Source organism: Spea bombifrons, chromosome 6, assembly GCF_027358695.1.
Source record: "Spea bombifrons isolate aSpeBom1 chromosome 6, aSpeBom1.2.pri, whole genome shotgun sequence".
Taxonomy (NCBI): Eukaryota; Metazoa; Chordata; class Amphibia; order Anura; family Pelobatidae; genus Spea; species Spea bombifrons.
Genome location: NC_071092.1, coordinates 15,328,359 through 15,400,447, shown reverse-complemented (window position 1 = coordinate 15,400,447; position 72,089 = coordinate 15,328,359). Strand labels below are relative to the sequence as shown.

The 72,089-nt window shown below is 38.7% G+C and overlaps 2 protein-coding genes across 4 annotated transcripts in view; both read left to right on the top strand.

Moving 5' to 3' along the window:
• KIFAP3 (kinesin associated protein 3) overlaps positions 1-23,018 on the top strand; it is a 69,023-nt gene extending 46,005 nt beyond the window's left edge. The window contains exons 13-20 of the mRNA XM_053469412.1: positions 154-266; positions 2,173-2,338; positions 2,735-2,860; positions 4,461-4,559; positions 7,494-7,579; positions 7,942-8,131; positions 9,794-9,890; positions 22,727-23,018. Coding sequence (XP_053325387.1) covers positions 154-266; positions 2,173-2,338; positions 2,735-2,860; positions 4,461-4,559; positions 7,494-7,579; positions 7,942-8,131; positions 9,794-9,890; positions 22,727-22,835 — 986 coding nt within the window. The 3' untranslated portion in view covers positions 22,836-23,018. The remainder of the gene's footprint in view (positions 1-153; positions 267-2,172; positions 2,339-2,734; positions 2,861-4,460; positions 4,560-7,493; positions 7,580-7,941; positions 8,132-9,793; positions 9,891-22,726) is intronic.
• Positions 23,019-45,749: 22,731 nt separating this feature from the next.
• Positions 45,750-71,047, top strand: SCYL3 (SCY1 like pseudokinase 3). Of its 3 annotated transcripts, none has more exons than XM_053469407.1 (13): positions 45,750-45,879; positions 46,186-46,388; positions 47,716-47,901; positions 48,408-48,521; positions 52,366-52,468; positions 57,240-57,345; positions 57,567-57,644; positions 57,750-57,889; positions 58,552-58,739; positions 59,433-59,604; positions 66,140-66,328; positions 69,206-69,885; positions 70,551-71,047. In XM_053469407.1, the coding sequence occupies exons 2-13, from the start codon at positions 46,224-46,226 to the stop codon at positions 70,611-70,613; spliced, it is 2,184 nt and encodes a 727-aa protein (XP_053325382.1). In that variant the 5' UTR covers positions 45,750-45,879; positions 46,186-46,223; the 3' UTR covers positions 70,614-71,047. The 3 variants fall into 3 exon arrangements, with proteins under 3 accessions (XP_053325382.1, XP_053325381.1, XP_053325383.1); XM_053469406.1 differs by having other exon boundaries at positions 45,767-45,879; positions 46,220-46,388; XM_053469408.1 differs by having other exon boundaries at positions 45,784-45,894.
• The last annotated feature ends 1,042 nt before the right edge of the window (positions 71,048-72,089 follow it).

Genomic DNA, 72,089 nt, shown 5'->3' with positions numbered 1-72,089 from the left:
TATTGTATCTGTATACCTGCAGCACTTTATTTATATTGCCATTGTGTGCTAATATGAATCTTAATAGATTAGTACATTTATCCTGTGTTTTAGGCAGCTAGAACTTTTTTTTTCTCCAGTTGATTTACATTTGAAATTCTAATTTTGTTTTAGGAAATGGGCTGAAGATGCTTATGAAAAAAGCCTTGAAATTTAAGGATCCCTTGCTAATGAAGATGATTCGGAATATTTCCCAGCATGATGGGGCAACAAAAAATTTGTTTATTGTAAGTTTATGAGGTTTTTTTCGTTGTCCTTCTTAATGCTAGACCATAATCTGTAGTAGCAAACAAAAAGATTGTGTAGAATAGAAAAGAGAGTTTGCAAAATATGTAAGCAGCAGGAGATGTTGAATATGTCAAAGCGTTTATGAGCTGGCTATAATGTAGAGCAGGAATAGAAAAAAGGGCATACACAGCAAGGTGCAATTTTGGGGGGAGAAGAATGGGGTAAATGTGAAAGCTGGAGTAGTATTTAGGAAAGAAATTGAATTTTTTACAAAAATTGTAAATATTGACAGTTTAAAACAGAAAAAATACTTCATCAAGCCTCAGTTTCATCTTTACCTTTTATTTACACTGTGTGCACAATTATTAGGCAAGTGAGTATTTTGACCATATCATTTTTATGCATATTTTCCAAATCCAAGCTGTATAAACTTGAATACCTATTGGATTTGAGCATATCAGGTGATGTGTATTTGTGTAATGAGGGAGGGTGTGGCCTAATGAGATGAACAACCTATGTCAAGGTGTGCCTAATTATTACGCAGCTTCATTTTCTCTGGCAAAATGGGCAGAAAAAGATTAAGCTGACTCTGAAAGGTCAAAAATTGTAAAAAAAAAAAAAAAAAAAAATCTTTCAGAGAGATGCAGCAGATCTGCTAAGATATTGGGGCATGATCACAGAACCATCAAACGTTTTGTTGCAAGCAGTCAGCAGGGTCTAAAGAAACATGAGTAAAAAAGACGCAAATTAACTGCCAGAGATTTAAGAAGTATCAAACATGAAGCTACCAGGAACCCATTATTCGCCAGTGCTGTCGTATTCCAGAACTGCTACCTACCTGGAGTGTCCAGAATTCCAAGCTGTTCAGTGCTCAGGGACATGGCCACGGTATGGTAGGCTGAAACCTGACCATCACCGAACAAGAATTCACACACAAGAATGGGCCAAGAAATATCTGAAGACAGATTTTTCAAGGTTTTTATGGATTGATGAAATGAGACCATCAAATGACTCTTGATGGTCCAGATGGATGGGTCCTTGGCTGGATCAGTAATGGGCACAGAGTTCCACTTCGACTCAGACGCCAGCAAGGTGGAAAAGGGGTATTAGGGCTTTTATTATCAAAGATGAGCTAGTTGGACCTTTTTGGGTTGAAGATGGACTCAAACTCAACTCGCAAACATACTGCCAGTTTTTACAAGACACTTTCTTCAAACAGTGGTACAGGAAAAAGTCTATCTTTCAAGGAGCTTTTTATGCAGAACAATGCTCCATCGCATGTAAGTACTTCAGTGCGTGGCTAGCTAGTAAAAGCCTTAAAGATGAAAAAATAATGAAATGGCCCCCTTCCTCACCTGACCTAAACCCTATTGAGAACTTGTGGTCCCTTCTTAAATGGCAGATTTACGCTGAAGGAAAACAGTACACGTCTCTGAACACTGTCTGGGAGGCTGTGGTTGCTGCTGCATAAAAAGCTGATCAAGAAACTGACAGACTCCTTGAATGAAAGGCTTATGACTGTTATAGAAAAGAAGGGTGGCTATATGGCTATATTGGTTACTGATTAATTTATTTGGAAATGTCACAAATGTTTATTTGAATTGTTTGTTTAGAATTCTCACATTAATAGATGAAAATAAACATGTAAGAAAATTATCGTTTTTCTTTTTGTTGCATAATAATTATGCACACTAATAGTTGCCCAATAATTGTGCACACATAGATATTCCCCTAAAAAGGCCAAAACCTCACTTTTACTTTCTTAAATATTCAGGTTTAAGGTTTCTTAACATGTTGGATTGGCGGAGAGCACTGTAGTTCAATAATAAAATGAATCCTCAAAAATACAATTTGCCTAAATAATTCAGTTTGTACATATACCTAACAATACATTATTACTTTCAGGATTATGTTGGGGATTTAGCTGCTCAGATTACAGACATTGAAGAAGAAGAATTCGTTATAGAATGCCTTGGAACTCTAGCAAATCTTACCATTAGTGATCTGGACTGGGAACTTGTTCTCAAAGAATACAAACTTGTGCAATACCTGAAGGACAAACTTAAGCCAGGTACTCCTATTCTTTGAACATTTGTATGTAGTATGTGTTTATAATTTATAATGCATCGCTTTAGAGAAAAATGTACATGTCTAATAGTTACTGGTATTTTAGCTCTGTGTAGATATGATATATTTTGGCTTTTCTTTCTCTAATTAAAACAATAATTGAATTAATATTGTGGTAGCTTTAAAAAAGTTGTGAGTAGTAAATATATTATATCTACACAGAGCTAAAATACCAGTAACTAGTAGACATGTACATGTTTCTCTAAAGCAGTGCATTATACATTACTTTATGGCATTCATTTAAAACGTATAGATAATTTTATACATTTCTGTCTTCCACCATAAATTGTTGGTTCTTGTATACATTAAACATTTTAAAAACATTACGTTTTTGACTCAGGATCAGCAGAAGACGACCTGGTTCTTGAAGTGGTTATAATGATTGGAACAGTGTCTACAGACGACTCTTGTGCTGCTTTACTGGCAAAATCTGGAATTATTCCTGCTCTGATTGAGCTTTTGAATGGTAATTATGGTTATTTATTATACAGAATGCCACAAAACTAGAGGTGCTCTAGGCACATACATAAAATCTTATTACAGTTATGCAAAATAAAGGTCCGTCAAAATGTAACAGAGAAGAAAACAACTGCTAACATTAATGTTTGTTACTGTTTTCCATTTTAGAAAAAGACAGTGCCTAGTTGCGTTAAAAAGAAAACAATTTCAGCTGTAAATTTGTAATCCTAGTTGTGACAGTTATTCTAGAACTGTATCCAATATACACTATATGACCAAAAGTATGTGGATACCTGACCATCACACATAATATGAGCTCATTGGACATCTTGTTCAAAATCCATGCCCCCACCCCATTTGCTTCAATAGCAGCCTCTACTCTTCTAAAAAGGCCTTCCACGAGATTTATGGAGTGTGTCTGTGGAAATGTTTGTGTCCATTAAGCCAAAAGAGCATTTGTGAGGTCATGCACTGATGTTGAACGAGAAGGCCTGGCACACGATCGGTGTTTCAGGTCAGTGCTGTGTCCAGGCTACTCTAGTTCTCCTATAACAGCCTTGTGAAACCATGTCTTTTTGGGCCTGGCTTTGTTCACAGGAGCACGGTCATGCTGGAAAAGGAGAGTCCTTCCTCAAACTGATGTCACAAAGTTGGAAGCATACAATTGTCTAAAATTCGTTCGTATGCTGTAGAATTAATATCACTCTTCATTAGAACTAAGGGGCCAAGCTCAACCCATGAAAAACATTACCAAACTTTACAGTAGGTACTATACATGTTAGTAGGTAGTGTTTTTCTGGCATCTACCAAACCCAGATTAATCCATATATTAAAGCATGATTAATTACTCCAGAGAACATGTTTCCACTGTACCAGAGTCCTGTAGAGGTGTGCTTTACACCACCCGAGCTGACATTTGGTATTGGCATAGAGATCCCTGGCTTGTGTGCAGCTGCTCTATCATGGAAACCTGTTTCTTGAAGCACCAGACATACAGTGCTTGTACTGATGTTGCTTCCAGAGACGGTTTGGAACTCTGCAGTGAGTGATGCTACAGAGGACAGGTGATTTTTACATGCTTCAGCACTTTGTAGCCCTGCTCTGTAAGTGTGTGTGGTCTACCACATCATGGCTGAAATGTTACGCCTAAACGCTTCTACTTCACAATAATAGCACTTAGAGTTGACTGAGGCTGATCTAGCTGGGCAGAAATTTCACAAACTAACTTGTAGCATCCTATGACAGTGTCACATTTAGAGCCACTGATCTCTGCCAGTGTTTGTCTGTGGATTGCATGCCTATGTGCTTGACTTTATACACCAGTTAGCAATGGATGTGGCTGAAACATCTAAACTCATTAATAAGGAGAGGTGTCCACATACTCCAGGTCATATAGTGTATGTAGCACAGTAAAAGCGGTTGAAAATCTGTTTTTTTCTGAATAACTTGGGAAATGTAAGTATTGATCATATTTGATTACATACAGATTACAGGTTTAGATTACATACTAAGCCTATTTCCACATGCCCATTATACTTATTCAAATGTTCTGCATAATATGATTATGAAGCTGGCATCTAATAAGTGCTTTATTCTACGTGTCGTAGCTCAGCAAGAAGATGATGAATTTGTGTGCCAAATTGTATATGTCTTCTACCAAATGGTTTTCCACCAGGCTACCAGAGATGTCATCATAAAGGAAACCCGTATCCTTTTATTGAATGCTGGGTGAATTATTGATCCCTTACCTGGTTTGTTTTCACATGCAGCGTTAATAGCGTTATAGCCTGCAGGGGTTCAAGATTGCAGACAGCAGCACTGACACACACACACTTGCACGTCTGGTGGAGACTGAGCCCGCAATTCCTGTTGGTGGCACACAAATACGCTGATGCGCATAGTGCACGCTGTATAAACTGCAAAAAAAAATACCAGCTTTTGTATTGCCAATTTGCCAGTATTCATTCATTGTGCACTGCCAGCATCAAGGAAGTAAGTGTAACGCATGATATATCTATTTTTTTTTTCATTGTATGGACGGCAACCCAGGCAGGCAGCGCCAGGGCCGGACTGGCAATGAAAAGCAGCCCTGGAAACATTTGGACACCAGCCCCATATATTTTATCTCGTGGTCGAGCTCTTGTACCCACACGCAGCCCTTATACATACCTGAGTCATACTATTTGCCATCCAAATCACTATAAATCATTTTTATCACATTATTTGTATTGAAATCCCAGAAACCAAAAATGTTAATAGGCCCAAATTAGTTACAGAGATTAGACGTGATGGAATCAAAACATTTGCTACTGCAGAAATGTTTAGATGAAAAGTTCTGCCAGTGTGTGTGTAAAAGGTTCTCCCTTAAGGGGAACTACAGGGAATTGTCCCCTGTAGAGCAGAATGAAATCAGGCCTTACAATTAAATTGGGTTTCACAATTACTGTGAAAACTGTGACAATACCTTTGTGATAAAATATGCAGATTGAAATATGCAGAGTAAATAACACAAACCTTAACTTTTCCTCTCGCTGATTTCTGGTTCTAGAAAGCTTTTTCCTCTGAATTGACTAAATTCAGGAGGGCATTTTATCTCTGAATAAGTAAAATGAAATACCAGGACAGGCTCTGCAACACTGACACCCAAACACACACACCAGGACAAGCTCTGCCACACCGACACAAAAACACAGACACACCAGGACAGGCTCTGCCACTTCGACACACAAGCACAAATGCCACAAGCCACAACAAAGCATAAAACAATGTATTTTCTCCCCACTTTTGTCATTAACAACCCTTTCATATTTTTCCCCTTGTGTATTAATGCCCCAGCCAGGCCCCCCCTTTGTATTGATTGTGTCTCCCCCACAACCTTGTGTATCGCCCCCCTTTGTGCATTTATGCCCCCACACCCTTGTGTATTGATTTTTTGATGCCCCCATCTAGACCCCTTTTAGTATTGATTTATGTGATGCCTACCAGCCAACCCCCCTCGCTTGTGTATTGATGCCCCACTCCCTTTAGTATTGGTTAATGTGCTGCCCCCCATACCCTTGGGTATTGCCCCAGCCTGCCTCCCCTTTTTGATGTAGTATTTATGTAGTGATGCCCAGCCACCCTCTTGTTTATTGATGCCCCCACTGCTATGTATATTACCCCCAGCCACCCACCCCCTGTTTCTGTTTATATTTATTTTGTAATGCCAAAACCCAGTCACCCCCCCCTTAGTATTATTTAATTTTTAATGATGTCCCAAGACAATTCACCCACCTCCTCCCTTGAATATGGATCCCCTTTCCTCCAACCCTTATTTTTGGGGGAAATACTTTTTACTTTTCTTTTTTCCCATGTGAAGATCCTCTCCTCGACATGAGGAAGCCTCACTGAGGCACTGCCACACAGTGCATGTGCACGCAGGCCGCTTTAATTTTATAAGGTGGCCTGCGGAGGCAGTCAGCCACTCCAAACCTCACAACCGCACGATGGCTACTCCGAATGTTGGTCTGCCGGCCCACGGACGCGAGGCCCCCCAGCTGGTCGAGGCCGACTGGGCCGCAGGCCTGTCAGCCCATGCCTTAATCCGGCCCTGTATGCGACAGATTAGTAACCTTATTCGTAGGAAACTTTGCAATGCAAACCTATAACATAAACTGTGCACATTATAAATAAACATTTCAAATTCAAAACAAAACATTTATTATTACCCTTTGTTTCCATGTAAAATGTCTTAAGCTTCTTTAAGTTTCCGCAATGAGAACCTCTAAATTTATGTTGTCCCTGTGTTAGAGTTCTACCCCCACCCCACCTTTTCTCCTTTTTTCTTTGCAGTTTTCTGCTTCTTGTCCTGTCTTGGCCAGGAAATGGTAAATTGGTCAGTGCATAATAAAAGCATAGCATAAATGTGCGCCAATGCTTCCTGCATTAGGGATTACATGACGTTTTGGGGAAATTGCTTGTCATGTCTACACCATGGATGTTTTTAAATCACGGCTTTGCAAGTCACTCCACACAGCAGGGAACAAGGATCCCTGTAGTCCTGCCTTATGTCAAAAGCAAACTTTTCTCTAAGGTTTGGTGCCCCAGTGTTTGTCCAATTCAGCTTTTCTTAAAGGCCAAAGCATGTTTGAAGTTGATTTATTAGGTCTTACATTGCAGTAACTGAAAATAGCATTTGAATTAAACAAAATGCATTAAAAATAAGTATACATGCTTATTAGTATTTGCAAACTTTCAGAATCGTATTACAGTTTGAACAGAGGTTTAGTTTGCAGTTTGTTGAAAGCACGATAATGCACAGAAGGTCCATTATAAATATTGCATGTATTTCCGGAAAACAGGATTGTAATACAAACATTAAACGAATATATGTGTGTCTGCTGCAGAAAATGCATGACAAAAACTATAGAAATCAATTCCAACAGCTAATATTACAGTAGTATGACTTTATTGACATTATTAATTGGAAGACTGGAAACATGTTCACAGGAAATATGTAAGAAAATCATATGTGTACCTTCCCTTATCCTGTAGCATAACACTTAACATATGTTTAATAATTAGACAATAATATTGCTGATTAGGGCATAGAAATACTAATGACATCTGTTTTATATACTTTCTTAACAAATCCAATACAGAGGCTCCTGCTTATCTTATAGACCTAATGCATGATAAGAATTCAGAGATCAGAAAAGTATGTGATAACACCCTTGATATTATAGCGGTAAGTGAAAAAATACTATAAGCTTATTACTAGACAGATGGCACGCATCTGTAGATTTATGTGTGCCTCCTATGTTTTAAAAAAAAAAATCGCTTTTTTTTTTTTTTACTTTCATTCACAAGGAGGCTTTATGTCGGTGTTCTGAAATCTTTGTATGAATGTATCCCTCTCTTGTATATCCCTTTAGATCACCCTGTTAAGTTGTTCCATGTGTTACATTGCCTTCCTGCCATCAAGGTGTAATTGTAGCACATGCAAGAGATGAAAATTAATCCCTCGGATAGGAAATTAATCTTTCTCTCTACGCATGCATCTGTTTTGACTCAGTATCACATATAAACAATTCCTCTTTTCAATGATAGGAATACGATGAGGAATGGGCAAAGAAGATACAAAGTGAAAAATTCCGCTGGCACAACTCTCAGTGGTTAGAGATGGTGGAAAGCCGTCAAATGGATGAAAGTGAACAGTATCTTTATGGAGATGAACCTATTGAGCCATTTATCCATGAAGGAGATATCCTGGAAAGACCTGATCTATATTATAGTGCAGGTGATATGACGCAGCTATTGCGTGTTAATGTTCTGTTTGCATATAGTTTTGTTATACAATATAATAAAAACCTATAGTGCCTTCTGAAAAGTCACTTTATATTGTTCAAATTGTGTTCTTAAGCTTTATTAATGAAGTATCAAACATGTGATGAAACAACAAAAGAAAGAATCTAGAACAGTACAATTATGATCTTTGATGATTTCTTTTTTTTTTTACATGGTATTAACTATTGCTTGTAAAGAGGATTATTGGACAATATATATTTTTACACTTTAACACACTAATAGCACATAGCACATTGTAATTGTTTTTGTTTTTGTTAGATATAAGGATATGTGTCATGTAAATTACATGCTAATTGAAATTAGAGCTTTATTATATAGATCTGTATTTTGAAAGTATCAATTTTGGTATGGTACACTGGTGCGTGTTAAAAAGTGAAGGGGAGGAAATAGGTAAAAGACTTTGCTCTGTTTGTTACAATCCGGTAGATAGCAGAAGTGTGATAGCAGCAAGTGTATTGAGTTCAGCCCGTGTGTGTTTTGTTTGTTTAGGGTGTTTGCAAGTAATTCAACATATTTTGTTTTATATTTTTGATGATACTTCACTTAATCTTTAAGCAAAAATACACGCACAGTCAGAAACTCAGTTGTATGTACGTACAATGTGTTGATTTATGTTTAATAAAATTACATACAGACATTAATGTTTATTATTGTTATAAGCGTATGCTTTTGTCTGTTCCAGTTTAAAATAAAAAAAGAAGTATGGAATATATTTATTATGCTCTACTTTGAGTTGTTAACGTGTTAACAACCCATCTGAAACTGATAAATTGAACTACAAACATCAGATTGAATAAACTGATGAATTTTGTATGTGCCTCATTGTTATTTGGTGCATATGCTGGTTTATGAAGTTGGGCTCATCTGGAGTGAGTTCTGCACTTTAATTGTTTTTACTGCTGTGGTAATCAGAAGTATGCTGCAAAATAGTTCTGGAAGTAAATAGCTCAAGAATACTTTACTAGAGGATATGTGATTTTGGTCAGATTTTTTTTTCAAGAGGTGTATATTTAGAGAGTACCATAGACTAATGAAACTATTATAAGCAAGGTTTGTACAAACATTTAATTACTTTGTGACCTATTGGTGGATGTTTATGCAGAGCATTTCTTACGTTTACATATTTTGTGTACATAAATTTCCAATTACATATTATTTTATGCATATACAAATTATTTTATTTCAGGGTATTATAACATTGTGAAACCCTGGTACTCCCCAAATATTCCCAGGAATAGACCCAGGAAAATAGGGGGGAAAAAACGGGTATTTTGGTCCCTATAATATGGGGATGATATATCAAGTCCTAATGTCTAAGGGCAAAATAAATAACTTCTTGTGTAATGTACGGCCCTAATAATAAATGATAATCAGAAATGAGTAAAATGATCTCCATTGTAGGAATGTGCAATATTTTCATATAGGATCATTGTCAACGAGAATGGATGATTATTTTTACACACTTTTGTGAATCACTGCTTAAAAACTACATTAGAATGATATGACTTTGCCTGAATGGGCATCAGACATGTTCCATCATATGACTATGGTTTATCCACAGTGTAAAAAATAACTTTTTTGTTTTATCTTCCAGAAGGCCTGATGACATCTGAAGGCGCTGTGAGTCCAGACTTCTTTAATGAATATAACATTCAAAATGGAGATCTTGGGGAGTCATCCTTTGGCAGCCGGTAACAGCCCTTTAAATTGAATTCTGTTTGTGTGTTGCTTTGTCGCTGTTGTGTATTTTGAATTAATGATAGTTGTGAAATTATGTTACAACATGCTTTTACGAAGTGCTATTTATTTAACTTTCATGACCAATATATGTGTTTGTTTGTTTTTTTTCCTGTTACAGATGTTATTTTTCTCCCATGTACAACGCATGATCATTTAAGGTACACTTCAGTCATCATATCCACTTTCATGCATATGATACCTGAGTGTGACCAATGTCCTACAATTCTTTTACATGCATAGATGAATTTGTATATATTTGCACTTCTCCCACATCCCTTTTATTGTTCCCTTTAAAAGTGCAAACTTAAGTCAGAATGTAAAAAAACAGCTAGTTATTTGCTTTATCATTAGATTAAAATCCAAAATATTTTATTCAAAATTGCATATGCTTACATTTGTTTGTGCTAAATAGTGTACTTACTAACATACTTATATAAAAATGTAATGTTTGTTTATTGGTTACTTTAAGAGATTAAAACAAAAAACGACTGGCACTAGCAGTGTCTATATACACAGTGTTGCATCGTTGCATTTGACACTGACACATTTGGCATAATGTTTTTGACACTTTAGTTGCCTGCACTGTTGCCTGTTGGTTGCCTATGTTGCCCAGTATTGCATTATTGCATGTAAAAGGTCTCAGCATAATCCACAATGCTCAGTTTTGCCATTTTCATGAACTGGTCCTTGTAAGTCCAGAATCATAGACTGTGATATAAGACCGTAGTGTTAAGGCACATTTGGGACCTTACAGAGGTTTGTAAAGAGACTGCAGCAGTCTGGGACACTGAATGGCCAAAAATGAACATGGAAAATTGCCAAACAGGAATTGCTTGTCATGAATCAACAGTGCCTTTTAACATAAAAAATGTAAATAATGGCATTTGAATACCATCTGTCAGGCTAACTACAATTAACGGTTCTTCTTACAGTCACCTTGATTTTACTGGTAAAGAGGGACCATTAACATGTTCAAGAGAACATTTTATGAGGCTTTCAAGGTTAACTTTTAGCCAACTGTAAATCCTATTGAAATGCACATCTGAAGCATTTTCTGCTGAGAAAGATGCTGTGTCACAACATTGCTTAGACTTTGCAAACTAAATTTCTTCTTATCCTTTTACCTTACATTTCTTATTATTCTTTTACCTAATAACCACGGGTTGTGTCCAATGTTCTATAAAATCACATTTCTCTTGGCCATATGCTATATAACGCTTATGTGTTAAAGGGGATATATATTGAAAGAAATGTATTAGTTTTTTAATTAGTAGTTGGTGGTTATTGAAAAGTGACATCTTTGTCTGTACACTTTTTTTTTTTATTTAAATCTATATGATTCACGTGTTTTCTTTTTCATGTCAAATGATAGCACCACTTTAAGGCATACCCCTTAACATTTCAGGTGTCTAAAGAAGACAACCTTTGTTGAGTGACAGGATATAGTCGGTACTAGGGGCATGGTGTGACCACACATACCTACCTTTACCCATCCAGCCGCAGCACTCAGTCTTAGCGGGTCGTAAGGGGGCTGCATGGGAACCACAATGCTATGAAAACAGGCACAGGAGATAACATTCAGTACCTTGAAGTATATATCTGATATCAGAGTTTCTGATATCCTAGGAGGAGTTATAAATTATATTACATGGTATTTTATTCTGTTGTGCTATTGATTTTAGATAAAGATGTATTTTGTTATATTTTCCCACATTAGAAATGGGGCTTTCTGGATGTGCACTATAAAGGTTTTCTAGAATTCAAGATGGGTAACTTTTTTTTTTGGATCATTTAAGAGACAATAAAAACTGCCCAAAAAGTACACTGAACAAAAAAGCAAGGAAATGTAATGTTCTAAACTAGACCGTTTCAAACCACAAGAACTACTATGACAGCTCATAAAATTGAGATTTTTTTTTCCTGCTTAAACTGGTCTCTGGTTTATTTTGCCAGAGTGCATTTTCCCTTCAGGAAGTAGCCAGTGAGGTTTATTTGACTTTCCAGACCAAGGAAACTTTGATCTTCTGGCTCTGTCACATCTCAAATTACATAGCACTTTTTCACTGCAGTAAATCTGCTGCAGTTAATGAGAATAAAATTTCCTCCTTTTTCACCAGTCAAATGCTGTGAAATGTTAAGCCAGTCAACTTCTTAAAGACTTGAAATGTAAAGCTCGAAAGCACAACAGCCAGTTTTAATCTGCTGTCTTTGTAATTTATTTTATTGGCCCTTTTTTGTTCCTATGCCTCTTTTCTCTTCATTGAAGACAACTGGTTAGCTTGCAAAATGTCTTTCCCTTTTTAAACAAAGGGCTTATATCATTTTATTTGAGTAATGTCAATATTGAAAATTTATACGAAATAAATTCACATAATTTTAGAATTACTTTGGGTGTGACTAAAGAAATGGTGGCATGGAGATTGAATGGGACTATGTGGTTACAATTGCAAGACCATATAATTGAAAGTTAACAAAACAAGGCTTAACATGGGTTTATAAAGGAAGGCCAGTTCTGTGTTTTAAAAACAATATATATATATATATATATATATATATATATATATATATATATATATAAAGTTGCAAACCCTTAATATTTGTGTTGCAACTGATTTAATGATAACAGTCCAACTAAGTGAAAGCCCCTTCCATATATCAGATATAATAAAATATCTCCCTTCACAGGAATCCGTAATCAGTTTCAGAAGTTTTTTCTGCAGTTTTGAAGCTATGCCGTATTAGTCTTAAGGCATATGTGTACTCATATTTGTATCTAAAGTTCCTGTATATGCAAACCATGCAAAATAGATATTTACTGTCCAAAGGCACACATTACTGAAAATACTGTAAAGGCATACCTAAATACAGGCTCCTGCGCCCCACCCCATGCTTACAATTGAGCCATACTGCCTCAATTTCCAGAAAAGGAATAGACACTGCTAGTGGACCGTGGAGCCTGAGTAGCAGGCCAAGAGAGCCAATGAGGGGGCCCATTACAGATCAGGGATGCTGAGGTGTACAATTACATCCCTGATTGCTACTCTGACAATGGTGATGTCGGCACTAGTCTTAAAATATGGTACCTACTGGGTTTAAATGTCAATACCTTTCACTCAGAGCTTGTTTACTTTCATTGTTGGTTGACCCTGATTCCTGATCCCATAACACGTTCACACACACACACAACATAGTACACCATCCAGCTCTTCCATTGTCATGCAGAGTGTTAGGTTTCTGAAAATGAAGAGGATATGCCTGTTCCTTTAACCAAGAATTACAGTGCTGTGCTACGTAAATCAGTAAATGTTAGTGAATAATCCTATTTCATTTCACATTTTAGTAATCTCAAATAGTGTTCCATCATTTGCATTCACTCTGAATGGTTTGTTATTGTTTAATTGCTGAACTCAATACCCAAAGGATGGTACATGACAACTAAACAATACATATTTTTGGCTGATTGTTCATTCTTTCATTTTACATGAGCAAGATAGTCTTCTGTTGCTCAGAAAAAAAAAATCCTCACCCTCTCATGAATTATTCAAGTTATCATACAAAATACATATGCTCATACCTAGATTAATTATCTGCACTGGGGATATCATTGCAACCCATTCAGCTTGTGCAGTTTTAGTATCCCTTATCTTAAATGCTTGAAACCACAAGTATTTGGATAAGGGATAATTTTGGATAATGGATCGGAGGCAGTGAAAGATCTAATGACGCCTCCTTCCTGTCTCCCTTCAGTAGTGAGTATACCTTATCTCAAGTTCTCTTATCAGAAAAAAATATTTCGGATTTCAGATAATTTCGCATAAATTTTGAGTAAGGGATACTCTACTTGTAGTAACATAGTTGCCATATCCCATGCAGCCCATACCTTGTGTGTGTATGTATGATTTGTGTATATATATATATATATATATATATATATATATATATATATATATATATATATATATATATATATATATATATATATATATATATATATATATACCGTATTGGCTCGAATATAGGCCGCACTTTTTTCCCCCACTTTAAGTCTTTAAAGTGGGGGTGCGGCCTATATTCGGGGTCTAGCGCCGGGCAGGCAGCGGGGTTAGGATACAGATCCCCCGCAGCGGTGCAGGGGACCTGCATCCTACTCCCCGATACGCTCAGACAGCCTCCCCTGCCAGCACTTCCCACGGGGGGGGGTGCCGGCACGGGAGGTTGTCTAAGCGCATCGTGCGGACCGTCCGCACGATGCGTTTTACCTCTGCCCACCCCCGACTTACCGGAGCAGAATCCCGGGTGTCTTGCGGGGCCGGTGGGGGACATCTACGCAATACACGTATACAACTTCCGGTGCCGGGGAGTCTGCTCCGGTAAGTCGGGGGGGCAGAGGAGGACAGTGGCAGCATATCTCGGGGGGGGGGGAGAGGACAGTGGCAGCATATCTCGGGGGGGGGGCGGACAGAGTGGCAGCATGTGTTTTTTGGTGCTTTTTTAAAGAAAAAAACTTTTTCTTTAAAAAAGCACCAAACTTTTAGGGTGCGGCCTATATCCGAGCCAATACGATATATATATAAAACGCTCCCTTGTATAAGACGCACCTTAATTTTGGGGGCCGAAATTAAAAAAAATATATATATATATATTACATAAAGTTATTGTACTGGCTGCCTGGGCATGATATGAGTGTGATTGATGTTAGCTGCTAGCAATTGTTAACAATCACGCTCCCATCACTTTCAGCCTCCCTGTCCCCCCCCCTACACACGGATCCGTGCTAACACACACACATGCATACTTACATTCATTTATTCCCCCACCTTACCTGAACTGCAGATCATCTGCTGCCGCTCCCAGACTTCCACGGGGGCCTCTGTTTCCCCTCTGCCTTGCTCAAGCAGGAACAGGAACTGAGCGGAGTCATGTGATGCGATGTGCATTCACGTGACTCTTCTGGGTTCCTGTGTCGCCGCAGCGGATCAAGAAACGCTGCTGAGCAAAATAGGTAAGCAGGTCCCCTTTCTGGTTCACGTTTTGTTAAAAAAAAAAATATCTACCACCACTGTATAAGACGCACCCAATTTTTAGACCCCAAGTTTTTCTAAAATCGTCTTATACATGGGGAAATAGGGTATATACATAAACTTCTTACCAAGCTATGTAACCTTCTTGCCTAGTCTAATTGACTAGAGAGTCGTCAAAAGGCACTGCACTATAAAGAGTCCTCAAGGCCTCTAGGTTTATCCTGGAGTATCACAATTATACCCTACTGATGGCACAGATCTTGTTTTATGTTAAAAAAAAAAAAAATCCAATGATAATTTTATAGTATAGCTGAGCGGGCTGGCATCGGCTCAAGCACAGTGTTAGCTGTGGGTGGTAGACATGTGGAACAGCCTCCCAGCAGACGTAGTAGAAGCTAACATAGTAAAATAAAAAAGTGGGATAGACATATGACTTTCCTGAATCTAAGGCGAGACCAAGAACTGACAAAACAGACAGACTAGGTTGCCGCAATGATTCTTATCTGCCGTCAGATTTTTTTGTTCTGTTGCTTGCAAGGGCTCTTCCTTCTGTTGTAGACGAGTCTGGTTTGGTTCATGCCACGCACTGGCTGATTTTCCAACCTCAACATTATAGCCATTTGTCATATATAAGCCATTATACTATGGGATGAAATAATGCCACTGTAAGGCATGTTAATAGTAGTGTCATTTACATTATTTTTAGACATGTTTTCTGTAAGTTTTTGTAAGTTCTTACCTCACTTTACAATTCAAATTTTATGAATAGACACAATTCACAAAATGAATGCTGACAGCTAGGTTTCAATCGAGTCTTTCCCTAGGCAATTTTGGAGGCAGACGTAATGCTGGAACTGGAAAATCTACATTTGAAAATCATACCTGTAACAGTTTCAGTTACAACTCAAATACATGATTCACCAAAAAGAGCAGAAGTGCATATATCATGGCTGCAGTGATTTGACACATGAACACGTGAGGCTCGTGTTTGAGCTGTTAACTTGCTAGCGACGATATATATATATATACAGCAACTAAAGTTGATGCACTCAGCAGGTCTTCTTTTTATAAAATGTATTGACATGGTGAAGGTCCAACGTTTCTCAATAAGGCTTTCTCAAGAACAGCTCATTGAGAGCCGAAACGCTGGACCTTAATAATATACATTTTATAAAAAGAAGACCCGATGAATGCATCAACTTTAGTTGCTGTATATATTTTTTGTATTGTTAGCACCCGGGCATATTGCAACTGTTTCCAGTAAAGTGAGTGCGTTACATTCTATATCTTTGTGTGTGTATATATAATCTACATCCTATATATATATATATATATATATATATATATAATGGAACATTAATCCCCTGGATTTGTGTATATGGAACCAGCAGCCTACTGTTGCTGCAGTTCTCCAAGGTAGAATGTAAAAGTAACCCTGCATGTTGTCAGTTGATCTGTAGCTATATTATGTTTCTTTTTGGGGTTATAGGTTATACGTTTTTCACCGAAATAACACTGTAGCAAAACTGCAGAAATTGACCCACCCTCCAGGTTCCATTAAACCAAGAACTGCACCAGCACTCAAGGATTCCAGAGAACAATTCTTGAAAATAACAGTAATGTAATGGATGGTTAGTTTTTGTTGTTTGTTGCAATTATGGGTTTATCTCAAATGTGACAGGTCCTCATTAAAAACACATTTATGTTTTTAGATACATGATCTACACACATGCTAAAGTACAAACTTGTTTCCAATCAGCCCTTATCATTGATCAGAAGCTTGTAAAAACAAATCTTCTGCAAATGCTAAGATCACTTTCCATTTTGACATCTGTTGTAACATCCCCCTCCCCTCCTTAAAATTAAGCTTGCGGCAAAGTTCATCTGTCACTCGGGGAGGGTAACAGATGAAAGCAGCAACCAGAGTTACCCAAGTAATCTTACGTGTCACAGAATTGAGCCTCAAATTAAATTTGCCCTGACAGGGCTGGCAGGCCAATGGGAAAAAGAAATATTTGTGCTTATAGAAGCACACATGGAAGGACTGGGTGTATTACTGATGGCTGGAAGTGATTTAAGTCTGAAAAAACAAATCATTAAGAAAGCACAGGGGGGTACAAAATGCAGCTCATATATTAAGTCCTCAAAACAACCAGAAAACCAGCAGTTTAGTATTACATTGTACTTAGTCACTGCGTTCAGTTTAACCTAGAGACCTATATCCTGGAACATGTAAGTGATAAGATATGATAGACTACAATGTTTGTAATTCAAAGGCATACTAATTTATGTATCTGGCCCCTTTGGGGATACATTATATATTTGAATTCATACGTAATGCTCTGCAGAAGCATCTACCTTCATACACTGCCTCATTAAATGGCTGGATGGTTTCACTTATCATTTACACACAAAACTAAACTATGTCAAACAAAGCATACCTATTTTTTTTAAAAAAGCATGATATTCAGAAACAAACTATGCCAAAAAGCTTCACATCTTGCCATGAGGTTTCATTCAGTTTTTGTTTTGTAAGATAAAATTATTTAAAAGAGCAGTCATGCCTATTTTGTGAATTTCAGTTAACGGATTTAATTTAAATCGGCATTAGTGAAGAAAACCCAGGGAGAAATCTTGTCCACGGTTGCCACTGACACTTCTGTCTGCTGCACTTGGCTGATGGGAATACATGCTCATATATTGCCAATGCATTCTACTATAGTAGCTGGGTTCAGCACCGAAACCAGCGATGATGGGGTTTATTCACTAAAGAGAGGTAACAGGTGCTAGGCTATTAGACAAGATAACTATATATGCCACTATACATGGCACAGAGGGGCCAATGCGACTTTAACACAATCATGGGAAGAGATCTCATATTAAAAAGTATCTGACATTGTTGTGTACTTTTGTGACATCACATTCCCTTTGTTTGGCATAGGGAAAAACTGTGCTTTTGTGATTTGAAGATTTGTAACGTTATCGAAATCATTTATTTTTTTCTTCGGTTTATTTTATATGTGATTCCACATACAGCCACCAGAGAGTGTGTACCATTGCAAGGAGTGTACCATTGCAGCGTATTTTGGACTATATACGTGTGTGTGTGTGTATATATATGTATATATATATATATATATATATATATATATATATATATATATATATATATATATATATATATATATATATATATATATATATAAAAAGTTGGGTACACAAAAATGAAACGGGACAATAAACCATGACTGAATAAGCATAAAAGAACAATGGAAAAAACTTTATTCTAATTTGTCAGTGATCATGGTAATTATAAAGCCATATTTAAGTGGTATTGTGATTTGAATGTACCTTTATACATTTGTATATTTAGATTTCTTTGATGTCAGATTTTAACATGATCTCTAACATTCTTACATTTGAAAGATAGAAACTGCAATCTAGGCTCAGTATTAAAACCTTACTTACGTTATATAGTCATGATTGTATGCTGTCTTTAACCTTACCTTTATCTTTTTTCCCCTGATCTAAGTTTGTCCGAGTAACTTCTTGCACATGCTCATAGACTGTCTTACAGGAAAGTTCTTCATACACCAAAAATCTTCAAAATGAGTTAACTTTAATGTTGCTTTCCAAATTGTAAATCTGTTATGTAGAGGATTGTAAAAATAATGAACTTAATTCTGTTCTGTGAGGGAGTTAAAGGTAAAGATGGTGTAAATAGTAAAAGAGTTAGATATTTATAGAGTGAGGGAATAGATTTATAGTTATACTCAATATAACACAAAACCAAGGACCAAATTAGGCTTGAGGTTTTTACAGGAGCAAAATGGGCAGACAAGATGGGTCAAATCGTGCTTATCTACTCTCAATTTCTTTTCAAATTCCTTTGCATGCACTAGGATGCATTGTAGTCCAGGCAAAATTGACAGTAGTTTTTTTTACATGAAAGTAGTACTGCAGTGTGCTAAGCAGCAATCCAAATTAAAAACAAAAATATCTCAATATATATATCTATATCAAATCAAGTTGCATGTGTTTTTTGCATATTTTCTAAGTTTTGTATTATTTTATCAGTGCTGTGTGTTAATGAGTTATATTGGTAGACAGTTACATCATTTCTTTGATGCTGTAGCAGTCCCCAATTTATAAATTTGTAGTGGCTAAAGGATTTTTTTTACTGTAGTTCTCTGAAACCCAACAGTTTTTCATCATATTGCAGCTACATGCTGTAGTCATAATAACCGTATTTGTAACTTTATACCTACAGTGTTCTATGAGGTTGCTATTTATTGCATTATGACTCTAATAATTATATATAATTATACCCTAAAGAAAAACCATCAGCTGGGGAAAAAAGCAATCGCACATTATTGGTTTATTAACTACCTGTGGGCAATTAATACTAATCTAACTTTTCATTATTGTAACAGGACACTATAACAGATGTACACAAATACATACCTGTATTTGTATTATTCAGAGAGAGTCATACTATCGCACAAGATCCCTTCTTGTGCCATGTGCTGAAATTGCAACACTAAGATCCAATAAATTAATTCTATAGAAACTCGTATCACAAAATGTTTTTGTGACATGATATTCTACTTTTGTGAGCTTTAATAACCTAAACACACACACATAATTTGTAGTATTTCCCATGAAGCATATAGATGTTACAGTTAGGTTTGTTCAGTCATTAGTTTAGAAATGATGGTAAACTGGTGTTTTGAGTCACCAATGAGAAACATATGAACAAGTCAAAATCAATTAAGTGTTTTATTCTTCTTACTGAAACTTCATGTGGGCTGTAACCAGTGTATAAATCCTTTCGATAGATGACTGAAAAGTTGATACTCTTTAAAAGTTAAACTCAAGGGATTGATACCTAATTGCTTTCACATTTATAATGCCAACTACAGAAAAAATGAATAGATTGTGGTGGAATAATTTAAAACATTACCTTGTTTCATTGCCCTAAATTGGATTGTGTCTGATAGCGTCATTTTAGTTAACTCCTTCTGTACTAAAATGATATATTCTAACCTTTTAGTAATTGTTTATAAAACTAATATTGTATGTACTTACCAGTTCTGTATGCTTAATTACATCTGGCAAAAAAGTGGATATGCTATAATGCAAATGCTTTATAAAGTAATTAAACTAATATATAGAGTATTTTCATTCTTATAGCTAAAATGTAGCAATCCATTTTGTGGATTCTGTACATTGGAAAACAATATTATTCGAGTAGGGAAAGGACACTGTACATAAAGTGCAACATTTACAACTCTAAGAAAAAAGATCTATGTAGAATCCATGCAACATGTACTTCTAGTGATTATTACTTATGTGTAGGCCCAAAGTATCCTTTAAAGTGCAACATACTGTTACTGCACAAGCATAAATCAGTGTTACCTTTTCTGTAGGTGCATGAGTTAGCAAGACTTTGTTTCAAAAGCTTGCATCCTGCAATCACCCTTCATGAAGATAGGCAAGTGTTAGTGATTTCAAAATGTAGGTTAATACACTGTTGGGCGTTTTGGTTGTGATCTGAAGAACAAACATATTTATTACCACCATATACATTGAGATTAAAACCTTTGCCACCGTGTATGTACCAGGTATGTCACTAAAACTGGTTCTACAGGACCAATTACCTACTTAGTATGTGATGAATTAAAATTGGTTGCAAACCACCAAACAAATCCAGGATTGTATGCAAAGGGCTGTCGGATGAGCACCATTTACCCCATTTATTTTTTAATGCCATAATGAAAGTACTAACCTGCAGTGGGAGGCATGACATGACTCCCTGTCAGATGCCATTACCTACTCCTTCTTGTTTGTGCTGTTTGCTCAGAGTATGTCTAATAGATAGGGCCAATATATAGAAACAGATGTATACACATCTCCTTTTTAAGACCATAAGCATTATTGATAAAGGAACTATTAATGTCATGGAAAGCTGATGCTAGATCCCAAACTTGGCAGCAGGAGCCAGAGCCAAACTAGAACCACCTAAAAGCATAACCTACCCCTAATGCAGTAGGTCCTTGTAGTAGATGGCATTGGCTTCAGGACTAGCAACTCAAGCAGAGCCTTGGTCTGACAAGTGCAGCATCACAACCAACTAACCAAAATATATGTTGAGCATTTTATTATGTTAATAAAGTGACAGCTGAGGAGGTATAGATGAAACCAATTTAACAATGCAGAAGTAAATAATGTGGAGAACTCTTGATGTTGATTTTGGGTGACACTGAGACAGAAACTCTAACATTTTGCCTTTCTCTATATACTTTGGAGCTGACGGATTTGGGCAGTGCATCATATAAACCCACATATTAGACAGTAGAGAGAACCTTAAAGTACTGCCTTCTTTTTAAACCATATAGATACATACACCCCGTACTGCCTTCTTTTTAAACCATATAAATACATACACCACAGTAATTATAAGTACTGATATGTAAAAAAAAAACCCTTAAAAATGAAAAATAAATCAATCACTCATATAAGTGTTTTAAGAGACAACACACATAATGAATTTCTGTTTCTTGTGTGTTCAGAGTTCCATCTTGTGGATGACTGTATTATTACAAATCCCATTCTAAACCATTTGTAGAATGTTGTGTTCAAATAGTTATCAAGCATTGGAGGTTGATTTATGGTTACTAGGTTGCCTCTCATTTGTTCATAATGTGGACTAATCGCCAATAAACAATAGAAAATGTTGCCCATATGTTTTATTAAAAATAATGTCTTGCTCACAAAAATCTATGCATGTGTAGGTAAATATAAATACAATACCATTCAAATGTTTGTGGACATTTCTGTGCTTTTGAAAGAAAATGTTGTCCATTAAAATACAGTGACCCCAAGCTTTTGGGTAGTAGTGTGTATACATAGATATATTACTATATTCAGTTCAGATTAAATTATGAATAAGCTCTAGTATAGGAGTGAAATGTGCTAATCGTCTGTCAGCTTGATTTTTTTTTTCCTCCCCACTGATTGTGAGCACAATTTATTTACGATAAAGTGCAGTGTTTTCAACTAGTGCGTGTCTAATTGTTATTATTGTCTGATGTGTTAATGTGTTTATTGGTTTCCCTGTGTTTATTTGTTCTGTCCTTTGGTTATCTTTCAACCACTCTGCATATTGCTTCAGACCTGATGAAGAGAGGATAACTCTCGAAAGCTTTAAAATTTGTTTTACATCGTGTCTGCTGGACTAATATGGCTAAACCCTTTTACACAACTTTTTTTTATATACATATAAATGTCCTAAATCTTGCACCCTGACTCTACACACAATCATTATATATTATAGTCTTACATATAGGTTTTGGCAAAACTGTTTTGCACTGTGATTTTTTAGTAAATGGCAAAGGGGCTACTCCAAACCCACAGTAAGCCAAAAAACAACCATTAGTAGTTGAGAGTTGCTTTGACCCAGACCTAATTTTACCAGTGATAGCTAGAGACAATGTTTGTGGTAGATTCACATATTGCATGGTCTTTGGTTCTTATGATTTTCAGTGATCCTTGGCAAGGTATTAGTTCCACAGTTATTTATTAATGTGCATACTGATGAAGTACACTAGTATACAAAGCTTCTGATATTACTTCTGAGACATTGTCAATAACATTTATATATGCACACACATTTGAGGATGGGGTCCTACCAGCTTTAATTAAATTAATTGAAAAATATGTCAATGTATGTTTATACTAATGCTCTCTTTGCTCTTTTCCCCCAGAATTGGTGTTGATGGCTTTGGACAGCCTACTGGAATACCAGGTCGACCATCAACAGCTTATGGCTACAGACCGGATGAACAATATTATTATGGCTTTGGTGCAAGATAAAACCAAACATGATTCCTAAATTATCTTATATTATTATCTTAAATTAGGATAATGTTTATGTGTAGCCAGTTTCACAGATAACACGGGGAACAAGCATGCTTCTAAACATTACTGCTATTATGGACTTTAATAATAATTTAATGGAGAACCTCCACATGAAATCACATTATGTAGAAACAAGAAGCCACTTTTTGTGTGTGGAGAGGTGTTAATATAATGCAATGCAATGTAATGTTTAAATTTACTCTTCAAAGATGCTGAAAGTGAAGGTAAAATCTTGTATGAATGTATATATGTGTATGTGTATATATATATATATATATATATATATATATATATATATATATATATATATATTACACAAATATGATTTTGAACCATAAACTTAAGAATGCTATAGATTCAGAATGTTCCTGTTGTATGTATGCATGCTAGTTATGGAGCAAGAGTGCAAGATATCATTACAAAAGCAAAGGGTGTTGTACCACATGCAGAGTTAAATAATGAATTTGTCACTAGGTTTGATTTTCAGTTTTGGAACATGTACATTCCATCATGTATTCTACCCAGCATTATATGCTAGAATAAAAACATAGTTTGTATCACTTTTAAGAGTATTGAAACATACCGTAACGCAGACTGCATCCATGCTGCTACTAATACCATGATATTCACTAGTGGGAGACATGGCGAAGTATAACTGCTGCATATTATGTTCAGTAGAAACAAAATATTTATCTTGACATCGCTAAAGTTAATTCATTACTGTAGATGCTTGTATAGTTTAACGTGTTTGATAAAACTGTTCATTATATTTCCATATTTAATGACATACTAATATTCACTTGCTTGTTTGTGATGAATAAACATGATTAACATGCACAAAATGTTCACTTAAATATTCAATATAAAATACTTTTATCACAGCAAATCTTATTTATATGGAGACAAGCTACAACATAGGAAAATCGGTGTCCAGATAATGTGATTGGCTCCTGCTCCAATTCATTTCAGTGGGAGCTCAGCTTTTATTGACTAGAATGGCAGTGCTACTGATCATGTACAACAATTGTATGTACCAATACCTTGTGCTTTCAGTAGTGGCAATTAGGGGAGAAGATAGTGGAGACAGAAATCGTATTTTCTAATTCCAGTAACTAATGAATGCCAGCGGAGTTCATGGTCGACTCAATGACTACAAGGTTCCCAGGTCCTGTAGCTGCAAAGCAAGCAACCCTCATCACCCCTCCACCACCGTGCTTTGGTATGAGGTGTTTGTGCTGGTGTACTGTGTTTGGCTTTAGACAAACATGGCTCTTTGCATTATGGCCAAACATCTCCACTTTTGTCTCGTCTGTCTAGAGGACACTGTTCCAGAAGTCTTTTGTGGTTTGTTCAGAGGCAACTTTGCAAACCTAAGCTGCGAGGCCATGTTCTTTCAAGAGAAAGTCTTTCTTCTGGCAACCCTTCCAGACAAACCATACTTGTTCAGTCTTTTTCTAATTGTAGTGTCATGAACTTTAACATTTAACATGCAAACTGAGGCCTGTAGAGTCTCTGGTGTAACTCTTGGGTTTTTTAGAATGTATCTGAAGATTGCAGGGTCTGGCCTTGAGATGTATTTTCTGGGATGTTCACTCCTGATAAGATCAGCAACTGTCTTGAATAGTTTGCACTTTTGAATAATCTTTCTCACTGTAGAATGGTGTTATATATATTTGATTATATAGTGAATTGATATTTATAAAAATAATTAACAGTATTCCTGATGCAGATAGAATAAGACATAACCATGCTACTATTATCTCCCGAATGGGGTGAGTTCAATTCACACTATATATAAATTAAACATCAATTTAAACTATTTAGAATAAAATGAAACCTTAATACATTACCAGGAACTCTGTGGGGAGCGTAGTTAATCAGCACCTCAACCAGTCATCAATTATTTGCCTCTAGGGGTTATCCATCATCTCCCCCTAATCAATTCTTTCCCCTTGTTTGTACATGGGCAGAACATTGGGTAAAGTCTGTTTTTAATCAGTAGGTGGCACTCTTTCCCCAGGTATGAAGACCTTAACTGTCATATATTGATCCATTGCATAAAATATTTGACATTAGATTAGAATAAACTGGTGACTAATACATGATTAAAATATTTTCATTGGTTATATTATTTCTTTAACTAGGCTCAGTGAATAGATATTTTCTTATTGAGCTAATATAAACTAATGTTAAATGTATCTATATATATATATGTGTATATGTATATATAGATGCATATAATCGACAGACAGGATAATCAAATGGGATTGAGTTCAAAATACAGGCAACATTTCACACTGAAGTACTCCTCTATATCAGTGCACATCGTCAATGGTAGTATGTATGGAATCAATCTTTATCCATATAATTTCCATCTTCCCGATTCTATTAATGTAATAATATGTTGAGAGTTCAGAATTCGGCCTTGCTGAAAAAGCAAACAGTCCTGGTTTCTGCTGGATGTTTATGTGCAAACAACTGCATTGTGTGACCTTCTTTGAAGCTCCTTGATTTGTAGTTTCTCAGCTTGTAAAGTCCCCCTGGAGGCCCTCTTGTTTATCCACCTGCTTCTTTTATGAGTCTTTTATAAATATATCAGGGTCTTCTATTGTCCCTCTCAGTGCCAACAAACCTTAGTCTATATTGACCCTTGCATATTGGGATTAAAGCAGTGTTTGGCCATATCCAGGCTGTCTACAGACCTCCATCTTGTGCTCTCAGTTTAATAACGTTTATAAGGCACCAAATGCCATAACATAACCCTTCCTAGATTAATGGGCAGCAACAATTTTCTAAGATCCTTGCTGATGTCCTTCCTCCTTGTAATTGTGTTAACATACACACTTGAAAGCTCCAGACTAGATGACTGCATTGGGATGTGTGTTGCTGGCAGGACCGGGCGGTCAGACAGTGTACCTGCGGATCTCAGTAATCCTGCGCACTCCCGCAAGGCTGCCTCTCCTGTCCCACCGGAACGGAGCAGAGTCATGTGACAAATTCACGTGACTGCTGGGTTCCTGGGAGGAACAAGAGAAGAGACGCTGTGTGCGAGCAACGCTAAGGCAGCCTTGCGGGAGTGTGCGGGAAATCTGCAGTTCAGGTAAGGGGGTGGGGGAAGTTTGTATGAACAAGTATGTGTGATTGAGGGAATGAATGAGTATCTGTGAATGATTAGTATCTGTGAATGAGGAAATGAATGTTTGTGAATGATGTTTGCGGGAGCGGGCAGGATTGGACGCATATGTTGCGGGAGCGGGCAGGATTAGACTCATATGTTGCGGGAGCGGGCGGGATTGGACACATATGTTGCGGGAGTGGACACATATGTTGCGGGAGGGAGTGGAACACACAAGATGAGCGGGCGGTAATGGTCAGAAATTCAGCAGGAGCGGGATTTAGAAAACAGTCCCACGAAGGGCTCTACTCCAGACCAGCAAACTTTGAAAATGTTGGCTTTTATAGTGGTGGTGACACTTGCACCTGTCTGCTACTTAGCATCTTAACCCCTTAGCGCCCAGTGACGTTCACTTAACGACCTATGATGTGCCTGACACTTCATTTCATTAAACAAGCTTAGAAAGTGATGTACGATGTCTCGATGTCGAGGCATTCAGCAGCACCGAGATCGGCATCATGGGCCATGTCTGGCCCCTCCCCGTGGGCGTCAACATCTGCAATTTCCCCCCAGGCCGCCCGAAATCTAATCTAAACGGCTGCTGCGTGCTGATTCCACCGGCTGGCGCTACTTTAATACTTTTTTTTATTATTATATTACTTGTTTTTTTCAATCTGATTTAAAAAAAAAAAAAGTATTAAAGTAGCTCCGGCCGGCAGCATCAGCACGCAGCGGCCGTGTGCGACGGCCGCCTAGTGATGGGATCAGCGCCAGCCTGATGGGTGAAGGCTCCGCCCCCTCGCACGGAGCTTTCACCCCTCACGCTGGCGCTGCTCCCATCACTAGACGGTCATCAGATTGCTGGAAATCTAATCTAAACGGCCAATGCATGCTGATGCCGCCGGCTGGAGCTACTTTAATACTTTTTTTTTTTTAGTTAATGTGGCAAGTATTAAAGTAGCTCCAGCCGGCGGCATCACCACACATCGGCCATTTAGATTAGATTTCCAGCAATCTGATGGCCACGTAGTGATGGGAGCAGCGTGAGGGGTGAAAGCTCCGCCCCCTCGCACTCAGACTGCTGGAGCACCGGATGTCGTGTCACTGACATCCTGTTAGCGTAGAAAACGGCAGTCTGCAGCTACCAGAGGACGGAGGCCAGGATGAAAAAGCCCCAAAGTGGAAGAAGTAGAAGGTCAGTAAATGAATTTATTTGTTGTGCAAACTGTATAATATTTTTTTGTATTTGTTAAAAACAAATGTGTGTGTGTGTATGTAAGTGTGTCCATAGGGGCATAATGCTTTTTAAAATTAATTATTTTAAAATGATTAAACAAAAAATAAATTTCTGTGTCTGTATGTGTTCACAAGTTCAGCTCCCCATTGTCACCTCTGTCCCCAATCAGCCCCTCCGAGTGTCACCTCTGTCCCCTTTCAGCCCCCCATGTCATTGCTGTCCCATGTGTCACCTCTGTCCCCTTTCAGCCCCCCATGTCATTGCTGTCCCCCAATGCCACTTAGCTTCCAGAAATGTCTTATACCCACCTATATGCCACTCTGTCCCATGATATGCTTATTAACCCCCTATATGGCCGAGTGGCATATATTGGGTATAAGGCATTTCTCCAGGCAGAGTGGCATATAGGGGGTTAGAAGGCATATCATGGGACAGAGTGGCATATAGGAGGGTATAAGGCATATCAGGGGGGAGAGTGGCAAGCCTGGGGGCAGATGTGAATAACTGGGGGGGCAGGTTGGCAAATAAAAGGAAATAAAAACCAAAAATGTCTCAATCATAGCTTTTATTAAATATAAAAAATAAAAAAGTATGGGCGGGGGAGGAGGCAGAGTGGTGTATGGGAGGGGGGAGGAGGCAGAGTGGAGTATGAGAGGGGGAGATGCCAGAGTGGTGTATGGGAGGGGGAGGAGCCAGAGTGGTGTATGGGTGAGTTATAGTGGTGTATGTGGGGTATTATGAATTTTTAGGCCATATAGGGGGTATAAGGCATATGGATATTAGGCATATCAGGGGGGCATAAACATATCTGGGGTAAAAGGTATATCAGGGTGCTCAGTTGCATATCACTGGCATATAAGGAGTATAAGGCATATCAGGGGGGAGAGTGGCAAGCCTGGGGGCAGATGTGAATAACTGGGGGGGCAGGTTGGCAAATAAAAGGAAATAAAAACCAAAAATGTCTCAATCATAGCTTTTATTAAATATAAAAAATAAAAAAGTTTCTTACAAGAATATCGTGAAGAATAATGTTTTGTTCCACTGAATAAAATGGAACTTTTTCATCTAAAAATGTTTGCAGTAGCAAATGTTTTGATTCTATTATGTCTAATGTATTTCATTTATTAGGGTCTTTTAACACTTTTGCTTTCTGGTATTTTAATACAAATAATGTGATAAAAAGAATGTCTTATAGTTATTTGTACGGCAAATAGTGTGACTCGGGTATGTATAAAGGGTGCGTGTGGGTATAAGAGCTCGACCGCGAGATAAACTATATGGGGCTGGTCTCCAAATGTTTCAAGGGCTGCTTTTCAGTCCCAGTCCGGCCCTGGGCATTTTTAAATGCCCAAAGGCTTCTAGTTTAAAAAAAATGTATGATGTATTCCGGGGGGGGGGCTGGGGGAGACCAGTACCTAATGGCCGCTTGCTAACAGAGCTCCCGTGGTGGCAAGAGGCTATCCCTTTCCATTGGCGGCACTCTGTCACCAACGACCGGGGATAAGTTGGTGGACGAGGCGGACTTTGATTCTGCGTCTCTCCACCCAAAAGTCCTGAAGATGTGCCCTACCTGATGTTCTACAGGTCCGTCAAGCTCCTCTGTCGCTGCATGGAGCGGGGGAGATTGGGGAAGATGGCTGTTTTGATCTTGCGGGAGCACAACACGTAAGGCTGGCGAGGACACTGCCACCACTACCACTTGAGGACATCACTTGTTTCAGGAGGTGTTGTGATTGCAGTGCGTATCCCTTTCGAATATTCCGTTTATTTTAGGGGGGGGGTTCTTTCTTTTTTGTTCCTGTTTTGTGCAGAATCAGCCATCTTCGTAAGCCAGCTTCATCAACCAGAAAATTGAGGAATATTACATAGTTACATAGTTACATAGGCTGAAAAAAGACCTGCGTCCATCAAGTTCAGCCTTTCCTATATCTGTTAATTTGTTGCTGTTTGATCCAAAAGAAGGCAAAAAACCCCGGCTTCGCTCTTTCCAATTTTGCACTAACCAGGGAAAAAAATTCCTTCTTGACCCCAAAATGGCAGTCAGATTTCTCCTTGGATCAATAAGCTGTTTCCCCATAATTAAAGATTATATCCCCGAATATTATGTTTTTCCAGGTATCCATCCAGTTGCAGTTTAAACGTCTGTACAGACTCTGATAAAACTACCTCTGCAGGCAGAGAATTCCACATCCTTATTGTCCTTACTGTAAAAAACCCTTTCCTCTGCTTTAGTCTAAATCTCCTTTCTTCCAGTCTAAATGCATGACCACGTGTCCTATGCATAGTCCTGTTTATGAACAGATTTCCACACAATGGTTTGTATTGGCCCCGAATATATTTATATAACGTTATCATATCCCCTCTGAGGCGACGTTTTTCTAAACTTAACAGATTTAAATTAGTTAACCTTTCTTCATAACTATAGTGCTCCATTCCTTTTATTAATTTTGTAGCCCGCCTCTGCACCCTTTCTAGTGCTATGATATCCTTCTTTAGAAAAGGTGCCCAAAATTGCACAGCATACTCAAGGTGCGGCCTTACCATTGATTTATACAGAGGCAAAATTATATCTTTATTCCGCGACTTGATGCCCCTTTTTATACACGACAATACCTTACTGGCCTTAGCAACCGCAGACTGACACTGCACATTGTTGCCTAGTTTGTTGTCTATAACAATTCCCAAATCCTTCTCATTTGTCATTACCCCTAATTCACTACCGTTTAGGGTGTAGGTTGCTTGTGCATTCGCTACCCCGAAGTGCATAACTTTACATTTATCTACATTGAATTTCATCTGCCATTTGAGTGCCCAGTCCCCCAGTCTATCTAGATCCCTCTGCAGCACAGTAATATCCTGCTCGCCCTGTATAACTTTACCTAGTTTTGTGTCATCTGCAAACACAGAAACATGACTTTCAATGCCTCCTGCCAGGTCATTTATAAATATGTTGAATAAAATTGGTCCCAGAACAGAACCCTGAGGGACACCACTTACCACTTTTGACCAGCTTGAAAATTTACCATTTATAACAACTCTCTGTTCTCTACCTCTAAGCCAATGTTCTACCCAAGAACAAGAATTTGCATCTAGGCCAATTTCTTTCAGTTTGAATACTAACCTATTGTGTGGAACCGTGTCAAACGCCTTGGCAAAATCCAAGTAGATTACATCCACTGCAACACCCTGATCTACACTTCTACTTACTTCTTCGTAGAATGCAATAAAATTAGTTTGACATGACCTATGTTTCATAAAACCATGCTGATTTATGCTAATAATACTATTCTTCCCAAGGAATTCTTGAATATTATCCCTAAACAGCCCTTCAAATACTTTCCCAGCAACTGAAGTTAGGCTCACAGGTCTATAATTTCCGGGCACAGAGTTGGAACCCTTTTTGAAAATAGGAACCACATCTGCCTTCCTCCAATCCTCTGGTACAATTCCTGAAAGAAAAGAATCCCGAAAGATTAGAAACAGAGGTTCACTTATTTCCTGACACAGCTCCTTAAGTACTCGTGGGTGAATACCGTCAGGCCCTGGAGCCTTGTTTTAATGACCAAGTAATTGTAATTTTATTAAAGACAAGAGGCAAATCTTTCTTTACTGAACCTCATAGCAGCAAAGAAGTAAAAACATGTAAACTGATCAACCAATCAGAAACAGTCCTAGTACATATAGCTCCATGCAGGAAAAATAAACTTGAAACTGGGACACAAATTTCCAATCTGTAAAGCAGTTGTCAGCCTTCTGTCAACCTTTGACAACCCGGAACAGGATCATGCCGAAAAAACTTTCCAGATCCACCGCATCATAATATGAATTATGCAGGAATAAAAGAGAAAATCATAACAGTATCTGATAATGGAATATCATACCAGTATATATAGTATCTCACAAAAGTGAGTACACCCCTCACATTTTTGTAAATATTTTATTATATCTTTTCATGTGACAACACTGAAGAAATGACACTCTGCTACAATATAAAGTAGTGAGTGTACAGCCTGTACAACAGTGTAAATTTGCTGTCCCCTCAAATATAACAACACAAAACCATTAATGTCTAAACCTTGGCAACAAATGTGAGTACATCCCTAAGTGGAAATGTCCAAATTGGGTCCAAAGTGTCAATATTTTGTGTGGCCACCATTATTGTCCAGCACTGCCTTAACCCTCTCGGGCATGGAGTTCACCAGAGTTTCACAGGTTGCCACTGGAGTCCTCTTCCACTCCTCCATGACGACATCACGGAGCTGGTGGATGTTAGAGACCTTGCGCTCCCCCACCTTCCGTTTGAGGATGCCCCACAGATGCTCAATAGGGTTTAGGCATGCTTGGCCAGTCGATCACTTTTACCGTCAGCTTCTTTAGCAAGGCAGTGTTCATCTTGGAGGTGTATTTGGGGCCGTTATCATGTTGGAATACCTAGTCTCCGAAAGGGAGAGGATCATGCTCTTGTGCATCATCTTTAGAAGAGGCTTCCTTCTGGGACAACAGCCATGCAGACCAATTTGATGCAGTGTGCGGCGTATGGTCTGAGCACTGACAGCCTGACCCAATGCTGGCAGCACTCATACGTCTGTTTCCCAAAGACAACCTCTGGATATGACGCTGAGCATGTGCACTCAACTTCTTTGGTCGACCGTGGCGAGCGACAATTCTTTTTTTCGGATCCTCAGAGAGTTCTTTGCGATAACACCAAATTTAACTCACCTGCTCCCCATTCACACCTGAGACCTTGTAACACTGAGTCACATGACACCGGGTAGGGGAAATGGCTAATTGGGCCAATTTGGACATTTCCACTTAGGGGCGTACACACTTTTGTTAATAAGGTTTAGACATTAATGGCTGTGTGTTGAATTATATTTGAGGGGACAGCAAATTTACACTGTTTTACAGACTGTACTCACTACTTTACATTGTAGTGTCATTTCTTCAGTGTTGTCACATGAAAAGATATAATAAAATATTTACTATTTACTGTATATATACACACACTCAGGTACACCTTGCTAGTACCGGGTTGGACCCCCTTTTTGCCTTCATTCTTCGTGGCATACTTTCTACAAGGTGCTGGAAACATTCCTCTGGGATTTTGGTCCATATGGACATGATGGCATCATGCAGTTGCTGCAGATTTGTCGGCTGCACATCCATGATGCGAATCCCCCATTCCACCACATCCCAAAGGTGCTCTATTGGATTGAGATCTGGTGACTGTGGAGGCCATTGGAGTACAGTGAACATTGTCATGTTCAAGGAACCAGTTTGAGCTTTGTGACATGGTGCACTATCCTGCTGGAAATAGCCATCAGAAGATGGGTACACTGTGGCCATAAAGGGATGACATGGTCAGCAACAATATTCAGGTAGGTTGTGTTTAAATGATGCTCAATTGGTACTAAGGGGCCCAAAGTGTGCCAAGAAAATGTCCCCCACACCATTACACCATCCCCACCCTGAACTTGAGCCTGTGTGAATTGTAGACTCCTGTTCTTAGCTGACAGGGGTAGCACCCAGTTTGGTCTTCTGCTGCTGTAGCCCATCTGCTTCAAGGTTTGACGTGTTGTGCATTCAGAGATGATATTCTATATACCTTGGTTGTAACGAGTGGTTATTTGAGTCACTGTTGCCTTTATGTCAGTTTGCCCATTCTCCTCTGATACCATGGCATTTGCGTTCACACAACTTCCGCTCACTGGATATTTTCTCTTTTTCGGACCATTCTCTGTAAACCCTTGAGACGGTTGTGCGTGAAAATCCCAGTAGATCAACAGTTTCTGAAATACTCAGGCCAGCCCGTCTGGCACCAACAACCATACCATGTTCAAAGTCACTTAAATCCCCTTTCTTCCCCATTCTGATGCTCGGTTTGAACTTCAGCAAGTTGTCTTGACCAGGTCTACATGCCTAAATGCCATGTGATTGACCGATTAGCTATTTGTGTTAACAAGTAATTGAACAGGTGTACCTAACAAAGTGGCCAGTGATTGTATTAGTAAGTTTATCAAAAACATAAGAAAATAAAAGAAGGTACATTGTTATTAAGGAGGGACTTTACTTGCGCTCCTAACCCTATGTTGTATAGGAAATCCTTTATCACCTTAAGAGAATAAAAAGAAACAATACAAGGAAAGATTAAAAATTTCAGAGAATTTTAGATTATTTTAATTTTAAGGATGTATGGTGGACATATCACCCTTCTGAGCGTGATTCTCATACCTGGGAACTCCCCAGGTTTGTCCCGAAGAACTTAGGGAGAAGTGACGCTTCTTCGGTTCTCTGGGTCAACACCTGAATCCAGGAGTGGGTCCTGACATGCTCCTTTGAATGGGAATGTTTTCCTGCGACATAAGCAGGTCCCCCCACCGACATCAGTGGGGCCAATCACCGACATCATCAGGAACCCCCACCGCCATGAGTGGGACCGCCCAATTTTTCTTTTTCTCACAACTATTGGGGCGCAGCTCCCAGCATACCACATTTAAAAAAAAATCTTGTTTAAAAACAATGATGGCATCATAGATATTTAACCCTGTAAGTGCTGAAATAAATGAAAATACCGGGTATATGAGGTGTTTCCAAAAACAGGACAAATACCTAAATATACTTTTGGAGTTTCTTGTTCCCATTTGCTCTGTTATATTTAGTTTTTATAAGTGAAACTGTGAAATATTTTCTTCCCTAATTTTCCCCACATTTTTAGATATTTTTCATACTAAATGATGGTTTATATATATAATTATTTCAAAAGAAAGCCCTACTTGTGCTGAAAAAAACTATAAAATGTGTGTGGGTGCACTAATGAGTTTGTGGGCAATCACAATTGAATAGAGACATGGTAAAAGCACAAAAACTGCTCTGGTCATTTAGTGCAGATGTGGTTAAAAAAAAAAAACACGGTTCTGGAAGGGGTTATAATTGAATTGAAAACAAACAACGAACAAGTATAGCAAGTAAAACTCTTGACAATTAAGGTGTAAATGGTAACAGAGAGGGAAAAAAGTAGATAATCTTATGACAAACAGGTTAAAGAAGAGCACAGGATTATTACAAAAATAATGAATAGGGAAACATAACTGACAAAATAAATTGGCAATGCTTTTTTGATATTTTTATAAAGAATTATATAACCTCCCCCTGGATATTTATAAATCATACGTGGACAATTATTTTGGGGACATATTACCTCATTTTGGCCTGGACCAACTGCAACCTTTTATTGAGCAAGAAGTATATTGTCAGGGTCCACTTTTTCACTGCCTGAACCATGGCTTTTTCATACATGTGGTATATCAATCTGCTACCACTAGTGGCCACCCTCTGGAGCACTCAGAACTCAATTACCAGGATCAGGTGTACCTTATTACCTGAGTTGAGCCCTAATCATTCCATCCAGCTGCGCCTTGTTTCTGGGATTGAATCCTGGCTACTTCATCCAGCTCTGCCCTTTAGTCAGGGCCTTTGTATTGAAGTCTGTGGACCATTCTGCTGTGGTTTTGTACCGTTCCTGGTTACCTGCTTTTGTGTCCTTATCAAGTGGGCTCCGTGCCCTTCCAAGTAGGCTCCGTGCCCTTCCATGTGGGCTCTGTGCCTTTCGTGCCCTTCCAAGTGGGCTCCGTGCCTTTTGTGCCCTTCCAAGTGGGCTCCCTGTCAAAAGACTTATTACCGCTATTTATTCATCTTGCCATACGTCCGGTTTCTTGCTTACAGACTGTATAACCCTTATTTGCTTGTCCTGTCATATACATACAATATATTGTATTACCTAGATTTCTGCTTGTGGTGCCTTTGTTTGTATAATCATGCATCATGGTTTACAGACCGAACCCCAAGTATCCCCTGCACATGGGCTTCTACCCGACCTGATTACTCGAGTCCTGACATAGATATGCTCATAGATAAGTTAACAATTAACAAGACAATTTAATAATAATTTTTATAAACTTTTAAAGGGTGAGCTGACTGTAGAATTAACTGCTGAATTAAATGAGATTGTTCTAAGTCCCAAAAGTTATTTCTAGGTATAGGGTTGCCACCATTCTTGCAAAAATAAACCATGCTAATAGAGATCACAGTGTATGAGCCTCATCGGAGCGATCGGATATCCCAGCAGGGTCTGACCCCGATGCCCTTCCGGGTGGCGTCAGCAGTGAAGCGATTGAATGCACGATCGCGCAATCGGCGTGTAAAAATGTAACAGTTTTCCGGTGTTCGTGCCGGAAGCTGTTACATGAGATCGGACAGCAGAAAGCCACGATGCTGGCTTCTGCTGTCAGGGGGAGTCCAGGCTGTCAAACGACAGAAGGGCAGGACGTACCGGTATGTCCATAGGGGATTCTTGCGATGCATTTTTTGGACGTACCGGTACATCGATAGGGAGCTGAAGGGGTTATAGTTTTGAATATCACATTTAAAATGTCTTTTTTGGCATATTGTATAAAGAACTATAATACTCTGCAAAACAGTCACTTATCTGATAATTTCAATTTGCTTTCCATTTTAATTTCTCTTTCCTTTCTTCCTTCCCCCTCTATACCAATTTATTATTTGTGTTCATATTATTTTATTATTTATAGTTGTGTCATAATATTTTGTATAGATAAACAAATTAGCTCACGTTCAGCAGTAGTGGCATTGTGATTACATTTTAAACAAGTTAATAGCCAACAATTAATGTTAAGGGGGAGAATATTCAATTAACAATTTCTTCTTACTATGCATAACAGCTATCACCATGTATAGCATTGTAAAGGTAACTTAAATATTTTCAACTTTCATTTCTCTTTCCTTTCTTCCTTCCCAATTTTCTTCCCTTCTACACCAATGCGTTATGTGTATATTCTTTATAGTTGTATGTCATAATATTGTGAATAAACATATTTAATTAAAATACAGTGCTAATGACTTAAAAAAAACATTGTGATTAAATCTGAAAAAAAATCCACTTGGGGGCGCTTATATAAGAAAGAAAAAGAAGAAACAACAAAAATGGTGTATGTAGACAATAACAGCTTCTTTATTTTTTTCTTATATGAGCGCCCCCAAGTGTTTTGGTACTGTTCAGCATTTGGAGAGTGTTGTTGGGTGGCACTTTGAATTGTTCACATTCACAATTTTATTTTATTTTTGGGCTTAACTGGGATTCTCCAACATACATTATATATAACACATCTAACACACACACACACACACACACACACACACACACACACACACATATATATATATATATATATATATATATATATATATATATTCATAACCTTGTGATTAAATCTTAAGCAAGTTAGTAAGCAACAATTTGTTGAATTTATCCCCTTCTATATCAATTCATTGTTTATGGTCATATTTAGTTGTATATCTAACATTGTGTATGAATAAACATATTTAACTCAATTTCAGTGGTAATTTTTCAAAAACAATGTGATTAAAAGGTAATCAAGTTAATAGCAGCAATTTCTGTTAGGGAAAACAATAGATAATAAATCAATGTATTCATTAGCTTGTGTCGGACCCCATTCAGCAAATTTCTCATGAGCTTGAGAAGGATCTTGAAATGTATATAGCGTTCCTTCATAGGTAAAAGATAGAGAGTGTTACCGTTTGCAGGATTCCTGTAGTAGTCCCCATGTTCAGCCCCCTGCCTGTCTTGTTCGCGGTAACTGCGACCTCAACTATTCTTTTGCCTGACCAGTGTTTATTCTATTATCGGTTCATGACTTTGGTATGCCTCCTGACCACCGGTTGGTTCTGCCTCTACTGTACTGTGCCTTCTCTGCCCTTGCTGTATCCATGTACAATTCTTCTACTCCATCTCAAGTGGTGACTCTTGTCGGTCTCTAGAGGGCATCCTCCCCCATTTGGGTTGGGACCCCCAAAGGTATTCCCTTATTTCTTAAAAATGTAGTTAACTCTTTAAATTGTCTACCTGCTTTTCTGGTTGCTGAGGAGATATCTGGAAAGAATTATGGTTCCTTAAATTTTCCATCCTTTATAGTTTTTTTCCCTTATTCCAGGGGTGACCAAGTTTTTTCTGTAGTGGGCCACTTCATCAGAAACATATGACAACGTCTCTTAGAGTTGAGTTGTTTAATTCTTTTGGCTTAGAAATTCTGTGGAATCTTTCAAAAGGGTGAGGTCCCAAGACTTGTGATTTAATACACACATTAAATAAATCTTTTAGATTTTAACCCTTATCCACCACATCAATATACAAAAATCTAGCTCAGTTTTGATGGCCTTTGATCCCTCAAAAAGCCTTTGCGTTAACTGGAGGTTTTTGGAGGCTGTATTGGAAAACTTCGGCATTAGGGGACCCTTTAAAGAAAATACTATGGCCTTATGCTCTTCCCATATTTTCTTATGCTAGAGTATTGGGGCATATGCTTCAATCCAGATGGTTTCTAATAAATAATGTTACAAGGCAGTGATGCCCTCTGGCCCCTATTGGTGAAAGAGCTTAAAAGGAAAAGAAGGTTATACTGCTATAGTACAATACAATACAAAAGAGGCAGGTAGATGCAATTAAAGGGTGATTTAATACAATAATAAATATACAAGACAGTGTTAAAATATAATGTATAAAAACAAATAATGTGGTTTGGGTGCTGTTTGAATTAGCATTTCTAAAATACTCTCTGCAGCAACACTAGTATTCTACCCCTCCTCTAATGTGGTTTGGGGGTTTTTTGAATTAGCGTTTCTAAAATACTTGTGGTGGGGCTGAAGACAAAATAGATATTAAACCTATTGAACCATATGTACTTGTTAGAGACAGACACTCTTAAATGTCTACCTATAAAAAAATATATTATTACTGGCCTAAGGACTACTACAATCATACTTTAATGTTGACCCCAATTCATTCTCTGGAGTATATGATATACAAATTGAATCTGAATAGATGGAAAAGCAAACAATTATTTAAGAATGAAAAGTTATCTTACTAATATGTCTCTTTTAGAAGTTCTTGCAACAAACCTTACCTCAACAAAAGGACCTTCCTGGAATAAATGGGAAAATTAACAAAATAACTCCTTTCCACGGGAAGACTGGATACAAGGAATTATACGAACTAAAAAAAAACAGAGACTCACTACAAAATGTAGATGTGGGAGCGATCTGGAGAACTTTACCCATATCTGGTGGAATTGCAAAAAGTTACAGCCACTACGGAAACAGATTTATGATAATATATTTAAATTATGTGGAGTTAAACTCCAGATGGGTCTGGAGACCACTCTTCTTCATTTGCATTTGAATAATATACAAAAAAGCAGTTCCATTGATTATTGTGGTGACCAAACTGTTTATTGTGAAAATTCTGATAAGATTCCAGTATGGAATACAATATTGCAACAAAATATATGGCATGTAGAATGGAGAGGGGCTGGGCTATGGTTGATCATAACCATATTGGGTGAAGACCCTGGCCCCCGATATTTAGAGGGTGATTAGGTGGATATGAGAAAAAGGGAGGAGAGGAGAAGGATAAAAGGGTTAGGGAGGAAAAGTGAGGGTTATGATGGGGATGGAAGGTAGAGAAGTAAGCAGAGAAAAAAGGATTGTGAAGGGAGGTTACAGAAGGATGGGAAAAAGAAGGAAAGAAGGGGGAGGAGAAAAAGAAAATAGAGAAGAGGGGAAAGAAAGGGACGGAAAAGGAGAGAAAAGGGAAAGGAAAAAACTATATATATATGTGGAGAATTTTTTTGGCCAATCGAACCATCCTCTTCACAGCGTGTTGAGACAATATAGACACATGTCCACGTTGACTCATAACATTTCAAGACTGGAACTTATTATTGCTCTGATGGTTGAAATTGGCATTTTTAATGATTTTGCTTTTAGCCAGCTTCTGTTTTGTGAAGCTCGACAACCTTTTGCTGCACATCACAACTATATTCCTTGGTCTTACCCATTGTGATGAATGACTTAGGGAATTTGGCCTATGTGTTACCTTATATTCATAACCCTGTGAAACAAGAAATCATGGTTGAACAATCTGCTGGAGGAGCAGAGCTGATTGGGGAGACGACTGACCTCCCTCTCACCAGCGGCGCTCCAGAAGCAGGGCCGTCCCTCACATTGGTCCCGGTGGGTCCATGGGACCCAGGTGTCACTTGCTGCCCCAAAGTCATTGTGTGTCTTGGTATGTTTGTGTGTCTGAGCGGGTATGTTAGTGTGCATGTCTGGGTATGTTAGTGTCTGGGTTTATTAGTATCTGAGTATGTATGTTAATGTGTAAGTCTGTTTGGGTTATGTGTAAGTGTGTGTTAGTGTGTATATGTGTGAGTTACTGGGGGAGAGGCCAAATATAATAATGAGTAAGAGGAGAGATATGGAGAAAGGAGAGATATGGGCAGAAAGTGGATACTGAGACAGAAGATAACTTATGAGAAGGGGGAGTGTGTATGTATGTGTATAAGGACAGGTGTGTATGAGGCAGGCATCTGTATGGGTAGTGCTAAGTCTGTGTTGTGTCTATCTATTACTGTTCCTGTTCTGAGCCTAAAGGGTATAGACCAAGTAAATGGTGTATGTTAACCAGACTGTGGGGAGACATAACTGAGAGGAGACCTGAGACTGGGTAAATCCTGTGGATGCAATCTGGGCAAATTCTATGTCTGTATGTAATCTGGTTGCTGGGGCAAATCCGTGTGTGTTTAATCTGGGTACTAGAGCAAGTCCCTATGTGTGCAATATGGATGCTAGGCAAATCATGTGGATGCATTCTGGGTGTTGGGGCATTTCTATGAGTGCACTTTGTGTGCTGGGTCAACAGCTAGTCTGTGCCATCATTGCCCCCCCTCCAACATACAATATATTTAAACACAGTTACGCAAATTACACACACATACTCATCTCACCCCTATTAGACACCCATTCTCTCACACACACACAGACACACATATATATATGCAGATATATCTTGCCCCTCTCACCGCTCCTGCAGCTTTCTCCACGGTTTGCTTGCGCACACAGTGCGAGCAACCTCGGTTCCACAGTAGGGTCACGTGACCCCGATACGTCCCTGTCTCCCTGTGCCGGTTCAAAATAGGTTTAGAAAGGTCCCTTTGGCGAGGTTCAGGTCGCAAGATGCTAAACAATTTTATACTGATATGAACCCTGTAATTACACCAGTGGCTTATGTGGTCACCTTATAGGCAAATCCTATGAGTGCGATCTGGGTACCAGGACTAGCCTCTGGGGTGTGCCACCTGTGAACCACACCAGCAAATTATGGTTTCCAATTTACATACATTATGTATTTAATTATACTTTCAGTGTTGCGTTTGCTTGAGATTTTTCACCTGATCTATACCTGCACTACATGTAGGCAGAAAGAGAGGTTATAGGGCAATAAGTACAAGTAAGGTTTTGCTATTTCAAAACCATTTTTTTTTCTTTCAAATGTGGTAATCCCATTTGGGACATCTCAAACCTTGTAAATTATTTTGTGGTTTTTTTCCCCACACACATTATACTTCAGGTATTAATTTAACCCCTTAATGACAAGACTGTTTCTTTTTCGTAGTACATTTTGGGACAAAGGCTCTTTTAACATTTTTCAGTGTTGCTGTTTAGTTGTAATTTTCTTGTTTCTCATTTTGTACACCCACACACATTATATATTGTTTTTTTCAGGACAAACAGGGCTTTCTTTAGACACATTATTTGTATCATATCACCTAATTTACTATAAAAAAAAAACGATAAAATATGGTGATTTCTTGTTCTCTTTGCACGTTATGGGGCAATAGGTACCAGTAGCGTATTGCTATTTCCAAACCATTTTTCCCCAAATCTGGTCATTCTGCCGCATCTGCTATTTCAGGTATCTTTGAGGCTGGGCAATGCAATTTACCCCATCAAACCATATATTTTTGAAATCTAGACACCCCAAGGTATTTCAAATGCTGGCATTTAACCATTTCCATGCACTAATTCTACCACTAGCCTTTGTCAAACTTTATGGTAGTATGTATTTTTTTTTTACACACGTTGTACTCCAGGTATAAATTTACCGCCCCTGGTATATGTCCGTGTCAAACAACACCCCAGTATGTGTTCAGCAACATCTCCTGAGCACAGAGATACCCCCCATGCATGGGTTTGCCAGGTTATTTGGGAGGTGTGTATTTTTGTGCCATTTAGACATCTGGTCAGTCTGTGCCCACGTCCCATATTTGGGACATCTTTGAAGCCGGCCAATTCAATTTACCCCATGAAATCACACATTTTTTAATACTAGGCACCCTATGGGCATTTATAATGCCAATATTTTAACTCTTTCCATGCAGGAATTTTTTTGGGAAGATATAGCGCTAATTGTAGGACTTGCTCATAAAAACTTATATATATATATATATATATATATATATATATATATATATATACCGTATTTGCTCGATTATAAGACGACCCCCCAAAATCTAAATATTAATTTAGGAAAAAAACAAAAAGCCTGAATATAAGACTACTCTATAGGAAAAAAAGTTTTACTAGTAAATATTAATTCATGTAAACAATTTTTTCATATTTAATAAAAGCTATGATTGAGACAGATATATATATTTTTATTTCCTTTTATTTGCCAACCTGCCCCCCCAGTTATGCACATCTGCCCCCAGGGTTGCCACTCTGCCCCCAGAAATGCCTTATACCCCCTATTTGCCACTCTGCCCCATGATGTGCCTTTTAACCCTCTATATGCCACTCTGCCTCCAGAAATGTCTTATACCCTCCTATATGCCACTCTGCCCTATGATATGCCTTTTAACCCCCTATATGCCAGAGTGGCATATAGGGGGTTAAAAGGCATATCATGGGGCAGAGTGGCATATAGGGGGTTAAAAGGCATTTCTGGAGGTATATATATATATATATATATATATATATATATATAACTGCTAACAGCAATCACACTCCTATCAAGCCAAGGCAGCCAGTACATGCTGGAACCTGGGGATGATAGGAGTGTGAGTACAGCCTCCCTATGCCATGCTACCACCACCCCCCTTACACATCCATGCTATCACACACTCACTCATTTGCAAACATTTAAATACTCATTTATTCCATTAATCACACATACTTGCTCAAAAACCCTCCCCCACCCCCCTTACCTGAACTGCAGATCTCTCACTCGAAGACTTCTGCAGGGGCCTGGCTGTGCGAGCAACTTCTCTGGCCCCTCCCCCAGAGGAAGGAGGGGGGAGGCAGTATTATGTGACACTCTGCTAGCTTCCTGTTCTCCTGCTGCTAGTAGAAGAGACGCTGCTCACGACCAAAGCACCGGTAGGCAGCCTGGCCCCAGCGGACATTTTTTGAGGTCTGATTATAAGACGACCTCGATTATAAGACGGCATTTGCTCTGAAAAAAACTTGTCTTATAATCGAGCAAATACGGTGTATATATATATATATATATATATATATACATATATATATATATATATATATAAATTGCACTTTTTTGGTGACAGTGGGGTATTATTTTTACATGCACCACGGCGATCAGGAGGTTGTGAAGCCCCCTCTGGGACATTGCAGTCTTGCCTCAATGAAGAGGCAGCCTAGAATGCTCCTCACCAGATTTGCATCTGGCTCGGGGGCGTGTTTAACACATGTACATGGATTGACGTTAAGGGGCTAAAGCAAGTGGTATAGGTCACTTCAAAACAACGCTCCAATATGTGCTCAACACATCCTGAGTACAGCGATACCACCCATACATGGGTTTTTCAGATTGTTTGGGTGGTAAAAGGCCACATTTGAGAAGTGTGCATTGTTCGACTTGGAACTTTGACATCTGGTCATCCTGCCTCCATGTCCTATTTGGAACATCTTAGAAGCTGGTCGATGCAGTTTACCCCAATCAAATCATTTTTTTAGTTTGACAGTTAATGACAATCGATGTGCCTGGCATGTCGTGACTTTAAAGGAGTGTAGAAAGCGATCTTCGGTCACCCAAACGGTGTTGCTATAATGCCTCCAGGTCCAGGATTATAACACCGGAATCCAGATCCCCCGCTACGCTGCAGGGGACCTGGATTCCCCTCACTGTCGGCCGGTCTCTCACTTCTGTCTCTCTCCCCCTCCCATCTGCCTCCTCCCCCTCCCATACATCACTCTGCCTCTCTACCCGGCACCGTTCCTGACATGCACTTTCCCTGCAGCTTCATAGAAGCCTCAGTGTAAGTGAAGGTGAGTAACGGAGTCTGTCTGTGCAATGCAGACCCCCACCGGCTGACAGAGAATCATCCTCTCTGTCATCCGGTGAGGGTCTGCATCGCACAGACAGCCTCCGTTACTAACCTTCACTTACACTGAGGCTTCTATGAAGCTGCAATGAAAGTGCCTTCAGTAACGGAGCTGGGTAGAGAGGCAGAGCGGTGAATGGGAGGGGGGAGGAGTCAGAGGGGTGTATGGGAGCCACCCTCCAATACACCACTCTGGCTCCTCCCCCTCTCATACGCCACTCTGCCTCTCTACCCGGCTCCCTGGTGTCTTGTCAGAAACGGAGGTTCACAGGAGGCAGAGTGGAGTATGGGAGGGGGGAGGAGGCAGAGTGGAGTATGGGAAGGGGGAGGGGGCAAAGTGATGTATGGGAGGGGGAGGAGCCAAAGTGATGTATGGGAGGGGAGGAGGCAGAGTGGAGTATGGGAGGGGGAGGAGGCAGAGTGGAGTATGGGAGGAGCCAGAGCGGAGTATGGGAGGGGGAGGAGCCAGAGCGGAGTATGGGGGGGCCAGAGTGGTATATGGGAGGAGGCAGAGTGGAGTATGGGAGGGGGAGGAGCCAAAGTGATGTATGGGAGGGGAGGAGGCAGAGTGGTATATGGGAGGGGGCAAAGTGATGTATGGGAGGGGAGGAGCCAAAGTGATGTATGGGCGGGGGAGGAGGCAGAGTGGTGTATGGGAGGGGGGAGGAGGCAGAGTGGTGTATGGGAGGGGGAGGAGGCATAGTGGAGTATGAGAGGGGGAGGAGCCAGAGTGGTGTATGGGAGGGGGAGGAGCCAGAGTGGTGTATGGGATGGGGAGGAGCCAGAGTGGTGTATGTGGGGTATTAGGGCATATAGGGGGTATAAGGCATATGGATATTAGGCATATCAGGGGGGCATAAACATATCTGGGGGTAAAAGGTATATCAGGGGGCTCAGTTGCATATCACTGGCATATAAGGAGTATAAGGCATATCAGGGGGCACAGTGGCATATCAGGGGGCACAGTGGAATCTGGCATATAAGAGGTATAAGGCATATATGGGGGCAGAGTGGCAAGCTGGGGGTCAGATGTGCATAACTGGGGGCAGCTTGGTAAATAAAAAAATTTAACCGAGGCTTTTTTCTCAGTTTTTATTAAATATGAAAAATAGTTAACATATGAATTAATATTTACTAATAACTTTGTATTAAAACCTAGTTTGAGAAACACTGTGTTTGGGTTCTTGTAGCTTTTATTATGTCAGTAAAATAAGAAGGTGAATAGAGAGAAGCCATTGCAATAAAGAGATGAAAGTGTAAATTGTACGTTTTTTATTGCAATTTTTCTTCAATTTAAAATAATGTATTTTTTTATCAGATTAATCGATTAATTGAAAAAATAATCGGCCAACTAATCGATTATTAAAATAATCGTTAGTTGCAGCCCTAATTGCCACCTCCCACATCCAAGCCACGTGGAAATCCAGGCGCAAACTCAAACTTATACACACGTTTCTCACACACATAACCAAACATGCTAACGTATGCAGACATAAATACCGCCGCTTGAGTCCCATGAACCCCCCCCCCCCCAGAACCCATGTAGGGGCCAGCTCACTTCACAATAATTACTTAATGGGGAGGACATTAGTAAGTTAGCTAATAGTGTTGTTTGGTTTAGTCACGCATACGTAGTAGGTTTAGGTTTATGGATGCTTTTATTAAGCTTATTTGATCAGGACAAGGGTTTCATGAATTAGTGAGTAAGTGCTGTACATAGTAAGGGGGAAATGGTTGTATTAAATCACTTGCAGCTGAGCATGTCTGAATTTGAGCCAGACGAATCTACCAATTACTTTCTTGACGAATGAGCTCCCTACAAAAAAAAAACTTATCAGAACATCCTTGTGAACATTTTACTAACAATACAAAACGTAAGTAAACTGCATTCACAAAGTTGTTTAATCATGCCATTTAGTACTGATACACAAAACGTGCAATTACTTCTAGGTTTCCCTAGAGTCCAGTCGAGAAAAACGTTGTCAAGCCCTGGACACAGAGCATCCAAAAGAAAATACCGACAGCGCAAATGTTGGTAAATCAGCTCCCAAACACCCAAGTACGTACCAACGGTACTAGAGACGAAAAAATACTGGTCATGGATGGTGTCTCTAGTGTTTTGAATTATGTTTTCGTCAGCAAGACGGTAAGGCTTTAGCCAATCAGCGCTGTAACAAGCGGTAAGGGGCGTGGTTATGTTAACTCAGGACGTGTGGACTGGTAAACAGGTCTTTTCCGGGTTACAAGAAGGTGGGGACGAGTTGAGTCACAGGAGCCGGGGTGGTTGCTAAGGTGCGCATCGAGGGAGGGGGTGGAACGAGGGACCACGGAACTGATGCCTCGGTTCTTGTTGACTGACAACTGGATATTGCGGTAACTGTTGTACAGGTGCCCAGCTGGTCCATTTTGGTGCCCTACAGTACATCAGGGGAATCAGCCATAACTTAAGAGATCTAGTTGATTTTATATCCCGGGCCGAAGCATGTAAAGCATATTGTGGTATTTTCTCTGTATATATAAATATATATAAATAATGTCTGTGCTCTGTCTTGAATTTGCGAAGGGGATGTCGTTATATTTGCCCTCAGCCTGAGACAGGTTGTTATTATACAGCCTCCTACAATTTTTTGTGGTACACTCGATTATTTAAGGAAAGGTGATTGTTAATTCCACTGGCAGGGTTTAAGGTAGGCATTCCTGCGTACGGCTGCAGGATTATGGGCTCGGAGAGCAGTTCCCTTCGAGGATTTACGCTCCAGGATCCACCTTGGACTCAACCGTCGGGGCTTACAATCTACCCAGCACTACTAGCTGATGGACGTCCAGCTTCAGTTTTTGTTTATCAACCGGAAAACCAGGACAAGGTCGACAAGGCTGCTAAGGTAGAGTGAAAGCATATCCCAATTTGAATATTAGGGAACAGCCCCCAGATTGAGAATTCTGTCCCCATAAACTAACTGTCCCTGGAAATATACCCTGATCCCCTTGCAAATCTGACGGTAAGTTAAATTTCAGAAGTACAATTTACACTACCTTGCTTATTACTTACAATGCCCTTGGATTTTAAAAGAATCTGGTCAATTTATGCTAAACTTAGTTGTAAAATTTACTTAAGTGGGTTTAGGTCAGGTGCTTTGCGCAGGTGTGTTGCTGGTCAGTTGTGGATACTGTGTGATAGACCGGACTGGCAAATGCAAAATCAGAAAAGCTTTTGTCTTTTTCACATGTTAAATATAATTGTGGTGAATCTTAAAATCGAAGTTAGTATTCTTTTATAAAGGGCAGTTGAAAGGACTGTGCTCTTGCCCAAAACAAAGGGATGCATTAAGATGCAGTATTGTGGGTACCTCCAAGATCTTGAAAGCTTAATGGTTTGTTCCTTTCATTCTTACTGGTCCACTAAAAGGTTTCGCAGCCCACCCTTGACCAAATGAGCCATGCCAGGCATTTTGCTTGCCCAGCTTTAACATTTAAAAAAGTGTCTGGCTACATCGCCAACTAATGAAATTAAAAAATGTCTGTGATGTGCTCCTTGCAAATACATGGGGGGTTCTGTAAAGTCCTCCATATGCATGTGCCCCTTTCCCCACCACCCGTTGTCCCATTGAACATAACATGCTCTAGCACTGGGTTGGCAAACACCCATAGGGCCAACTGGGACCCTGGTGTGCATGGGTGCAATGGAGTGTCCCTTTAATATGGAAGTTTAGATTAGATATACTTGTACTATACCAATTTACAATACACATTATGTATAAATGTTTTACTTCATTAACTGACCAACTTTAAAGTCTTCTAAGGATTACTTAATCGGTATTTCAGGTTATTGGGGTTGTTCATTTACACAATGGTGCTTCCCATGTTCTTGGCGTTGCCAGTGATCAAATTTTAACTGGTGACAAATAGTAAATTACTGTAACTTTCACTTTGGAAACCTTTAACTAGTGCCAGATCTTGTGTAGGACTATGGTGTTGCATCCAATATTAGCAGCCACTTACGATTTAACGCAACTGCCATTGTTAAATTCTCTCATCTTTCGGAACTATAAATGCTGCTTCCAGCTCTTTTTCTCAGAGAAAGGCTTTTTTATATGCAATTGTGTTTTCAAAATCATAATACGAGATGCAGATGTTTTGCTCTTAATATTAAGTGCAGTCTTTATCTTCATTCAGATTTTCTTATTTATGCTCTGTATTCCCCCTATTCAGCATCTGAAAACTCTACGCCACCCATGTCTGCTACGTTTCCTGTCCTGTACTGTAGAGGAAGATGGTATCTACCTGGTCACTGAGCGTGTCCAGCCTTTAGAGATGCTAATCCAGAAACTATCTGCTGATGAAATCTGTGCTGGTATTTTTGATATCTTGCAAGCATTGGTCTTCTTACATGACAGAGTAGGTGTCCGCGTTTATGCGTTGTACCATTTCCTGCTATTGTGTTATGATGATCAGGGTTATATATATATATTAAAAAAAAAAAACAACAACAAAAAAAACTATTGTAGTTCAAAGTATGAAAAGTGATTTTATCCTTGTTAACCCGGCAAATAGTGCTGTAGGTTTAAGTGCATCAATTGTATACGAATAGATGTACTTTGGATGAACCAAATGTTCTCGACCACTTACTGGGGCTGCTTACAGTAGCCAATTGATAAAAGGAAAAAGCATCCATTGGCATCAAAGGGAGCTGTTTCCATACATGTGCTGTGTTTGTTAAATATCAAGAGTGAAAGTTTAAACTGCCGCAGCTTTTGCATACCAGTTTTTCTTCCGCTCCAACTGCAGTTATTTATTTATGAGGATCAATGTGTCTCACTTGTGCCCATTTTTCCCTCCTCTTTCTTTAGTGTCCGATTTGGTGTTCTCTTCTTATGGGTAATCAATGTTAATTCTCTTTGCAGGGCAAGGTTTCTCATAACAATGTGTGCTTGTCATCTGTGTTTGTTAGTGAAGATGGCCACTGGAAACTGGGTGGTATGGAAATGGTCTGCAAGCTGACTGAGGTGGCTCCAGAGGTGAGTTCATCCTATAGATAAAAAAAGACAGGAAAAGTAGGTTTAGACTTTGGAGTTATCTAGTCAGCATTTTATATCCCATTTTGTCTACATTCTGCACCACTTGAATGAAATAGTAATGCTCAAAATTGACATGAGATTTGGTTCTGTTTGACATTTGTTGGACGTATTTTAGGTATACGAAGTTGGGAGAATATCAGTTGGACTGCGTTTAAACGTTTAAGGGATAGATGTACAAGGTATAATAAGTGCTGGTTTATAACATGTACGGTATGTCACAAAAGTGAGTACACCCCCTCACATTTTTGTAAATATTTTATCTTTTCATGTGACAACACTGAAGAAATGGCACTCTGCTACAATGTAAAGTAGTGAGTGTACAGCCCGTATAAAAGTGTACATTTGCTGTCCCCTCAAAAAACTCCACACACAGCCATTAATGTCTAAACCTTGGCAACAAAAATGAGTACACCCCTAAGTGGAAATGTCCAAATTGGGCCCAGAGTGTCGATATTTTGTGTGGCCACCATTATTTTCCTGCACTGCCCTAACCCTCTTGGGCATGGAGTTCACCGGAGCCTCATAGGTTGCCACTGGAGTCCTCCTCCATGACAACATCACGGAGCTGGTGGATGTTAGAGACCTTGCGCTCCCCCACCTTTCCGTTTGAGGATGCCCCACAGATGTTCAATAGGGCTTAGGTCTGGAGACGTGCTTGGCCAGTCCATCACCTTTACCCTCAGCTTCTTTAGCAAGGCAGTGGTCATCTTGGAGGTGTGTTTGGGCTTGTTATCATGTTGGAATACTGCCCTGCAGCCCAGTCTCAGAAGGGAGGGGATCATGCACTGCTTCAGTATGTCACGGTACATGTTGGCATTCATGGTTCCCTCAATGAACTGTAGCTCCCCAGTGCCGGCAGCACTCATGCAGGCCAAGACAATGACACTCCCACCACCATGCTTGACTGTAGGCAAGACACGCTTGTCTTTGTACTCCTCACCTGGCTGCCCCCACACACGCTTGACACCATCTGAACCAAATACGTTTATCTTGGTTTCATCGGATCACAGGACATGGTTCCAGTAATCCATTATCTTAGTCTGCTTGAGTTCAACAAACTGCTTGCAGGCTTTCTTGTGCATTATCTTTAGAAGAGGCTTCCTTCTGTGATGACAGCAATGCAGACCAATTTGATGCAGTGTGCGGTGTATGGCCTGAGCACTGGCAGGCTGACCCGTTCAAACTCTGCAGCAATGCTGGCAGCCCTTATACGTCTATTTCCCAAAGACAACCTCTGGATACCACGCTGAGCACATGCACTCAACTTCTTTGTTGGTGGGGCCTGTTCTGAGTGGAACCTGTCCTGTGAAACCTCTGTATGGTCTTGCCCACCGTGCTGCAGCTCAGTTTCTGGGTTGTGGCAATCTTCTTATAGCCTAGGCCATCTTTATTTAGAGCAACGATTCTTTTTTTCAGATCCTCAGAGAGTTCTTTGCCATGAGGTGCCGTGTTGAACTTCCATTGACCAGTATGCGAGTGTGTAAGAGCGATAACACCAACTTTAAAACGCCTGCTCCCCATTCACACCTGAGTCCTTCTAACACTAATGAGTCACATGACACCAGACAGGGGAAATGGCTAATTGGGCTCAATTTGGACATTTCCACTTAGTGGTGTACTCTTTTGTTGTCAAAGTTTAGACATTAATGGCTTTGTGTTGAGTTATTTTAAGGGGATAGCAAATTTTCACTGTTATACAGGCTGTACACTCACTAATTTTTGTAGTAGAAATATGAAAATATATAATAAAATATTTACAAAAATGTGAGGGGGTGCACTCATGTTTGTGAGGTACTGTATATGCATTTTAAAGATGGGAGGTAAGAGTATCCTGTATAACCCAGCTTCTTGCAAGTTGTTCTCAGTACCTCAGATTTGTGCCATTTGAGTGGAATGGTCTGTTTTTTTTTTTTTGTTTTTTTTTTTATTATTACCTGCGAAACTCTGAAGAAAAACCTGTGTTAAGAGACATGCTTTTGAAATAATCTCAAAACAGGCTTATTTTGGACTCAAGACATTTATACTCATCACACTTCATTCTCTATTGAGGTAGTTTATATTCAGGTGACTAAAACTAATGTGCCAATACTGTTTCAACTTTTCAACATCCATCTTTTTGCATGGTATATTTATTTCAAATAAAATATTTTCCGGTATACCAATATTCTTATAAAACATGCCCCATTACTCTTTGTATAGAGTAGTAATATTTTGTTTGGCTCTTTTATTTAAGAGACATTCCTACCACCATTTGCACTTTTTAAACTGTCCCTTTAATGTAGAATGGTATTATTTGTATAATTTCTGTAGTTTGTTGCTCTGTTGTGTAATGAATCCCTGTGCAGACCTGCTAATGATTTGCATATCTCAAGATAGTTGTACAAGTAGACATTAAATGAAAGAAGTCTCTTGAGATTCTGTTGCTTACTTAATTAGTGAATCTCATCATTGTCTAATTTTCCTTTCCTTGTGTATCTGTATGGATCATGTGTAATGCTGTATGTATTGAGTTAAATTGATATACTTTTACCTTGTTCAGCCAATATGATTAAAGGGGTTAAGCAAATTACAGTTAATACAGCAAAGGAATTTAAGTATTCACAAGATGGGTATAAAGCTAAAGATTACATTAGGTAATTTTTTACTATTCCTTAATTAAAAAGAAGCGCTCCATAAAACATAACCGCTTGGATTATTTTGTTATTCTTCTTGTAAATACCTTAATGCATGCATTAATGCAAGTCCCAGCTCTTCTCTATGGAATAAAATGGTGTGACTGTGGAGATGTAGATTCTGAAATGAATAGTTATTGCCTCCAGTTTTAAGGAGGAACAAGGAGTGCTAAAGAACTGGGTAATGCTAAAAAGAAAACCATGGTGTGCAACTAAGTGTTTGCTTTTATAAAGTTATATTGAAGACCATATTTTTCAAAATCAGCCTGGAAAAAAAATCAGATAACTATTACATAAAAAATATCTTTGTGTGGTAATTGCTTCTCAAGCAAGCATTACCGTATTTGCTCAATTATAAGACAAGATTTTGTCTTAAGATTTTGTCTTAAGATTTTGTCTTAAGATTTTGTCTTAAGATTTTGTCTTAAGATTTTGTCTTAAGACAAGATTTTGTCAACAGAGTAAATGATCTGAAAAATCCCCTTGTCTTATAATCGGGGTCGTCTTATAATCAGACCTCAAATGTCTGACTACGAGACTAAGATCCAGATCCCCCGCAGCGCTGCAGGGGACCTGGATCCTCCTGTCTGGTAACCTCCACTGCTGGTGTTTATGACTCCCTGGTGTGTAGTCGGGGCAGCGGGTAGACGTCGACGCGCTTCGCGGAGGCAACTTCCGCTGCAGCCAGAAGGAGGTGCCGTTAGCAGCGGGGGTTGTCTGCACAGTGGCATTTAGAGGGTTAAAAGGCATATCATGGGGCACAGTGGCATATAGGGGGTATAAGGCATTTCTGGGGCACAGTGGCAAGCCTGGGGACAGATGTGCATAACTGGGGGGCAGGTTGGAAAATAAAAACAAAAAAATATTTTTCTCAATCATAGCTTTTATTAAAAAAAAAAAAAAAAGAAAAATAGTTCACATGAATTAATATTTACTAGTAAAACATTTTTCCTATAGGGTCGTCTTATATTCAGGCTTTTTCTTTTTTTCCTAAATTAATATTCAGATTTTGGGGGATCGTCTTATAATGGAGCGGTATGCCAACTGTGTGTACATACTGTACATAGAAGACAGTAAAATTATCTTGGTTACCTTTTTTGTCGTTTTTACAGTCTGCAGAATTTGGAATTGTTCCAGTATCTCTCAGTCATGCCCGGGATGCATTCTCGTTTGGACGGCTGGTTGAAAGTCTCCTGGCACTCATAAAAGATCAAAGTAAGCTACAATGCTACGTTCCTTATTTAGCAAAGTTATTTGCATTGTGTCTTACACCTGTATGGTGAATCAGGTCATTTTTGCCTAGAATAACAAAATGTACAAATCTAATGTGAATTAACCCTTCAAGGACAGAGCTGTTTTTTGTATCCTTCGTGAAGATGGCTGTTATAACATTTCTGTGGTGCTCATGTTTAGCTGTAATTTTCTTCTTTCTCATTTACTGTACCCACACAACTTATATATTGTTTTTCAGGACAAGAATGGCTTTGTTTAGATACTGTTATTTTGATCATATAATTTACTTAAAGAAAATTTAAAAATATGGTGAAGAATTGAGAGAAAAAGTACTGACTACAAAAGCTAATGAAAGTGCTAAATAGATTCTATTTGTCCTGTGTTTAGAAATACCCAATTTTTGTTACTTATTGCCCCATAAACTGCAAAAGAAAATCATATTGTTATATCAAAACCATTTTTTCAAATCTGGACATACTGTCCCAGTGTCCTATTTGGGACATCTTTGAAGACAGTCAGTTCAATTTACCCCATCAAAACATATATAAAAACTAGACACTCTAGGGGTATTTCAAATGCTGGTATTTTTACACTTTCCATGCACTTATTCTACTACCAGGCTTTGTCAAACTTTGTGGCGGTAATTTGTTTTTGTTTTTACTCTGGTATGTGTCACTGCCAAACACCCCAGTTTATGTCCAGCAACATATCCATGCATGGGTTTGTCAGGTTGATTATGGGGTAATAGGCCTTATTAGGGACATGCACAATTCGGTTTTTCAACTTGGAATTTTGATATTTTGAAAATTCTGCCACCATGTCCTATTTGGGATGTCTTTGGTTTCATGAGGATAAATGTAATTGGTCCGCTTCATATATGTTTAAAAACTAGACACCATAGGGTATTTTAAATGCTGATATTTTCACCCTTTCCATGAAATTCTCCTAATAGCAATTGTCAAGGGTTTGGGTAGCATTTATTCTTCTTCACACAGATTGTATTTCAGATATGAATTTACTGCTCCCAATACTGCAGCCAAATACCCCAATGTGTGTTCAGTAACATCTCCTGAGTATAGGATACCACCCATACATGGGTTTTTTGGGTTGTCTGGGGGCCAAATGACCACATTTGGAAGGTGTGCATTTTTTGGAATCTCGACCAACTGTGAACCCAGCCAATTTGATTTACTCCATCAAATCATACTTACATCAAATCAAATTACATTGTGATTAGTAAGCTTGGCTCCATTGACTTCCTTGGTTGAATGCAGAGACTAACTTGAGAACTTGTTTGCCATCTTGCATAATGCTGTAATGCTTGTGACCGCTCTCTGGATATCGAGGCATTTTAGCAACACCATTTAAGTTTACCTTCGATTACTTCCTAACTTCTTTTAAACGGGCAGCCGTAAGGCTGCAGCTTACGATTATTTTCATAATCGATTAGTTGGCCGATTATTTTTTCAGTTAATCGAATAAAAAAATAAATGAAAAATGTACATTTATTTAAAATAATTTAATTAACAAACAGGATGTTAAAAACAAACAGCAGAATAAAAAAAACTTTGATAAAAATGCATTTCTTGTTTTTATTTCCTGTGACAGAATGACCTGTCATACAGGGGCCCAAGGTACTCAGAGATGGCTCCAGCCTGGCTGCCAAACAGGCAGGAACTCCATTGTTAAACTAATCCCATTAACAGGATGGCTACCAGGGGGATATTCAGTAGCTAAAGGGGATTAAAGGTTGGGTTGTCTACCTGTTTATCAATGTTAATTTATGTTAATGAAGTTCTGTGGCTATATCGGTCTATGTTTTACAACAATAAACGGTTCATTCCTGCTGTACTCAATTCAAGGTAGTTGTGTGTCTACTTATTGGGTACACATAGCAGGGTTCCAAGGTGCGCATGCTGGCTGGTGCTGGAAGTGATTCCGGGGACCACAGGAGGATACGTGTGGGTGATCTCTGGGAGTTACTACAGCTCTCTTGGTGAACCCGTTACATTTCCCAACCTGCCTCCCCAGTTAGGCACATTTGAGCCCAGGCTTGCCACACTGTCTGCCACATATGCCACATACCCCCAGATATGCCACTCCGCCCCCTCAAAAAAATATGCCTTATATACCCTATATGCCTTATATCCCCTAATATGCCACTGTGCCCCCGATATGCTTAATACCCCCACATATGTCACTCCGTCCTCCCCAAATCTGGGCAGACAGCACAGCCACTCAGAGCCCGCCCCCGAGCCTGAGATCACTCCCACGGAGTGAGTCTGTAGGCTGAAAACGCGGTTGCTGCAAAACCAGCAATCGGGTTTTCAGCTGCCCCAGGCAGCTTCAGGGAAGGGGGTTGTGTGTTGATTGACCTGACACAACACCCCCCTGCTGCCTGATTGCTCCATGAGAGCGACAGTGCAGCGTTAACCCCTTCAATGCCGCTTTTTGTACGGGGCTCTGCTGCTGGTGGTCTGCCTGGAAGCCTAGGCGGAGCAGCAACAGCAAAAACGAGCCCCCACAAGCCCTTTGATGATTCCTGTAGGCATGGAAGCCTACAGCAGTCATCAGAGACTCCCCCCCCCCCTGCAATGGCTGGTCCCAGCTTCCAGAGGCAGCTTCAGGGACAGGGGAGAGGCTTCTTCGGTCTCCACATGAGTGTGGAGACCAGCCCCAACACCCCCCTGCTGCCTGATCGCTCCCTGAGAGCGACAGTGCAGCGTTAACCCCTTCAATGCCGCAATAGTGTATGACACATTCGTGGCATTGCAGGGGTTAACATTTGTCCCCACAAGCTTGTGGGGACTAAATATCAGTCAATGCTGTGCTCCAATGGAACATCAGCATCGAAAGATAAAAATAATAAAAAAAAACAAAAACAGCACTTGACCTGGAAGTCCAGGGTGCTTCCAGGTCAAACGCTGTGAGTTTAGTAAGTGGGCTGATGATCAGATCACTCCTGATCCATTAAAAAATCCTGGCTCCTAACTTTTTTACCTGGCGCCTAGATTCACAACAAATTTGTCAAGCCCTGCACTAATGTGTATTTGTTCTTTAAAATTGCACCAAACTATAAGGGTGCGGCCTATAATCGGGCCAATACAGTATTTCACAATTGTTTTTTTTTATTTTTGTGTCATTTGCAATAGTTTTCATACCTGTGATAGCCGAGCGCTTGTGTATTTTGTAAGAAAAGATCAGTGTTAAACTATAGACAATTTTTCACAGCATTCTTTGCTCATATTTACCAAGGCTGCCAATATTAGTTGAGGGCACTGGATGTATCACTTCATCTACATGAAATATTTACTTAGGCTGGTAGTGTATTCTTAGAAAATGTGCTCGGTATGTATGGTAGATGTACTGTTCTTATAATGTAGATTCACTGATTAACCTTTTTTCGGTTAGTTACCATCTTTTTTTTCCTGACGGTGATTTTGCACTTACATTTATATGTAATGTCAGCGTTGTAGGATCTTCAGGTTGCTGAGTCTGCTTACCTTCTGCACAACTAGTTTCTCTCACTGTTACAGCCAACTGCCTTTTTACCAACTACTTTAACCAACTGCCCAAATCAACTGTCACTTTGAGGAGTGTGACACATGGCACCACCAGTAGCTAGCATTGTTTCAGTTGCCAGAAACCATAGGCTTGGTTTCTCTTGGAAATGCATGAGGGGATTCTGCCATATGCCCCCGCCCCAGCTATTTTCTGTCCAAGAGATGTGTTTGGCCTGCCCCTCCTGACAAGTGGTATAATTGGTACTAGTTGGCTCCAGTGATGGCTTGGTTAACTGTTGGTGTATAGATCAGTTTGCAAGCTGTACAGTACAAAAATTATACACACACGCAGCAAAAACTATATAAAAACACATATCTGCCTAAACATTTGATTCTGTCACACTAAATGGCCATATTGTTTAGCCAGCCACTATGTCAATGTACCCTAATTTTGTCGAGTCTAAATTTTCTCATGCAATTTTTAAAGGCCTCTCTTGACTGACACAATTAATGAAGCACCCGTGTGCATATTTGCAGGATTTGACCAAGCTTCCTGATTTAAGCACCTAACATACCACACAGGTGACTGGCTAAGCAATATATGGCCATATTTATACCTTAGGTGCTTTTAAATAGTATGTATTGGGTGTGCATTGATTTCATTAGCACATCAAAATATAAATGAATATGCATTTTTAGGGTGTGCTTCCCTTTCTGTGTTTGAGATACAGATCTTAGTAAGATGAGGTGTTTTCCACATCAAAGCAGGTTTGTTAATCTTTTGGGGAAAACAGATTTTTATTTGGCCCTTATTTATGTTTTTCTTGTATGAAATGTTTTGCAAATGAATATGAACCCAGTGACTCATCCCTAAAATATATTAATTGTGTGTGTGCATTAACCCATTCAACCCCCTTTGGCCCAAACTGGGAACAGTGCACCTACAGTACAGAAGACATGTCTATTTTTTTCCCCCCTTTCTATTTTAGAATAGGGTTGTTGGTTTGTTTTTTGTTTTTTTGTTTTTTTTAAATCTATTTTCACATAATTAGGTTTTTTATTTTTATGATTCGTAAAAGAAGGCCCTACTCCTGACTAAAATTATTTGTGAGTTCACTAGATGCTGAAAAGGGGAATCGTGGTTAAACACCCTGCCCCCTAGCCAAGCAAGTATGACTTTTGTTGACTATGTAATATTGACAATGCAGCCGTATAAATTTAGAGTATAACCTAGTTTTTGCCATTTCTAGGTGAGGTGGTTTCTAGCTTTAAGAATACAGTAAAAAATTCACTTCTGAATCCAGAACCAGAGCTCAGACCAGCGCTGTCCGCTTTACTTTCCCATACCTACTTTAGGTAAGTACAAATTTTATTTAAAAAAACATGTCAGAGGTGATTTCTCTTTCACAGGGATGTTGATTATCTGTAATTTTGTATATTTATTTTGTATGCCATTTATTAAAAGATAAAAATGATCAAAATTGTTTTAAGTCTATTGACATTAGACAGTTTATTCAAATCTACTAGTGGGTTAGACATTGATGTTCAAATATTGTAAATATCTTCCCTTTTAATAGGAATGATTTCTTGGAAGTTGTTAACTTCTTGGAAAGCTTAACTGTGAAAACCGAGGAAGAGAAGAATGAATTCTTCAAGTAAGCGCATAGCTCATTATTTCTCACCATCTCCCTTTTGAAGTGGTTAATGATAAAGGTTGTCAAATCAAATTGAGGATTATCTTTTTTTGTTTTGTTTTTAAGATTTCTTCTAGATAGAGTATCACATTTGCCAGAAGATCTAATTTCCTCACGACTAGTGCCTCTTCTACTTAATCAACTTGTGTTTGCTGAGCCCATGGCAGTAAAAAGTTTTCTGCCTTATCTTCTCAGACCTAAAAGAGGTAATTTTGTGATTTATAGCCATGCTCTAGCTGCAGTAGCACACTTAAAATTCTAACTTACACACCAAGAGTTGCTGATAATTTTAGCTGAATGGTTATCTGACAAAAAATGTAAATGTGATACTGAGGATAAATCAAAGCATTTCAAAACACAAAACTTTTTTTTAAATAAATGCTATACATACAGCCGAGTGGGGGCAAAAAAAGTACACCCTCTTTGAATTCTATGGTTTTACATATCATGATGTAATAATCATTTATTCCTTCACATGTCTAAAAATTAGGTAAATACAACCTAATGTTGAACAACACATAACATATTGTACCGTATTATGATTTATTCAAAAAGTAAGCCACATGTCAAAAAGTAAGTTATCAGTCTCTCACATCTTAGTGGAGGATTTTTGGCCCACACTCTCCTTTGGAAGCAGTAAAGATGTACTTGGTTTTTCACACATGGCTTCTCCATTTTGGCCTTATTTCTGTTGAATATAACATGACACGATATAAAATATCATGTGTAATTTTTAGACCTCCTAAAGAACTGATTAAGTCCTGATATGTAAAACCATAGAATTCAGAGGGTGCACTTTATTTATTTTTATCTTTTTTACAGAACTGCATTCTCTACTAATCTGGTTTCTTTGTGTTGTGGTGTTCAGACATTATGGGAAGAAACCGAGAAGACTGCCTGCTTTCCCCAGCACTTTTCCAGGCCAAAGTTATCCCAGTACTGATGAAAATGTTTGAAGTCCATGAGGAACATGTTCGTGTAGTGCTTTTGACTCACATAGATGCCTATGGGGAATTGTTCACTTTGAAGGAGTTGAAGGACATCATTCTTCCACAGGTCGGATGACATGGGTTGGAAATATTGTAATAAAATGCTTTAGAATTCCATCCTCTGATCTGTCATACTCTCCCCTACTTTTTTAAATGCTTGCTAAACACCCACCCATTCAGAGAGTCAGTCTATCCTACCAATACACATAACCTGCATCTTGAAAGGAACCAACTGTTCACTTTTAAAATCTCAACATCACCTTAGCAAAATATCAAACCATCCTCACCCAAGCACTCCCTTTAATTAGATACATCTTGTTTTTGAAACAATAGAAAAACTTGTTTCAACAAAGCCAGAGTTATTTTAGTGACGTAAGTAGATCATTAGGTTAGCATATCTCCTTTAATATGGGAAAATAGATATTTCTATTGATTTAAATTGATACGTCATAAATTGTCTACCGAAACATGGTGGTTGTACTGTGTGTCTGGGAGAATGGATGACCGATAAAATAAACATTGGCTTCACACTATTTTATAATTTTATTACCTTTTATTAATCCACATTAATAACATGGCTACAAAGTAAAACTTCCAGTAATAGGTTGTAGACCTCTTAGGTGTTACTCTGGTCTGATTTTTTTGTTTTGTTTTGTTAATGCACAGTATGTTTGCTGGTAAATGTGAAACTCATTATTGTATAATGCTGATCCCATTTAACTGCTGTTCAGAATGATGATTGTTTGTTATTACCACTTAGGTCCTCCTGGGCTTGAGAGATACCAGTGATATGTTGGTAGCAGTCACCCTCCGTGGCCTTGCTGCTTTAGTGTGTCTGCTTGGACCAGAGGTGGTAGTTGGAGGAGGAAGGGTTAAAATATTTAAAAGTACGACACCAGGATTTACAAAAACTACTGATACTACTCCAGAAGGTAATCCGATTGAAGTAGAAGTTGTGTGTTAATGTAAAAATGATGGGTATCCTTTATTTTATACTTTCTGTAACATTTAGTTTACTTTACTTGAATATATCGAGACACAAATTACCTTTCTTTCTGCTCAATAAGAAATATGAGTTACTTGGATCCTTAACATTTCATCTGGCTCCTTCAAAACAAGTTTAAGTATCTGCCAAAATAGTCTTTATACCTGCACAACAGGAGAGTTTTTAGTAAACATGCATGCGGGAGGCTCTTTCATCCCCTGGGATGTTTATCTTCTTGTATGTTCACTGGGGAACGCTGTTTATGTCTCAAGGTAAAAGACATGTTTAGTCACTGTAGTTGATGTTGCATCAACTCAGACAGAAAATTACAACATTTACAGAAAAAAAAATAGTTGTTCAATTTTAGCTACCTCTTGGTGTTGGTCACATCTTATTTTTCAGTTCCAGTTTTCCACAGCGCTGCTGGAATACAACATACCAAACAGCTGGATGGGTTAAAACTTCTATATATATATATATATATATATATATATATATATATATATATATATATATATATATATATATATATATATATATATATTTTTTTTTTTATTTTGAAGTAAGTTCTGAAATCAATACTCATATTAACCTTGGGTTGTTTGTGTTTACAGGAGCTTTGGCAGAAAAGCATTTTTTTTTTTAGGCTTTGTTAGTATCACCTAAACGGTTGAGATTCCTTCATTGGTTGTATACTTCAGTAAAATGTGTGATGTGCGGATATAAGCAGGTTATGTCAAGGTATATCAGTTGTGCAGTCCTCTTTGTAAGAATTATAATGTAGCGGTCAACAAAGCATCAACAGCTTTACAGGGATCTTTCTTTCAGTTAATTTATTGTACCTAATCTCAGTAGATAACATTGTAATTTGTGTTTCCATTGAGCTGAAACACTCCCATGATACTGCCTCCACCAACTTTCACAGATGGTATGCTTCAGACACAAGAGTTGTTCTTTCCCTTCTCTATACTCTTCTCCTCCATCATTCTGGTATATATTGACTTCAGTTTCGTCTGTCCAAAGAATATTGTTCCAGAAGTGGGCAGGCATGTCTGTTTTGTGGAAAAGTCTAGTCTGGGCTTTAAAACTATTTTCTAAACTATTCATCCAAATTTGCATGTAAATAACCTTAAATACAAGCTGGAAGTCCAAACTTCAATGTCATCTTCATTGCTTCATTTCAAATCCAGTGTAGTAGCGTACTGAACAGAAATTGTGTCACAGTCCAAATATTTATAGACTTAACTGTGTGTACGGATACATGACCAGTGAGTGCGCAAATTAGATATAATACTCTTGTTAACAAAAGTCTCAATATCAAAGTTCAACAACTTTATCATATTACTATTTTCAGTGTTCTAGAGAAAAGTAAAGCCCTTCTTACGCTAATGTCTGTCAAAGCTAATGCGTACATGACAAAAATAGCCTCCACATGCTAATGATTGTATTTCTATGGTATTTTTAATTGAAGTTGATCTACATACAGAACTTTTAACTCTTAAGGACCAGGGTTATAAAATACTACAGAACCAGAGCAGTTTTCATGTTCTTGTAACCGTACTCACTCAATTTATATATGTTTTTATTTTTTCAGCACAAGTAGGGCTTTCTTTTCAAACCATATTCATATATGTATTTTATAGGTATATAGATTATAGGTAGTGTAAATGGGGTGGGAGGGTAACATCAAAAATATATATTTTGTGAAAATTTGGATGTGTGCACTGCGCCCTTAATCACAATAGCTGCAATCCCCTCTGGTATCTCAACCAGCCAAAACACGAAAATGTTGTTTTACCGCTAATAAACTCCAAAACTAATCCTAGCCCTATCCAACAAGTTCCCCACTAACCCCAAAAAATCCCTAACTAAATATAACAAAAAAATAACCCCTTAGAGTCAAGTAAAAAAAAATTCAAATTAATTTTAAGAAATCTCAGAGATTCCCTGCAGGGAATTCTCCTTTCTGGCAGCCCGGGGAAGGTATGTGTGATGAGCGTAGACAACCTCCGCTGCTGCCCGCACTTTCACCGGCGCTTGGTGGTAGATGCCTGGTGTAAGTGCCGTCAGCAGCTGAGGTTACCAGACAGGAGGATCGAGGTCCCTTGCAGAGCTGCGGGGATCTGGATCTTAGTCTCATAGTCAGACCTCTATTTGAGGTCTGATTATAAGATGACATTGATTATAAGAGGGGTATTTTTCAAACCCTTGTCTTGTATTTGAGGAAATGCGGTATGTTGCAAGGGGCAAAGAAGATACAGGCAAGTTGTGAAGTCGGGGGCCCCGGGGTAATTTTCACACCATGGCCCTGTGGCTTCTAGCTACACCCCTATATTCTGCTAAGAACAGGTGAATGATAGATGTTTTATTTTTAAGTGTGATATATGAATGTGAGATTTGATGCCACTTACTACTTTACTGGATTAATAGCAAACACATTGGCTGTTCTTTAGGCTGTGAGCCATATTTATTCCATGAATACAGGTTTCAGACACGGGTTAGTGTTTGTCTTTGCTTGTGGGACACTATTTGGAAGCCTTGGTCCTATTTGGAGAGTTTACTAATCACCTGCTCAATCACTGGCTATAACAAGTATTCAGCTGGTCTAAGTTGTATGCCAACATGTTGTTCTTACCAACAACACCAAAATGTTTTCAGGGCTTCCTCTTGAGCCCACCTTTCCCTTGAATGGTAGATTAACACTATGTATACCTGATGGCCTGTTTTAACCTGATATTGACAGTGGTTATGCACAACTTTACACCTATACAATCTGTCACAATTATGCATTTTTGACAGGTGAATAATGCATCTTACGGAATAGACTGTTATGGCTAACGCTGCAGTCTGCCTGTTTGGTGATACCACAGTGCTTCCAAACTCATATGATATTACTAGTTAATGTTTCCCAAGTGGGAAATGTTGAACCTGTACAGTTTGTCGCTTAGCAATATTCAGTACTTTAGGAAGCAGGGGAGATTGAAGTGTTTCGTCAGTGCCGTCTCAGGGGATGGTTAGTGGCTGATTAGGACTTGGAAAACAACAATATTACTTCAGATCTGTCATTTAACCTTTGCTCAAACTCCCTTTACTTTGATATCTTGGCTACCTGTCTACGTAATGGATGACTTTTGTCCTAATTATTTATTGTAGATGCTTTGCTCATTTATAGTCTAACTTAACCCCTTCAGTCCCTGGAGTTTTTGGTACCTCAAGTTTTTTTTTTTTTCTTTCTCTTTCTAGAGGGCCATATCCATCCCTTACATATAGTACCCTAAAGGGTAGTATTTTTCATACTTATGGCTTAACGGGTTTGGGGGTTGTGAATGGGGCAGGGTGGTTATACCTTTTAGATGTTGTGTTAGGGCAATAGGATTTTCTAAATTATTTTATCAGTGCAGTATGGTTAGAGGTCCTCTTAGGGACCTCTTAAACATGTTGTTAATACTGGTGATGTCACAATGACATCACTTAGCTCACTTTATTGTTTTTTATTATTGTATTTTAGTGATTTTTTTTAATTTATTTTTTTATTATTAGATCACAGTGTCTGTGATCAGTGCCTCATCTCAGCGATCGGATATCCCAGCAGGGTCTAGACGGACCCTGTAGGGGATATCCTGTCATCTGATGACTTTCCAGGTGGCGTCAGCAGTGACCCTGTAGGGAATGCCCGATTGGCATTTAAACCTGTAACGGTTTTCCGACGTTCACGTCCGCAGCTGTTACAGGCGATCGCGAAGCAGAAAGCCAGCGATGCTGGCTTTTGCTGACAGAGGGGAGCTCAGGCTGTCAAACAGCCTGATCTCCCATGCAAGAAGGTCAGGATGTACCAGTACGTCAATAAGGGTTTCTTGCGTTTTATGGACCTACCCGTACATCCATAGGACTGAAGGGGATAAGAGCTTAAGAAACGGCATTGTTGAATGTGAGGATAGACCCCAGTGATAAACCAGAAGAGCTGATTAAGTAAAGTTACTTTGTTCCCTGAAATACTTTTACCGAGTAGATAAAACATGTCAGTCTTAAACCATTTTTAGTGGATTTCGATTGTGCTCCATTCCAAGGTAATTTGTATAATGTACATTTAACAGATTTTTTTTCTGACAGTACAGTTGTGTGGGAAAAAAGTAAACCCAACGATGTGAGAAATTGATAAGGTCATACAGAAAACGATTACTTCAGGTTCTACAAGCTATTCGGATCATTAAGAGTACTTTGTTTTTCACACATGGCTTCTCCGTTTTGGCTTTATTTTTGTTGAATAAATAATTACAAAGTTTAAGGTTGTATTTACCTAATTTTTAGACCTGCTAAGGAAAAGATGATTGTTTATTATGTCCTGATATGTAAAACCATATAATTCAAAAAGAATGCACTTTCTTTTTCTCATGACTCTATAAAAACCCTTTCTAATTATAAGTTAGTTTTATTCAGCATATTACTACGTTGGCTGTTCTGTTGAACAATGCTGTTGAGGTATGGATATATTATGCCATTACTTCTAGTCATCATATAGCCAGTTTGTTCAGTTGTGCTAAAGATGTATTAAAACGGCTACTTACCAAATGCATTAGCTGTTACAGGCATTACTGAACCAAACCAATAGTTGTACTGATACATGCTTCAAAAATGGGAAATTACTCTTTTAAAGGTGATTCTATCCTTGCAAACTGGGCTTCCAAAAGGATAAAGCATTATTAAATTGCAGTCTATGACCCCAAAATATGTTGGTATTTTACTGTGCATGTGATTACATAAATATTTCTAGTAGGAAGTGGCTTATTAGTTTTTAGTTGATGCTTTTATTAAAGACTCATCATTATTGACACAAATAGCATTGTGGTATGTGTGTCTGTCTTCCTAGTAGATGAGCTGCTTTTACCTCAGCTGACTACATCTTGTTCTCTAGTGCCTTTAAATTATAGATCATGTTGTTAAGATTTTCATAATGGCAGCATCATTCTTGGACGCCACTAAAATGAATCTTGGATTTCTCTTTCAAGGTTTACCTTATACACCTGTGCATTCTCCTCCTGACTGGATATAAATGTCAGAAAAATGAAAAACTTTGCATTGTAAATGGCAACATCACGCATCAGTTATGGACGAACAGAACATCCTACATCGCAGCCTATGCCCCTATTACCAAGATAATATTCATCACCTATATTAAGTTTGCAAAATCAGCTTCCTGGTGTTTTCAGTTGAGAACAAAAAGTAGAATACAAATTTGTCCTGCTACACCCCATACTTTTTTTTTTATAAAGGATGCCATACCTTTCTTTTCATCTTTTTTATTCCCTTTCTCTTGGACATGTCTCAGATTGGAGGAGGAATGTTGCTTTTTGTATTCCAGACTAGAAAAAAATCCATTCTTGCATTTTATTCTGCTCATCTACGTAATAGTTTTCCCAAGGACCACTCTTCTCTCCAGTCTTCTGTGTTTTACATCTTTAAAATATTTGTGAAATAGTGTTGGATTTCTTTTGTATGTCATACACAACTTTTAGATTTGGAACAATAACATGAGATTTTGCATGTTATTTTCTTAGCATATCTTTGAATGTGTTTATTAAAATATGTAAATATGCATATTTTGAGTGGAAAGTGTGGGTCCTTCATGTATGTCTGTGGCCGTACCAAAAGTATTGCCTAATAATCTCTGGAAACCCTGATTTCTTAATATTCTTTTACAGCCCACAGTTTTCCAGACATAGATTTGCTCATAATGTTACTGATCTGGGCAATGTTAATTCTCAATCTGCATTAGAATAGCATAGAAAAAAGTTTTGGTTAGAGATGACTCAAAACAAGAAAACGTTCTGAGAGTTGATTATTGATATGTCGGTCTGTGTGCTTTAAATATTGTAAGTTTATTATAGTATGAGTATATTAACAAGCGAATTCAAGAATATTCAATAGAATTTTACCTACCTTCCTGATTGATAAATTCAGTGCTTACAGTTGGTTGATATAGCCTATTAGCATTTTTTGTTTGCAACAAGTTTTAAAAATTCCCTTTTAGCCTTAACGTTCCAAAAATATTTTTCTGCCGCAGTCCAAAAACCAAGTTCACTGCAGATCTTCTGTTTTAACTTTTAGTTCCTGTTTAAACTGTTATAATAATTGACAAACCTGTAATTTTGAGGAATGTTTAATAAACAAATCATCAGATACTTGTTTTACTCCAAGGTCAAATAGAAATAAGAGTTGCAGCCTTAATGGAATTGACATATGTAGTGTAAAATCTAAGTTTTTTTTTTTTATTTCTTAACGCTTTTCTTGTTACCAACCATTAAGTGTAATATGTTTTTGGTTTCTAATTAGATTGCTCATTTATATATTGGTTTATTCAAAATCATGTTGGTAATAGTTTTTTGTTACTTTGAGAACTGTGCTTTATAATTAGCACTAACCCGAACCATAACCTGTCAAACCTGTCAGTTTACTTGAGTAACCAAAGCATGTATTCACAACAGATTCTCCAGTGCATTTTGCCAATAACCAACAGATGCTTCTGAACCATGATACAAAGACCAGTTTGCCAACAGTTCTTGCCAATCGTACTTTATCAGGAAGTGACCAAGCCAGTCAGAACACTTTGTTAGGAAATGATTTGGATATAAAAAAAACTTTCAAGGAAATATCAAGGGGTGATCTTTATACAAGTAAGTGTTTTGTTTTCCTTCCGCCTTACTAAAAGTATTTGTGTATCTCCCCGATCATCATATTCAACACTGATATGAAAAAAAATATATTCAATGCTAAACCTTACTGTATTTAGTCAAAAGAAAAACATATTTTCCACAATACTTTGCTTTTTTAATGGTAAAAACGTGAACAATTATATTAAAAGCACCAATAAATTTTATGAGTAACTTTTGGCTTTTTGATGAAGCCAAATTATTTTTCTGTTGTCCACCAATTTTGTTTTAAAATGGCTTATGATGCAGATGTTACTAGAATTTATATTCTGTTTGAGCGCTGAAATGAGCAATCCTCACTGCAGTAGCAAGATCATCGGCTATACAAGATATAAATTTTGCGGGGGAAAAAAATTAACCAACAATTTCAACATGTAGTAAACGGAATCATATTACGTTACAAAGATCTCTGTAGTTAATTTATATTATATGGGATTTTAGTTTTAATGTTTTTGTTTCAAATGTAGCCGTGTGGAATTTGTTCAATGGTTTGTCATGTTATCCCATGAGAATTTTGTGTTTAACTGACAAAATAGTCAAGTAATCCACCATATTTTAAAAGTCAATTTTTGTTGTCTGTTCGTTTCCCTCTCACACTTAGTTAGGGAACTGGGCGTTTTCGCGGACCTTTCCAATTACAAAATCAATTAGCAAAAGTCAGAAATTCTGGGACTCAATGTCCCTGCTCTGACTAAAACGAATATTATCCACTCTTTCCCCTTTTAGATGGGCGGATTCCGCAATTAAATACCTGGGGTTGTGGATCCCCTCAGATCTTTCCCTGCTCCAGTCCCTGAATTTTGACTCCTTACTTTCTTCTGCGCTTGCGGATCTTCGCAAATGGTCCGTCCCCCACATTTCTTGGTTTGGATGCATAGGGGTCCTGAAGATGAACGTTCTCCCTAGATTCCTGTACGTCATACAGTGCTTACCTATTTTTCTCCCTAAGGCGTATTTTCGGAAGTGTCATAAGATTTTCCGGAACTACATATGGGCTGATCGGAATCCCAGGCTTGCCCTATCCCACCTGTCCAGGCCCAAGCACAGAGGTGGCATGGGGGTCCCCAATATCGAATGGTATTGGATGGCTTCTCATCTCCGGCGCCTGGTGGAGTGGTCCATTGCTGCGCCCAAACTTTGGATCCCCCTAGAGGACTCTCTTACCTCACCCTATTGCAGTGGCCCCGTGGCTGCCGGATCGCTGTGCGAAGCGCGTGCCTTCTACGCACCCTACGATCCCTGCCACTTTAGGCGTTCTGAAACGTGTAGCCTCTCGTCGACTCTTGACCTCTGTCCCAGGTCCTCTGTTGCCCCTTACGCACAATCCTGCGCTGGACTCCTCTACCCGAGGTGGCTTACGTGACTTGTTCCCTCAGTTGTCTTCTGGACCTATTAGGGTCCATCAGCTTCTGAAGGGCACTGCCTTTCGTCCGATTCGTGACCTTACGAGACAGGCTCCCCCGTCCTTTAGGCAGCTCTTTGTCCACCACCAAATTAAGCATTATGTCTCTACTTTACTCCCTGATCCTCAGGTCACAAGGGAGTTAAGCAACTTAGAAAAGCTTTGTATTCTAGATAAGGAACAAGCTCACTTGCTCTCCCACCTCTATTCCCAGCTATTAGATGTGCATTGTGACACTAAGCCGTTCTTTTTGTGTCTTTGGGAAAGGGATCTAGGGATCCCTTTTTCCGAGGAGGATTGGGATAAGATGATACTGTTCACTCATAGGGGCAGTATCTCTAGTAGGGTACAGGAATGTTCCTACAAGTTTTTGACGCGTTGGTATAAGGTCCCCTCGGAGTTGCACCACTTTCTCCCCCTTGTATCCCCCCTGTGTTGGAGGTGTGGTGTCTCTAGTGGCTCTTACCTTCATCTGTGGTGGGACTGCAGAGATATCCGACCCTTTTGGTCCGCGGTGGTATGGGTGATAAAGGAAGTCGCTGATCCTGACTTTGTGGCCTCTCCGGCCGCCCTCCTCCTGCGTCACACGGACTCCCCAGTTAACACTTATAAAGGGTCTTTGCGCATCCACCTAACACAGGCTGCTAAGCCGGTCATTCCCCGTTATTGGAAGACTCGGGGTACCCCTCCCATCGACGCTTGGTTGGCCAGGGTTAACTTTATTTATCAAATGGAGGGTTTGGTGGCTATTTCCCAGGGCAAGGAATTTACACATGATGTGACCTGGCTCCTCTGGGTGGCTTTCTTGTCCTCCTCCCGCCTCCTCGATATTTACTATTGATCTTCCTTGTCTGCACTCCCTTTCATTGGTCTACACGAGGCATGTTGGCCTCCCACTAGACCTGTACCTCCGTCATGCCGTCCCACTATAACTGGATGTGTATACGATGACTGTTTTGTGTCTACTTTCGTGAGTGCCTTTATTTGAGTTCCCTCGAGACAGTGTGCGCTATGTTTTCCTTGTTTTCTTTGTTTATATTACTTTGGTTACCTCTCCGTTGATGTAAGTCTTGCCTGGCCGTATTCGCCTTGAGGTTGTGTATTGACACTACTTTTCGTATCGTTTTTGCGGGCCCTGGTATGTCGTATTTAGGTGATCCGGCTATTCTGTCGTCGCTGTTTCCATTGTTATTGTGACTTCCTGGATCAAATGTATTTGTTATTCTTTTGATTTGTATCACGCTATGCATAATGTGCTTCTATGTTTTATATCTGCTGTTTGTGGATGTTATGCATCTTCAATAAACGGAGATTTGACCAAAAAAAAAAATTTGTTGTCTGTTACCAAGCACATTCTATAGCCTTTTTTTATATAAATCTGTTTGTAGAAAAAACAATCTCTGTGTATATTAAACATATTCCTTTTTTTTATTTATCAGATGATCACTTGTCACATGCAACCTCAATAAACCAAGTAACTATTTGTCAGAACGCTCTTAGTACTAGCAGTGTAAATAAATCATCTGAAGAGTGGCCAGATTGGAATGAGCCAGAGATTGGTAATGCTGAGGTGAAAGAAAATTTACATGAGAATACAGCAAACACCTTGGTTTTCAATGACCCAGATAACGAGCTATGGGATGACTTTGGATCACCAAATGAACTTTCAGGAAATGCTGCCACAAAAAGTTCAAACTTTGCCCATCTGGGCACTGATAAAAAAAAGCCCAACTCTGATCTCAGCAGTTTTTCTACTGTAGGCAGCTGGATAACCAGCACTCTGAAACCAATTAAAGAAACCAACAAAACCGTGTTAAAATTTCAGAAATCGTCACAGGAAAATCCTGCAGAGAAGAAATTTGGTTCAGGATTTGATTTGGGAGAAGAATTCACAATAAAGGTCACAAAGAAAGCCAGAGACCCTGAACTGGACTGGTTTGCTGACATGACTCCAGAAATAAAATCATCTTCTGTTCTTTTTAATGTATCTAATTTTGAAACCGGGAACCTTGTAGAACAATATAAAGAAATTGGTAATGAAGTTCACAATATATCGGATACAAATAGTTCTAAGAATGGATTTTCATCCAAGTTTGCTGCTGCTGACCATACTGCTGATGTAAGTGATATAATTGTGTGAATAGCTCTGTGAGATACACTTCAAGTAACCATTTTACCTAAACTATTTATTTTTTCCCATATTTATTGTACACCAACAGGTTTCAAAGATTCCAGTGCAAAAAGAGGGTTGGCTAAAAAGACACTTTATGGATTAATTTAAAAAGTGTGTACGTGTCCCCATAAAATGTAACTTTTAATAAGTACTTAAAATTGTCTCTAAAATTCCTGTGAAATATAAAATGAATATAATCCCTGTTTATAAAGTTCCCATTGGGAGCTTTAGAAGGGGGATTATATTCCACTGGAATTTTAGGGCCAATTTTAAGTATTAAGTTACATTTTATGGGGAAACAGACACTTTTGTTTTAGGTTTCAAAGATTACACGCGGAAAATACATAGTTGAAGCTGTACAGAAATCCAACATTTTACCGTTCTTAACGCAAAATAAGGATGGTTTTGCAGAGACATAATATTACATCCTCTGTCCTAGATGGGTTAAAATAATCTGGGATTTACAGTACTTCTAGTGTGTGAGTTGCATTTCATTTTTATTACTGTATTCTGTTACCCATTTAACATCAAACGCTATGTTTGTAAAAATGTTAGTTCATAGAATGTCTTAACAACCAGTACTTCTCTCTTCTATCTTATTTACTTGGCAGATGGATGCAGAAGGCTGGGGTGAAGAAAATGACTTTAGCTGGGAAGAAGATTCCTATAACTGATTAACCTTTTGATGGCAAAGATGTTATACTACTTGTTGTATAGGCCAAGAGTATATACTCAGTGACATTATTAGTAGACATTTTAGAAGGACCTGTGCTTACATAAATTGACACAGCGGATGAAGAAATAAATTAACATTTTCGTCAGTAATTGTGATTCTATACTTATGGTGCTTTTTGGTTTGGAACTGGTAATCTCTCATGACTTGTTTCATTTGTAATCAGAACTGTAGTTTCATTGAAACTATATTAAGGAAATGTTTGTTTTTTGTTGTGTGGTTGATTTATATTTGAAGTATGAAAAAGTTTGCTATAGTGTACAGTCCCTGACAGCCTCATATCACCTCATGGTTTCCTTTTAAAGTATTTAAGTGTAACAATTTTATGCTAATCTATAGTAAATAAAATATCTGTCAGGATTAAAGAAAAAAAAAGTGAATTTTTATATATATTTACGTACACATGAATGTTGTGCCCTTTTAGCGAAAACAAACATCATCTGGGTGAAATAGGAAGAAAATCATCTTGTTAATAAACAATTCAATTTCTAGTAAAGGCAAAAGCCTCTAGTGGCTTTGCTTTAAACTTTGGAGAGTTTATCGTTGGACAGAAATGCGGATTTTAAAGGCATTAATGGTGAATGCTAATGTCGTTATGGCCATGAGCCTCCAAGTACAAGCCCCCAGTATCATAGGTATTGTAATTCTGCAACATCTTAAGGGACCATACGTTCCCCAAGCTTTACGTTCCAAGGGGCAATATCCGTTTTGTGGCTTTAGAGGACATTTTGCGATATTGTGTAATCGGGCTCCCTGGTGGGCCTCGGCTCAATTAGCTGGTAGGTGGGATTTGAGACCTTATAAAAAAACTGGCCTATTTACACTACAGATATCAGTGCTTAGACAGCACAAAGCTCCAAAGTATTTCCCATGATACGCAACTTTCTGAGGTAGAGCACCATATGAAATGACAATGTATCTTCACACACACAATGTACAGTGCATGGGAGAAGAGTCCCTTTTCAAAGCTTGTGCACAGCCTAAGGTTGAGCCCCTCCCCCAACTAAATTAATAGCAGGCTATTACTTAATATTTGGTTTGACAAAGAGAGAGAGAGAGAGAGAGAGAGAGACATTGTCAGATAGCCCTTGTCTATGCTTTGCAATGTGTGCTTATATATAGGGAAATGTATGTGTGGTAACCATTGTTTTACTCAAGCTTCCTATTAGTTTAATCCCCAGATTCTGTATGACTTAAGAAAAGCTGTCCCACCAAGCTAACAGTAGACTTCTTTGATCTGTTTTTAAATCAAATTTTCCATATTTGTGCCATGTTAGAAAAGCTTTATATGGCATTTCTGTGAGTGTTTAAAAATTAATCGCAGAATATTTGCATGCATTATAGCATACATATTGTGAGTATAATTTTGTAAAGACAATCTTTAGTCCAAGTCATGTGGACAACAGATTTGTAGATA

What these genes read in the sequence shown, in the direction of transcription:
- SCYL3 (XM_053469406.1), top strand. Translation starts at nt 45,842, where the DNA reads ATGCCTCGGTTCTTGTTGACTGACAACTGGATATTGCG. An exon ending in TGGTCTTCTTACATGACAGA is followed by an intron (nt 47,902 to 48,407) that starts GTAGGTGTCCGC and finishes TTCTCTTTGCAG; the next exon opens with GGCAAGGTTTCTCATAACAA. An exon ending in AAGGGGTGATCTTTATACAA is followed by an intron (nt 66,329 to 69,205) that starts GTAAGTGTTTTG and finishes TTTATTTATCAG; the next exon opens with ATGATCACTTGTCACATGCA.